Here is a 72,089-nt window from a genome sequence, read left to right as displayed (position 1 = left end):
GTGCGAGTTGTCATGGGATTTTTAACTGTCATGACAAATCCCACTGGTGTGAACCTCATCTTAAGTTAGGCTACATTTATATTTTTCAAATGACATTTGTGTTATTATATTTTGCTAATTTTTCTTCAGGGTGGGGTCCGTAGTGGTGGCGTCATCACATTTGACCATATAATTCCTCGTCACTATGCCACCTCCCCAAGATTTTTTAAATCTTGGTTAAAACTATGTTTATTGAAAAACAATTTTATATATATATATATATATATATATATATATATATATATATATATATATATACATAAAAACTGTGATATACACATCTGTGAAAAATAACAATTCTCAAATCAATAAGAGACACTTAATACTATTACTAGTGGAGAGGATGGGCCAGTACAGAAGCATGTCTTTTCACAAAAAATGTCTGTATGTTTCAAACAGCTTGTCTTGAAAAACAATTGGACACATGCCAATACCAGGAAGAATTATAGATTTTTTCAATCTAATGTCCCTGTTGTAATTTTCATACAGACACACACAAACTAAGATTTCAGAAAGGGCCGTTGTAATAAAATTTCCTGCGACCTGTGAAATTCGCTCACCCCGTCACTTCCGGTGCGGCTCCGTCACTGTAACAGCTGACGGCGGGCCTTTACTGCGCATGTGTCAATCCCCTGCCATTAACAGCGCATGCGCTGTAGATTTATTCTCACGGTGGAGAAAAATTATAGCCTCGAGTGGGCGGAGACTTGCGGGTGGGCGGGCGGAGCTGAACAGATGGTGAGAACGTCCCCGCCCACCCCAAGATTTTCTTCACTGGTGAAGAAAAATCATGGCTTCAAGCTGTGTTAGACCAAAATTATAGACTCAAGCGCCCCTCCATCTTGCTACACCCCACACTCGTCCACACAAAGGATACACTGAGAAGGGTGAAAACGGACATGAGAGGGCAAAAGTTGTATTTGGGTGAATGGGAGGATTATATCCTGAGGGGGGGAGGGGAGGAAGGTAAGTGACAAACTCACCTTACAATGGAGAGGATACTCGGCTCCACCGGTGACCCCACACCCCAGAATATGGAGGCCAGTGACCCCACACCCCAGAATATGGAGGCTGGCTCCAGCGGTGACCCCACAGTGCAGAATATGGGGGCCGGTGACCCCACACCCCAGAATATGGAGGCTGGCTCCAGCGGTGACCCCACAGTGCAGAATATGGGGGCCGGTGACCCCACACCCCAGAATATGGAGGCCAGTGACCCCACACCCCAGAATATGGAGGCCGGCTCCACCGGTGACCCCACACCCCAGAATATGGAGGCCGGTGACCCCACACCCCAGAATATGGAGGCCAGCTCCACCGGTGACCCCACACCCCAGAATATGGAGGCCAGTGACCCCATACCCCAGAATATGGAGGCCAGTGACCCCACACCCCAGAATATGGAGGCCGGCTCCAGCGGTGACCCCACAGTGCACAATATGGGGGCCGGTGACCCCACACCCCAGAATATGGAGGCCGGCTCCAGCGGTGACCCCATAGTGCAGAATATGGGGGCCGGTGACCCCACAGTGCAGAATATGGAGGCCGGTGACCCCACACCCCAGAATATGGAGGCCAGTGACCCCACACCCCAGAATATGGAGGCCGGCTCCACGGGTGACCCCACAGCCCACAATATGGAGGCCAGCTCCACCGGTGACCACACAGCCCAGAATATGGAGGCCGGCTTCACCGGGGCCCCACATCCCATAATATGGAGGCCGGACTCAGCGGTGACCCCACACCCCAGAATATGGAGGCCGGACTCATCAGTGACCCCACACCCCAGAATATGGAGTCCGGACTCATCAGTGACCCCAAAATATGCAGGCTGATCTCACTGGTGACCCCACATTCCAGAATATGGAGGCCGGGCTTACTGGTGATCCTGGAATATGGAGGCTGATCTCACTGGTGACCCCACACCCCAGAATATGGAGTCCGGACTCATCGGTGACCCCAGAATATGGTGGGTGGAGCCACACTCACTCTTCTAGGGGTTCACTAGGTCTTGCAGGTTTACATGCCATCACTCACCCTTAGGAGTCCCTCCTGCCACGTCTCTACCAGGTGCTGGTCTGTGAGCGTCTATTAATGGGTAGCAATGTGGCTGGGACCGGGTGACAAGGCTGCAGAGAACAATATACAGGGGCCCCCGATCCATAGAATGGTGGAATCCCCATATACAAGGCTGCCCCCCCCCCAAAGTGTCCACCAACTCAGGGGTCCCCAGCCTCAGGTGGAGGACAATGCCAACTTCTCTTGTCTAGTTTCAGGTATGGGGGAGAAGATGGGACTTCCGGGCTCAGGATGTGTCTAACAGGAGAAGAACAAAGAAAAGGATGGGGGGTGATGACACATGGCATGGAGAGGATGGGGGATGATGACACATGGCATGAAGAGGATGGGGGATAACGGATGGCACATGGCATGGAGAGGATGGGGGATGATGTCACATGGCATGGAGAGGATGGGGGATAACGAATGGTACACAGCATGGAGAAGATGGGGGATAACGGATGGCACACGGCATATAAAGGATGGGGGATGATGACACATGGCATGGAGAGGATGGGGGATGATGGCACATGGCATGGAGAGGATGGGGGGTGATGGCACATGGCATGGAGAGGATGGGGGATGATGGCACATGGCACGGAGAGGATGGGGGATGATGGCACATGGCATGGACAAGATGGGGATAACCATTGTTAGGTTGAACTGGTGTCTGTGTCCAGCTGGGGAGATACCTCTCTTAATCCTGGGGACCATCCCTCCTCTCTCCTCATCCTGGGGACCATCCCTCCTCTCTCCTCATCCTGGAGACCATTCCTCCTCTCTCCTCATCCTGGAGACCATTCCTCCTCTCTCCTCATCCTGGAGACCATTCCTCCTCTCTCCTCATCCTGGAGACCATTCCTCCTCTCTCCTCATCCTGGAGACCATTCCTCCTCTCTTCTCATCCTGGAGACAATTCCTCCTCTCTTCTCATCCTGGAGACAATTCCTCCTCTCTCCTCATCCTGGAGACAATTCCTCCTCTCTCCTCATCCTGGAGACAAGGATCCTGGATGAGGAGAGAGGAGGAATTGCCCCCAGGATGAGGAGAGAGGAGGAATTACCCCCAGGATGAGGAGAGAGGAGGAATGGCCCCCAGGATGAGGAGAGAGGAGGAAGGGTCCCCCAGGATCAGGAGAGAAGAGGAATTGTCATCAGTATGAGGGGAGAGGAGGAAGGTTCTCCAGGATGAAGAGACACAAGAAAGGGTCTCCAGGATGAGGAGAGAGGAGGAATGGTCTCCAGGATGAGGAGAGAGGAGGAATGGTCTCCAGGATGAGGAGAGAAGAGGAAGGTTCTCCAGGATGAATAGAGACAAGAAAGGGTCTCCAGGATGAGGAGAGAGGAGGAATGGTCTCCAGGATGAGGAGAGAGGAGGGATGGTCCCCAGGATTAAGAGAGGTATCTACCCAGCTGGACAAAGACACCAGTTCAACCTAACAATGGTTATCACCATCTTGTCCATGCCATGCGCCATCATCCCCCATCCTCTCCGTGCCATGTGCCATCATCCCCCATCCTCTCCATGCCATGTGCCATCCGTTATCCCCCATCCTCTTCATGCCATGTGTCATCATCCCCCATCCTCTCCATGCCATGTGTCATCACCCCCCATCCTTTTCTTTCTTCTTCTCCTGTTAGACACATCCTGAGCCCGGAAGTCCCATCTTCTCCCCCATACCTGAAACTAGACAAGAGAAGTTGGCATTGTCCTCCACCTGAGGCTGGGGACCCCTGAGTTGGTGGACACTTTGGGGGGGGGCAGCCTTGTATATGGGGATTCCACCATTCTATGGATCGGGGGCCCCTGTATATTGTTCTCTGCAGCCTTGTCACCCGGTCCCAGCCACATTGCTACCCATTAATAGACGCTCACAGACCCATCCTCTGCATGCCATGCGCCATCATCCCCCATCCTCTCCATGCCATGCGCCATCATCCCCCATCCTCTCCATGCCATGTGCCATCCGTTATCCCCCATCCTCTTCATGCCATGTGTCATCATCCCCCATCCTCTCCATGCCATGTGTCATCACCCCCCCATCCTTTTCTTTGTTCTTCTCCTGTTAGACACATCCTGAGCCCGGAAGTCCCATCTTCTCCCCCATACCTGAAACTAGACAAGAGAAGTTGGCATTGTCCTCCACCTGAGGCTGGGGACCCCTGAGTTGGTGGACACTTTGGGGGGGGGCAGCCTTGTATATGGGGATTCCACCATTCTATGGATCGGGGGCCCCTGTATATTGTTCTCTGCAGCCTTGTCACCCGGTCCCAGCCACATTGCTACCCATTAATAGACGCTCACAGACCAGCACCTGGTAGAGACGTGGCAGGAGGGACTCCTAAGGGTGAGTGATGGCATGTAAACCTGCAAGACCTAGTGAACCCCTAGAAGAGTGAGTGTGGCTCCACCCACCATATTCTGGGGTCACCGATGAGTCCGGACTCCATATTCTGGGGTGTGGGGTCACCAGTGAGATCAGCCTCCATATTCCAGGATCACCAGTAAGCCCGGCCTCCATATTCTGGAATGTGGGGTCACCAGTGAGATCAGCCTGCATATTTTGGGGTCACTGATGAGTCCGGACTCCATATTCTGGGGTGTGGGGTCACTGATGAGTCCGGCCTCCATATTCTGGGGTGTGGGGTCACCGCTGAGTCCGGCCTCCATATTATGGGATGTGGGGCCCCGGTGAAGCCGGCCTCCATATTCTGGGCTGTGTGGTCACCGGTGGAGCTGGCCTCCATATTGTGGGCTGTGGGGTCACCCGTGGAGCCGGCCTCCATATTCTGGGGTGTAGGGTCAACGGCCTCCATATTTTGGGCTGTGGGGTCACCAGCCTCCATATTCTGGGCTGTGGGGTCACCGGTGGAGCTGGCCTCCATATTCTGGGGTGTGGGGTCACCGGTGGAGCTGGCCTCCATATTCTGGGGTGTGGGGTCACCGGCCTCCATATTCTGGGCTGTGGGGTCACCGGTGGAGCTGGCCTCCATATTCTGGGGTGTGGGGTCACCGGTGGAGCCGGCCTCCATATTCTGGGGTGTGGGGTCACTGGCCTCCATATTCTGGGGTGTGGGGTCACCGGCCTCCATATTCTGCACTGTGGGGTCACCGGCCCCCATATTCTGCACTATGGGGTCACCGCTGGAGCCGGCCTCCATATTCTGGGGTGTGGGGTCACCGGCCCCCATATTGTGCACTGTGGGGTCACCGCTGGAGCCGGCCTCCATATTCTGGGGTATGGGGTCACTGGCCTTCATATTCTGGGGTGTGGGGTCACCGGTGGAGCTGGCCTCCATATTCTGGGGTGTGGGGTCACCGGCCTCCATATTCTGGGGTCACCGGCCTCCATATTCTGGGGTCACCGGCCTCCATATTCTGGGGTCACCGGCCTCCATATTCTGGGGTGTGGGGTCACCGGTGGAGCCGGCCTCCATATTCTGGGGTGTGGGGTCACCGGCCTCCATATTCTGCACTGTGGGGTCACCGGCCCCCATATTCTGCACTATGGGGTCACCGCTGGAGCCGGCCTCCATATTCTGGGGTGTGGGGTCACCGGCCCCCATATTGTGCACTGTGGGGTCACCGCTGGAGCCGGCCTCCATATTCTGGGGTATGGGGTCACTGGCCACCATATTCTGGGGTGTGGGGTCACCGGTGGAGCTGGCCTCCATATTCTGGGGTGTGGGGTCACCGGCCTCCATATTCTGGGGTGTGGGGTCACCGGCCTCCATATTCTGGGGTCACCGGCCTCCATATTCTGGGGTCACCGGCCTCCATATTCTGGGGTGTGGGGTCACCGGTGGAGCCGGCCTCCATATTCTGGGGTGTGGGGTCACTGGCCTCCATATTCTGGGGTGTGGGGTCACCGGCCTCCATATTCTGCACTGTGGGGTCACCGGCCCCCATATTCTGCACTATGGGGTCACCGCTGGAGCCGGCCTCCATATTCTGGGATGTGGGGTCACCGGCCCCCATATTGTGCACTGTGGGGTCACCGCTGGAGCCGGCCTCCATATTCTGGGGTGTGGGGTCACTGGCCTCCATATTCTGGGGTATGGGGTCACTGGCCTCCATATTCTGGGGTGTGGGGTCACCGGTGGAGCTGGCCTCCATATTCTGGGGTGTGGGGTCACCGGCTGGGGTGTGGGGTCACCGGTGGAGCCGGCCTCCATATTCTGGGGTGTGGGGTCACCGGCCCCCATATTCTGCACTGTGGGGTCACCGCTGGAGCCAGCCTTCATATTCTGGGGTGTGGGGTCACTGGCCTCCATATTCTGGGGTGTGGGGTCACCGGTGGAGCCGAGTATCCTCTCCATTGTAAGGTGAGTTTGTCACTTACCTTCCTCCCCTCCCCCCCTCAGGATATAATCCTCCCATTCACCCAAATACAACTTTTGCCCTCTCATGTCCGTTTTCACCCTTCTCAGTGTATCCTTTGTGTGGACAAGTGTGGGGTGTAGCAAGATGGAGGGGCGCTTGAGTCTATAATTTTGGTCTAACACAGCTTGAAGCCATGATTTTTCTTCACCAGTGAAGAAAATCTTGGGGTGGGCGGGGACGTTCTCACCATCTGTTCAGCTCCGCCCGCCCACCCGCAAGTCTCCGCCCACTCGAGGCTATAATTTTTCTCCACCGTGAGAATAAATCTACAGCGCATGCGCTGTTAATGGCAGGGGATTGACAAATGCGCAGTAAAGGCCCGCCGTCAGCTGTTACAGTGACGGAGCCGCACCGGAAGTGACGGGGTGAGCGAATTTCACAGGTCGCAGGAAATTTTATTACACCGTCTTTAATGCAGGGCAGAAACGACAGCTGCCCTGTGCACAGTCATTATTGGGGGGCCCAAAGAAGCTGCCACGCTGCCCATACTTTGCAACTGTCATGGATTCTACTAAGCTACCTGTCCTGCCATGCTCTTGTCCCTGGCTGCATTCCGGAGAGCAGAGCTGTGGTCAGGCCAGCTAACAGACATTTCACTTGTTGATACATGTTAGCTGCCCACTGTCCACAGACTCCACACATCTCCGCCCCCTGTACCTCCCCCTACCTCACCCATCAGTAGTTTCCATGTGGCTCTCCTGCAGGGCTAAGGTCCATCACCAAGTCTGAGGTGGAGCCTCCAGGCTTCTGTTGCTTGAGTGGGCAGGATGAGCCTGAGCTCCGAGATCCTGCCTGTCTAGAATCGGGTGTTGTGACAGCAGCTGAGCAGAGGGTGCACAGCGAGTGTACCTGAAGGTAAATTCATCTAGCAGTTCACTGTGGATTCGTTTGCAGGCACCTCTATGCTGAATCTGCTGACTTACTGCAGCTTAGCATAGAAGTGTTACCTGATAGATGACAAATTAAATGGCATCACTGTCCCCAGGTTTTCACTGCCCCTTGGTGTTTGTTCTCCCAACCCCCCTGGCATGTGCCCTCGCAACCCCCATAGTGTGTGCCCTCCTGACCCCCTGTTATGTTACCTCAGGATCCCCTAATATGTGCTATCCAGACCCCCCTGATCTTTGCCCCCCTGACCCCCGTGGTGTGTGCCCTAATGACCCCATGTTATGTGACCTCAGGACCCCCTAATATGTGCCCCCCTGATCCTCATGGTGTGCGCCCTCCTGACCCCCAAAGTGTGCCCTCCCGATTCCCCTGGTATGTTCCCTCCTGACCCCCGAGCTGTGTGCCATCCTGACCCCCATACTTTTCCCTCTTGACCCCTGTACTGTGCCCTCCTGACCCTGTACTGTGCCCTACCACCCCCCTGTTATGTGCCCTCCTAACCCCCCGTACTGTGCCCTACTGACCCGCCTGTTATGTGCCCTACTGACCCCTGATATGTGCCCTACCAAACCCCCTGGTATGTGCCCTCCTGACCTCCATACTTTACCCTCCTGACCCCCCTAGTATGTGCCCTCCTGCCCCCTGTACTCTGTCCTCCCAGCTCCCATACTCTGCCCCCCCCACCCCCCTACTATGCCTTCCAGACCCCCCTGGTGTGCGCCCTTTCATCCCCCCTACTGTGCCCTCCTGACCCACCCTGTTGTGTGCCCTTCTGACCCCCATACTGTGCCCTGCGCTCTCCTGACCCCTTTTACTGTGCCATGCTGATCCCCCGTACTGTGGCCACTTGACACCCTGTCCTCAGCTCTTGCGATGCCTACTCCTCTGCCCTACTGTTCCCTGTACACTTTCTTGCGTTCGAATGACATCTGTACACTGCTCTACATCCCACTGACCTCTTTACACTGTCTTATTGCCCCTTGTCCTCTACCCCTACTGACCCCCTATTCTCTGTACTGTCAACTCCTGGCCTCTGCCCTGCTGACCTCTTTACACTGCTATACATTCTACTGACCCATGTACACTACCCTGCATACTACTGACCCCTGTACACTGCTCTGTATACTAATGACCCCTGTACATTGCCCAACATTCTACTGACCTCTGTACACTGCCCTACTTACTACTAACCCCTGTATACTGCCCCACTTACTACTAACCCCTTGTCAGAAACCATGAAATCAGACCGAGACAGAAGTACAGTTAAATCACACTTGTTTAATAATAAAAGTAAAAAGAACAAACATAGCCAAAGTTCAGTAATGAATCGTCAGCCAAGCCAGAAGTCAGGGATCAAAGTAGTGGAACAGCAAGCAGGATCTGTAGCCTGAAGGGATGCCAGCAAAGCCAGTCAGACACAGGAGATAGTTTCTTGTGTATTAAAATCTTTAACCACTTCAGCCCCGGAAGATTTTGGCCCCTTAATGACCAAATCATTTTTTGCTATTCGGCACTGAGCCGTTTTAACTGTCAATTGCGCGGTCATGCACAGTTGTGCCCAAACAAAATTTACGTCCTTTTTTCCCCAAAAAAGGACGTATCCCATGAAAAACGCATCCAGCTATTCGTACATGGAAAAGGTGGTGTAAGGTGAACAGGAAGGATTCCTTTGAAGCGGGGGACAACCGTATACTTGTATGCTCACTGTGATCCTCTGTAGCGGGGGGTCATGAAGTTCTGGTAAGAAGTAACTTCAGATATTTGGTGGTGGAATTGAACACTTTGCGTTTATGGAGGATCCCATTTGTATTTAATCCATTACAGCTGGACTTCTTTTCATTTCTTTTATTTATTGTTCATCAATCTGTGCACTTTTAGAGACTCTTAGTTCACGGGGTGTTTTTTCAGATGCGATCACCTGATTTATATATTTTTTACACTAAGTTGTGGTCTGCCCACTCAAGGGTGTGGCAGGGAACAACATTTATATTATTTGCTCCCCCACTGGTTGGGGGCAGAACAGTATTGTATTTACATTGTCACTCTATTTTGTTATAGTGCACTTAGCGCGGCTTAATATTTTTCTGAATTCCCCAAAAATAGAGCTTTCTTTCGTGGTATTTGATCACCTCTGCAGTTTTTATTTTTTGCGCTATAAACAAAAAAAGACTGACAATTTTGAAAAAAATTAATATTTTTTACATTTTGCTATAATAAATATCCCCAAAAAATATATAAAAAAAAAATTCTTTCTCAGTTTAGACCGATTTTGGTTAAAAAAAAAATTGCAATAAGTGTATATTGATTGGTTTGCGCAAAAGTTATAGCGTCTACAAAATAGGGAATCGATTTATATAATTTTTATTATTAAATTTTTTTTTAGTAATGGCGCTGATCTGCAATTTTTCATCGGAATTTGACATTGTGATGAACAGATTGGACACTTTTGACACTATTTTGGGACCATTGACATTTATACAGCAATCAGAGCTAAAAACAACCACTGATTACTGTGTAAATGTCACTGGCAGGGAAGAGGTTAAACATTAGGGGGTGATCAAATAGTTAAATGTGTTCCCTCAGCGTGTTCTAACTGCAGAGGAGTAGGGCTATAACATGACAGAGATCACTTCTCCCGATGACAGGGAGCAGTAGATCCCTATTATGTCACTAGGCAGAACAGGAAAATGCTTGGTTTACATCGCGATTGTAGGCCACTGGCAGACGTTGAGTCCGCGAGACTTGCGGGCATGCTCCCGCAGCACGCGGCGTGCATGTGCCAACTAGCCTGGGATTTTTTGCCATTCTGCCGACGTACATCCACGTGCCACGGTCGGGAAGCGGTTAATGTACACAATAGTATTGGGTATATTTGTGAGTGCTGCTGTATTTAATTAATGACTGATTAGCACTGAATGCAGTTTACTTTACAATTGTTTTTAGTAATCTATAACAACCAATCAGTCCGCAGTAATGATGTACAGTAATCTCTAGCAAACAATCGGTGAGCGGTAAGAATGTACAGTAACCTCCCAACCAATCAGTGAGTGTGGACCAGTTATTTATGTTACATTATTAAAAAAAATTGAGATAAATCTATGTGCTTGTTTATTTGTTATTTTTGGGATGTTGGGGTGGAGTGCGAATTGCATCGGGGGGCCCAAAGAAATTAAAGACGGCCCTAATTTTAGAGTATATTATTCGATCAGCATGCTTTTGGATAGTAAGAAAAAGTAAAGCACCTGGGATCAACCCATGAGAACATACAATTGACATGCAAACCGAGCTGTGGTAGGGAGTGAACCCCAGTTCTTCAAAATAATGGTACTGACAAATAAGAACCAAAAATATGTGTTCTCCCTCTGCACTCCAGCCTTTTGAATTTTAGAAGTCTTCTGCTATATCATCAGGTCATTTTACATCATTTTGTTATCCACCTCAGTGCCATTTCTTCAAACATATTACACTTAGAACTATTCGTGTTTATGGGGAGTTTGTATTTTCATTTTGCTGAGTGATAAGAAAAATGTGCTTTGCGTAGCTGTCTTGTAGATTTTAGCAAGCAGTATTCTATTGCCTGAAAAATAAATGAAAAAACTATAGAACAAAATATGATACAGCTCACTTTTATTGAGGAACAAAAGCATCAACAGGCAAATCAATAAAACATAGAATCAAAGAAAAAGAGAATTTCTTTCTAGTTTGTGGATCTATCAGGATAACATATTGTCCTGCTTCAAACTGGAGCTGTTGTCACTTGTTCCTCTGAAATACAATTGAAATAGACGATGCTCAGCATATAGGGAAGAATAATGGTTGCACAAAGCCTGTAGTGCACAAACAAGAACACAAGAATAACAAAACAATCACTCTAAAGAGGCAGTGTGAAACAATTTGGTCATTAGAGAGTAAATGTATTGCTATAATAAGCAGCAAAAGATGAATGATTCTATTTCGCTAGGGTCTTATATGCTATTGAAAGAATGCAGTTTCTTTTAAAAGGGAACTATTGTGTATTTTTAAAGTTTTCAGATTGTGAAATTTTGTTTGTTTAAAAATATGTATTTTTTGTTTGTTTCTTTGAGGTAAGGGGGTAACAGGGAAGTGATTGGAAGGTATTGGCAGCTGCAGTTTTTTTTAACAAGCCTCCCCCCACCCCAAAGCACATTGTCCCCATGTTGATGGGGACAGGGACCTCTATCCTAAAAAAAACCCTGGGCTATGGTTGTGGGGGTCTGTTGCAGGACGCTTATTGGAATCTGGAAGCCCCCTTTAACATGGGGTATCACTACACATTGACCAAAAATGTGTAAAGGGTGAATAAAGACAGTACACACGTTTTTTACAATGCTTTTATTAAAAAATAAAAACAATGTCCCCGCATTTAAATCCATCCCCTCCCCCAACAGCAAAGCACCTTGTCCCCATGTTGATGGAGACAAGGGCCTTTTTCCGACAACCCTGGGTGGTGGTTGAGGGGCAGGCGGCTTATTGGAATCTGGAAGCCCCTTTTAACAAGGGGGCCCCCAGATCCCCCCCATGTGAATGAGTATGGGATACATTGCACCCCTACTCATTCACCAAAAAAAGTAAAAAAAAAGAAAGAAACACAGCAGATGGATTTTGACATGTCTTTTATAAAAAATAAAAAAAAACAGTAAAAACAAATCCCCCCCCAATGTAGATTCATCGTCAATCACAACGTCTGCAATGAAGGCTGATCGCCTAATGTCTACTCCACCGGGTGACAGTACTTAAATAGGTAAGGGGTAGGGCCATCTGGTGACCTGCCCCTTGTCACATCATCGACCCAGCATGCCCCGGTCGGTGATGTCACAAGGGGGTGGGGTCACCTGCTGACATCATTGGGTGACTCTGTTCATAAGCTATTTAAGAAATTACAGATGGAGGAGCAGGCGGTTCGCAGGCAGCGCTCAATGAGGCCAGAGCTTTTTTTTTGCTTTTTTCAGGTGTGGCGGTGCAGGCAGGTGGCATAGGATGGATCTACACAGAGGGACATTGTTTTTTATTTTTTAATAAACAAATTGTCAAGAACTCATGAACTGTCTTTATTCACTTTTTACACATTTTTGGTGAATGGGTAGGCCACACTCATTTACATGGAGGGGCTGGGATCTGGGGGCATCCTTGTTAAAACCACCGCCTGAAGACCCCCCACAACTACAGCCCAGGGTTACTGGAAAGAGACCCTCGTCCCTATCAAAATGGGCAGAAGGTGCTTTGGGGTGGTACCAAAACACCCCCCCCCCCCCATGTTGAGGGCATGTGGCTTTGTATGGCTCAGGGGGGCGCTCGCTTGTCTTCCCCCCTCTCCTGGCCTGCTGTGCTGCATGCTCAGACAAGGTTTGTATGGATCTTTGGGGGGACCTCATGCCGTTTAAAAAAAAAAATCTTAGAACCTTAGAATCCATACCAGACCTGAAGGGCCTGGTATGGATTGGGGGGACTGCATGCTGTTTTTTTTTTTCAGGATTTTCTAAGTCTCTGCATTGTTTTGTTTACATTTCAAGAAGCCCGCTGACAGCTGATGAGTCGTTGGTTGTTAAGGACGCGGCAGCCAGCTTCCTGGCCCATTGCTTAACAACCAGCTATTCTTTACACAAAATTTGAATTGGTTGATCATTTTTTGACCGATCCAAATTCGAATTGTTTCCAAAATTTGAAATTCAGTAGAAAATTAATAAACGAAATTTAACAAAAACAGAACTAAATGAATTCCAAAATGACACAAAACAAATTGCAAAAGGAAATTAAATTAGTAACCTAAAGGAATATATTCAAAAGGAAAAACATTTTTCCATTCTGCACATGTCTAATGTAAAATCATTTTTTTTTTGTCTTAGCCTTTGTACACACGGTCGGACAACAAAGTTCGGAGCATGATGACGTTCGTTCATTACGACGGGACTACGTTCAGGCTAGTAGCCAATAGCTTTGGTCTCGTAATTTGATCTGAGCATGCGTGACACTTTGTCTGATTGGAATTCTCTACAAACGATCGGAGATAGTCCGATCAGATCATGTTGTGGGAAAATTTTATATCCAGCTCTCAAACTTTGTTGGTTGGACATTCCGACGGAAAAAGTATGATGGAGCCCACACATGGTCAGATTAACCGATAGCACGGTCCGATCGAACATTTTCCATAGGAAGGTCCAACCGTGTGTACAAGGGCTTAGAGTGGTGAGAGCAAGAGCGCTGTAAGGTTTTTATTGATGTGTGTTCCTGCTAAGGAGAATCATTGTCTATTTGGTGATCCTTGTCCCTGGAACTGAAAGTAAGAAAAATCCTCACTTTGGAGAGATTTGTTCTTACTTCCTGTAGTGTTTCTAAGACAGGAAGTGAAGGAAAATCTTCCCAATTGCAAACAGATTGGAAAAAAAATTGACTTACCTTTTACTGATTCTGTACTCTGATTGAAATTAAAAAAGTTTTAGTTTTGGATATACAATAAGCATGCCTTTCAGTTTGGCTCTTTTGCTGCCACCGTTGTATGGCATATATCAGTAGCAGTGGGGGTTTTATATCTGACAGGTGAAAGCAACCGGTGCTGCCCATATTTCCCAGGCTCCGCTGTCCCACCTGCAGACCCATAGTGGGTGCTGCTAGATAGAGAAGAGGGAAACCAGATAAGTCAATTCAGTATTTTCTACCTAGTAAGAACCCAGAAGCTATGTGTGTTACATCACTTCTGGACTATCAGATCTGTGTTCCATTAGCTTCAAGCAAGTGAAACATCTGAAACCCCTGATGTCTCACTAACCTATCACAACAATGAAGTATCGCATAGGGGACTTATGCTCTCTGATGTGATAAAAAAATAAAGTTTTAACTTTTAAAAATAAATTCAGCCCCCCTCTGGTAGTTAAAGGGTTAAAGCAGAACTCCAGGTGGTGAAAGAAGATGTATTGAAATAATGCAATTCACAATAAACTTGGTGGGAAGACAACCCAACTAGGAACATTCACAGATTCAAGAGCATTTATAGAGCAGGTTTCAGTTGAAGTGACAGAGACTGTTAGGATGGACAGAATGCAGGCTGGCCATCTCATGCTCAAGCGGGAAGATGTTTAGAGAAGTTGCAAGCCCCACCCTTTAGCTCCTCATCAGAAACCTTCCCTGCCACTAGTTCTGCCCCTATCAGGCAGGGTATCTATCCCTACTCTACCCATTTTCAAAAATGTGTGCCAAGCCTGGGAGCCAGGGCCTTAAGTAAGCTCTGCCTAAACCAAGATGGCTGCTGCAGTCACATGGGGTGGCAGCATCCAATGGGACAGTTTCCTCGGTGACCCAGGAAATCATAGAGAAGCCATGTTCTTCTTGACTTCCCCTCCAACTGCAATGCTGCCGCAGAAGAGTGCCACCTGCAGTGGAGAAAGTAGACTGCACCTGCCTACAAAGAGGTAAGGAGCGATCTTTCAGTGGGGACCCCTGTTCTATTTAATGTATGCATGCACCTGACATACTTTTGACTACTGCATTCTGTAATCTGTACTTTGCATACTCCTGAGTCCTGACTATTGATGTGCCGAACAGACCCGTGTTAGGTTCGCACCAGAACATCTGAACACCGACCCACTAAGTCAGTTGATCGTCAGCTGGAAAGCTCTCAATCTCTGTTTTGGCCCAGAGGTGATGCAGACACTGCCGATGGGATGTGGAGGCGGACAGCCCTGAGTAGCGAGGAGTAAAAAAAAATAAAAAATGCCTCACTTAGGCGGACGCCTTCTCCAACGCTCCTCTCTTGACCAACTCAAGACAACGTTTTCCACCACACTGTAACCTACTGGAGTCAGGAAACACGTTCAATAAAATCCTCTTTAACATGTCCTCAAGAGATTTTATCTTCTGCGCTCTCTGTGGGGACGGGATGAGTTCTGAGACCTTCCCCTTATAACGGTGGTCAAGGAGGGTTGCCAACCAGTAATCATCCTCCTCCTTTATGCCACAGGCTTGGAAGCATGAGGTTGCCCAGGCGCCTCAAATTTGTCGAGGCTTGAGAAGCAGACTCCTTGGGGTCACTCAGAATGACAGCATCTGGAAATTCCTCCTCCAGCCACATACTACTCCCAAGGGTCCTGAGGTTGGAAAGCCATTGCTTATAAATTGCTGCATGTCTTCCTCTTCTTCGAAGCCTATTAAAGTGCCAGAATCCTCCTCCTCATCCTCATCCCCTCCCTCCTCCTGTGTGTTCTGTGACATAGGAATGATGGTGTCTGGATAAAGTGGGCCTTGAGAGGAAAGGAAGTCCTCCTCTTCTTCCTGCTTCTCTGCCTCCAGTGCCCTGTCCATAAAGCCACGCAGATTCTGCTCCAGCAGGAACTCAACAGGGATTGTGTCACTGGTGCATTCACTGTCACTGCTCGCCATCCTTGTGGCCTTGTCAAATGGTGACAATACAGTGCATGCATCCTTAATGAGCAGCCATTGGAATGGGGAAAAAAAGCAGAGGCGGTCTGAGCCTGTCGTCATGCCGTACTGACACAGATACTCGTTGACGGCCCTCTGCTGCATGTATAGATGCTGCAGCATTGTCAAAGTCGAGTTCCACCCGGTGGGCATGTCACAAATCAGGCAGTTTAAGGGCAGGTGGAATTCCCGCTGAATTTCAGCCAACCGAGCACTGGCTATGTATGACATGAAATGGCTACAGACTCTTCTGGCCTGTTTTAGTATATCTTGCAACCCTGGGTACGTACCTAGGAAACGCTTAGGAAACGCTGCACTACCAAATTGAGGATATGTGCCAGGCCAGGTTTGAGCCATTATCAGACACAACCATTCCTGGCTCCAGCTGGCATGGTGTGAATCACCTCTGGGCCTGTCCCTGCAGAGCTGAAAGAATCTCTGCTCCGGTGTGGTTCCTGTCCCCTAAATACACCAGCTGAAGCACTGCATGGCACCTTTTAGCCTGATTCATGGTATAGCCCTCCGAATGCTTAGGGGTTACCTGATGTCCATAGGACAAATCTGCAGAGGGGGGCATGGAGGTGGCGGAGGAGGAGGAGGAGGGGGTAGAGCTCACAGGTCTGGCATCATCACCACCAGCTGCATGGAGATGAGGGGGCACAACAAGCTGCAGCACCAAGCCCTATCATGTATCCTTTCAAGTTGCAAGCAGCGTTACCCAGTGTGCTGTGAACAAAATATATCGTCCCATGCTTGCTGGACCACGTGTCAGCAGTAAGGTGGATTTTACGGCTGACTGCCTTGTTCAATGATGCCAGAACATTCCCTTCCACGTGATGATAGGGAGGTGGAACAGCCTTACATGAAAAGTAGTAGAGACTAGGAACCTGCCATTGTGGTACAGCACATTGTGCAAATTCATGGAAGGGGGCAGAATCCACCAGGCTGAAAGGCAGAAGAGAGCCAGCAGCTTTGACAAGTTTGCATTTAGACAGTGGGCATGTGGGTGGCAGGGACTGTATTTTCTTTTCCGTTGCAGCAGATGGGGCAGAGATATTTGCCAGCTACATTCTACAGCTGGTGGTGAGCTGCTGGCAGATGTGCTGCTAGAACCTGGGACACCCTGTGCTATACCATCATCCCTGTCAGTGGAGGCTGCTGAGAGGTAATGACTCGGTATAGCAGGGGCAGACTGAAGTGGGTAAGGAGGAGGAGGAGGGACAGATTTTTGCCCCTTTTGTATGGCTTTTAGGTACTCTTGCCAACGAGCTGAGTGGTTGGAAGTTAAATGCCTTGTTAGACATGTGGTACCCAAATGGCTGGTGTTTTTGCCACGTTTTATGTGCCTGAGACACAGTTTGCAGATAGCAACAGTGCGATCTGCTGCAGATGTGCTGAAAAAGGCCCAGACAGTTGAACTTTGGGGAGTGGGCCGGGAGATAACAGCTGCAGAATGTGATGGAATAAGGTGGCTGCTCTCTACTCTTTCTTGATGTCGGCTTCCTTGGGGTTGTGCCACCTCACCTGCAGTTTCCTCCTCTGTTCTTATCTGGCACCCAAGTCGCATCAGTGAGCTCATCATCATCATCTCCATCTCCTCCATCTTCATCATTACCACTGGAGACAACTTGGCAATACGCTGTGGCTTGGGGAACATGAATGCGAATTTGTCTACCAGTGTTCCTCCCTCTCTCTAGGCTCATGTTCCTGTCATCCTCAACCTCAGAACCAACATCTGAATCCAGTAATGGCTGGACATCATCATGGAGCAATTCGCTGACACTGTGGTCAAATAACTCAGCTGACTCCTCAATGGCTGATGTTGGAACTATGGCAGGAATAGATGTGGACAAGGAGGCAGGCTTATCCACTCTGGCAACTGCAGGGGATTGCACACTTGTCTCTGCTTGCATGACAGAGGATGAGGAGGATGAAGAAGGTTTAGTAAGCCAGTCCACCGCCTCCTCTGCATGCTGTGGCTGGATAGCATGGACAAACCCACTAAACAGAGGAAATGATGCCCTGCCTGAGGAGTGACCACCAAGTCCACCTTTGCCTGTGGACACGTTTGCCGCCGGGCCCCTTACAGTGCCAAGGGAACATCTGCCTCTCCTTGTTGTGCTCCCAGACATTATTGGGAGGTTGGGGGCAGTGCTTATAAGCAAATGTAAAGAAGAAGTTGAAATCTGTACGTAGATGCACTCTAATCAATGTAAAGAGGTGTTTGGTGCTCTTTAATTTGAGTACTCAAGCTACACAGACACACTCCACAGATACACTAAAATATAATGTGCCAAACGTACAGTGACGCACGGAACTGTATGGCGTTAAACTGGCAGTAACGCACGCAAAGCGATATGGCGTTAAACTGTCAGTAACACACACAAAACGATACTGCATTAAACTGGCAGTAACGCACACAGAACTATATGGCGTTAAACTGGCAGTAACGCACACAGAATTATATGGCGTTAAACTGGCAGTAACGCACAAAATTATATGGTGATAAACTGTCAGTAACACATGCAAAACGATACAGCGTTAAACTGGCAGTAACGCAAACAAAATGATATGGTGTTAAACTGGTAGTAATGCACGCAAAACTAGATGGTGTTAAACTGGCAGTAACGCACACAAAACAATACAGTGTTAAACTAGCAGTAACACACGCAAAACTATATGAAGTTAAACTTACAGTAACGCACACAGAAGTAAATGGCGTTAAACTAGCAGTGATGCACAAAACTATATGGCGTTAAACTGGCAGTAACACACACAGAACTATATGGCGATAAACTGGCAGTAACACACAAAACAATATGGCATTAAACTGGCAGTAACACACACAAAACGATATGGCATTAAACTGTCAGTAACGCACACAGAAGTAAATGGGGTTAAACTGCCAGTAACGCACAAAACTATATGTCAAGAAGCTGCCAATAACGCACACAGAACTATATGGCGTTAAACTGGCGGTAATGCACACAAAATTATACAACGTTAAACTGCCAATAACGCACACAGACGTAAATGGCGTTAAACTGGCATTACGCACTCAAATAGATGTGTTCAACTACGCTATCTGAACTGTCCCTACTCTAGCTATACACTAATGTCAAGATTACTGACACAGTCTCACTACACTGAAACTAAATGAGCTGCCCCTACTCCACACCATTGTACATTATCTCACAAAAGTAAGTACACCCCTCACATTTTTGTAAATATTTTATTATATCTTTTCATGTGACACTGAAGAAATTACACTTTGCTACAATGTAAAGTAGTGAGTGTACAGCTTGTCCCCTTAAAATAACTCACCACACACAGCCATTAATGTCAAAACTGCTGGCAACTAAAGTGAGCACACCTCTAAGTGAAAATGTCCAAATTGGGCCCAATTAGCCATTTTCTCTCCCTGATGTCATGTGACTCATTAGTGTTACAAGGTCTCAGGTGTAAATGGGGAGCAGGTGTGTTAAATTTGGTGCTATCGCTCTCACTCTTTAATACTGGTCACTCGAAGTTCAACATGGCACCCCATGGTAAAGAACTCTCTGAGGATCATAAAAAAAGAATTGTTGCTCTACATAAAGATAGCCTAGGCAATAAGAAGATTGCCAAGACCCCAAAACTTATTTGGTTCAGATGGTGTCAAGCGTGTGTGGTAGCAACCAGGTGAGGAGTCCAAGACTAGTGTGTCTTGCCTACATTCAAGCATGGTAGTGGGAGTCTCATGGTCTGGGGCTGCATGAGTGCTGGCGGCACTGAGGAGCTACAGTTCATTAAGGGAACCATGAATGGCAACATGTACTGTGACATACAGAAGCAGAGCATGATCAACTCCCTTTGGAGACTGGGCTGCAGGGCAGTATTCCAACACGATAACGGCCCCAAAGACACCTCCAAGATGACCACTGCATTGCTAAAGAAGCTTAGGGTAAAAGTGGTGGACTGACCAAGCATGTCTTCAGACCTAAACCCTATTGAGTATCCTCAAATTGAAGGTGGAGGAGCTCAAGGTCTCTAACATCCACCAGCTCCATGATGTCATCATGGAGGCATGGAAAGGGACTCCAGTGGCAACCTGTGAAGCTTTGGTGAACTACATGCCCAAGAGGGTTAAGGCAATGCTGGAAAATAATGGTGGCCACACAAAATATTGACACTTTGAGCCCAATTTGGACATTTTCACATTTTGGGGGTACTCACTTTTGTTGGCAGTGCTTTAGACGTTTATGGCTGTGTTGAGTTATTTTGAAGGGACAACAAATTTGCACTGTTATACAAGCTGTACACTCACTACTTTACATTGTAGTAAAGTGTTATTTCTTCAGTGTTGTCACATGAAAAGATATAATAAAATATTTACAAAAATGTGAGGAGTGTACTCACTTTTGTGAAATACCGTATGTATGAATGACACGGTCTCACTACACTACAGTGAAAATATTTGAGCTGTCCCTACTCTAGCTGCACACTATGCAAAGCTGAATGAAAGTCCTCCTCACTACACTCACACTATCCCTAGACTGACACTAAACTAATATTCTACACTGACAATTGAAGCAAAATAGCACAGTGTAGCACACTAACTAACTGATAGCACTGAACAGATCCCTGTTCTATCTCTCTCCATGCCAAAATCACACTGAAAATGGTTGATATTGAAAGAATACTTTTCTACTGTGTGGCAGGATTGAGCCATGATTGGACAAAGTCATGATGATAGTGTCTAATCATGACTCTGACAGTGTTCTGTGTTCTGATTGGCTGAAGCTTTCACTGGTTCAGCCAATCAGGGCTTGCAATGCACTGTTTAGCACTGCAATGCATTGTGGTCAGTTTGGGGAGCCGAACAAATGGTCAAACTACCCGTTAGTTTAAACAGCTAAAGTTCGGCCCGAACTTATGCTCGGGCCAAACTATTCGCCCATTCCTACTCCTGACCAAAGTGTTTATTGTCTCAATAGTTTGTAGTTTCTATGTAGTCCCCAACTGTTCTAGTTTTCTTCTTTAACCACTTGCCACCCACGCTATAGCCGAATGACGGCCACAGCGCGGACCTGAATTTCTGGGAGGCCGTCATATGATGGCCTCCCCTTTGCACGCTCACTGTGCATGTCCTGCAGGGCGCGCGCAGTGTGCGCTGTGATCACCAGGTCACTGAGACTCGGGTAATCATAGATCTGGGTAAGGGGCCGGTCCCAGCCCCTTACCACATGATCAACTGTCAGCCAATGACAGCTGATAACATGATGTAAACAAAAGCTTGGTAATCATTTTTTTTCTCTTCATGCTGACAGTGTGAGGAGAAAAAAAGCCAATCACTGGCTTATCTGCAAGGGACATCGGTCCCGAAGAGGAAGAGGCAACTATGCCTCATCTGTGCCCACCAGTACCCCCTGCCAGTGCCACCTGCCATTGGCACCTGCCAGTGCCCACAGTGCCCACCAGTGCCACCTATCAATGCTCATGAGTGCCACCTATCAACGCCCACAAGTGCCACCTATCAATGCCCACCAGTGGTGCCAATCAGTGCCACCTAGCAGTGCTGCCTATCAGTGCAATCAATCAGTGCCCATTATTGCCACTTACCAGTGGCCATCACTGCCACCTATCGGTGCCCATCAGTGCCGCCTCATCAACGTACATCAATGAAGGCAAAAAATTACCCTTTGCAAAATTTTAAGATTATAACAAAATATAAAAAAATAAAAACCACAGAGGTGATCAAATACCACCAAAAGAAAGCTCTATTTGTGAGGGAAAAAAAGATATGACATTTGAGTACAGCATAGCATGACTGCGCAATTGTCATTCAAAGTGCAAAATATATATATTCTGTGTAGAGAAAAGCATAAGAAATTGAATATTTTAATTGATCCTTTGTCCTAGACTTTATGTGTGCCGGCCGTATTTATCGGCTTATAACACGCACTTTTTTCCCCCTAAAATCAGGGGGAAATCGGGGGTGCGTGTTATATGCCGATCCCCCGCTGTTGTTACCTGTTTCTGGCGTTCTCGGTGGCTTCCGGGCACTCGGCCATTCTCAGCTATCTTCGGCCGTTCTCGGCTATTTTCAGTCGCACTCGGCCGTTTCCGAAAGCCGCTGAGAACGGCCGAGTGCGGCTGAAAATACCCAAAAGCCGTCGAGAACTACAGAGCGCTGTCGAGATACAAAAGACATCCACTCTGTATCTCGGCGGCGCCATTTTTAAATGACAAACACACTGACAAGGCTGCAATGGACTGACAAGGCTGCAAATGACTGACATGGCTGCAATGGACTGACAAGGCTGCAATGGACTGACAAGGCTGCAATGGACTGACAAGGCTGCAAATGACTGACATGGCTGCAATGGACTGACAAGGCTGCAATGGACTGACAAGGCCGCAAATGACTGACAAGGCTGCAATGGAAGGCTGCAATGCAAGGCTGCAAACGATTGACAAGGCTGCAAATGACTGACAAGGCTGCAATGCAAGGCTGCAAATGACTGATAAGGCTGGGCATTTAAATGTAAGTTTTTTTCCTTAAACTTCCCTCCTAAAAGTTTTTTCTTTTAAATTCCCTCCTAAACTTGGGGTGTGTGTTATACGCCGACACGTGTTATACGCCGATAAATATGGTATATTTTGTTGGTACGAGGACTGTGGTTTATGTGTGGTGTGTATATACAGAGTAGACTTGAGTTATATTAACCCGTGCTCTATTAGTCCACTCCCACTGTTCATCATGATCTGACCATGTCCCTGATCTGCTTCCTTTGCTGTTCCTAGGGGGGCCCCAGGTGTTTCACAATTGTACTCCATGCCCTATTGTGTCTAAAAAAATGCAAAACAAAGGAGAAAGGGGTCCCATTACATGACATACACTGCTAAGCAACACCCACATAATTTGTCCATTTCTTATTTGGCCACACTCGCAATTATGTGGGAGGTGGCACTCTATAAGTGTTGCATTTTTTTCTTTTCAGCCCCTTCAAAGCGTCCTTCCTATGTATTATCAAATGTTTACAACTGTGGGCTTGAAAAACACAGAGCTTATGATGAAGTATTAAAATTACGTAGCTCAAGAAACACAACATGACAATATCCACAGCATCATTGCAGTGCCTTCCAAACTATATCCAAAACTTTGAATGCTTTCTCTATTCTCAACAAGAGTGATATACAGATATTGATCAGTTTTGTTGCAACTGAGGGAAGTAAGAGGATTTATAAAAAAAAAAAATCATATATGAGAAAAGTAGTTTTATTGATACACACACTTGGTTAACTTGAATTGAAAATTAATTGAATTGCTAATAATATTAATATCAATATATAATATATTAATTTTTTAATACTTGATATAGAAAATGTATGAGTTCATAAGGCTTATATACACAGACCTCAGGCTCAGAAGCAAGGTAGATAAAACCATGAGAAAGTATTCTCATAGGTGCTTTTTTTGTTTAGGAAAAATGCATTGCTTTTGGAATTACTGTATATTTGCCATGCATTCACTTCACGTCCCAGTTGACCAATATAAGGAAATAAAATCAGCTGAAACACGGAGGAATAGGATATGCAGCATTTACAAAACATACCACAATTCGATGTGTTGCAAAGGCAATAAGAAATGGAAAAGAGAGTACTAGAGATGAGCAAATATTGCTAGAGGAATATTTGATTTGCCTGGTGTAACAGCAAACTGTAAATTCCAGATTCCATCAACAAAAACAAAAGAACATGCAGTGATGTAGTATGAATGTATATATATACAATATGATATATAAATATATTTCAAAATATGTTTTTTTATAGAACAGAATGAGACTAATTGTGTCTCGGAGGAGTATGAAAAAAACAAAAAAAACAGATTTATACAAAAGTAAACAGGTTTTTATTAAACGAAAGGAGAAAGTTTAAAATACATTACAGTCTTTAGTGATTCAAATTTTGAAATCAGGGATGTGCTGGTTCCCAAAAGGTTTATACAAAGAGTAGCCTACGCATTTCACGGTTGAAACCGCTTCGTCAGGGCCTTGAGAATAGCACAAATGAAAGCGTCATATAGATTCTACAAAGAAAACATTAATTAATATATCATACATCATGATAATGTAAACACATAATGATGAAAATGCCATAGAGGTGTTGACTAATGGTCTATACATACATTTATGACACACATATATATTACAGCAAGTAAAAAAAAAAAAAAAAATGTAGCGCTTAAAATAGAAAACACCTCGTGGAGAGAAGTGTTATTATAACACACAAAAAATATAAATGTAATAGATAGCGTAGCCAAGCTACACCAAATAAAGGCAAGTGCACTTAGTATAACTACACAAGTGTGAAAAAGTCTTAGTGACTCGTGACATGAAAAAACAAAAAAAGTTCAAATAATGGATGTACCAAGTGGCCTGGGACTATACCAAGACCCTACATAAGAAAAGACAATAGTCTCTATAATCCTAGATGATCACTTCATGGTAGAGAGTAGTCAGGATCTGTTGCAATGCCACACATCAAAATACCCCAGAGGTGACGACAGCAGCTGGATGTCACCCTTCATACAGATACCACATTATAAACAGGAAAGGCAATGGATACGCTTACCCGAAGGTGTGGACCCACACACCTTGGTGGTGAGTCATTCAGACATCAAATTGCGATAGACAGCAATTCTTCCATCCAGGTGATGTAAACCTCAGCTATGCCAATACACCATCCAATCTCGGGGTATCCAATCCGGGATGTTTTTTCGGCTCCAAGGTGGTAAAAAGGACAATCACACCCCAAATAAGTGCGTAAAAAATGCAAACAGAAAAAGAGGGGAAAAAACAAAAAGCCTCTTCATAGAGCAGATTAATCCGATAGAAAATGTTTTATTAAAACAAATTAAAAAAAACAAGATGAATGTATGTACAAACCCTCAATGAAGAAGGGTACAAAAATACAGATATCAATAAAAAAAGCGTAGAAAGTCTGCAGGCTATGTACCCGACATGTTTCGCAATAAACTTGCTTCAACTGGGGACTGCTCTCTGAAGAGGCTTTTTGTTTTTTCCCCTCTTTTTTTGTTTGCATTTTTTACGCACCTATTTGGGGTGTGATTGTCCTTTTTACCACCTTGGAGCCGAAAAAACGTCCCGGATTGGATACCCCGAGATTGGATGGATGGTGTATTGGCATAGCTGAGGTTTACATCACCTGGATGGAGGAATTGCTGTCTATCGCAATTTGATGTCTGAATGACTCACCACCAAGGTGTGTGGGTCCACACCTTCGGGTAAGCGTATCCATTACCTTTCCTGTTTATAACGTGGTATCTGTATGAAGGGTGACATCCAGCTGCTGTCTTCACCTCTGGGGTATTTTGATGTGTGGCATTGCAGCAGATCCTGACTACTCTCTACCGTGACGTGATCATCTAGGATTATAGAGACTATTGTCTTTTCTTATGTAGGGTCTTGGTATAGTCCCAGGCCACTTGGTACATCCATTATTTGAACTTTTTTTGTTTTTTCATGTCACGAGTCACTAAGACTTTTTCATACTTGTGTAGTTATACTAAGTGCACTTGCCTTTCTTTGGTGTAGCTTGGCTACGCTATCTATCTATTACATTTATATTTTTTGTGTGTTATAATAACACTTCTCTCCACAAGGTGTTTACTATTTTAAGCGCTACATTTTTTGGTTTTTATGTTTTATGCAATTGTATTATTGTCAATGTTGGCTGCTTGTATTGTGTTTTGAATTTCTGGTAGCGCAGTTATATTTTATTTTAGATATTACAGCAAGTGTTGATAAACTAAAAAAACTGCAATTAAAAACAAAAAACAACAGCAGTCATATTAACTGTATATATCCCCTGGTGTGCAGTCATATTTTGTGCCTGATGTGTCGAAATGTGGAAAAACCACAAGTAAATGGAATTAACTGTCTAGGTAACATTATCAAATGATGTTAACAAAAAACAAAGAACAATAAATAAATAAATAAATACATTTCAACAACATACCCCTCAGCTTACCGGAAAGGACTGGTAATGCAAAAACGTCAGCTCAGTGAGACAAGTGATGCCTGGGTGCCCGTGGGAATCTCCCCCCACCTAGACGAGCAAATATGGAGGAGCCCCTATATATACCATACAATATAATAGTCACCATATAGCAACATGTTACTTTGTAGCCAAATTAAAAGCACTTTCACCTGGAGTATAGCTTTAAATCCCCCAGGCATGTTATCGTAATTAATTTTGCATTTTTAAAGCGTTATTAAAATCTGTGCTTCCTACCAAATTGAATTTGTAAATTTTTTTTTTTTTTTTTTTGCTTTGATACATGTTTCTCAAGGCAGTGTCCATTCCCACGGGCTATTTAATTGACAATCCCTTGAATGTTAGCCTAGAAAATGGCTTTTACTGTTTGTTAAAATTCGGCTGATATTTATTTTCAATATGGTATGGATTCAGCACCAAAACTTTAGTCATAATCTCCTCGAACTGAATTCAAGTAGGTTTAGTTCATCCCTACTCATGAAGGGTACTGCTTACAGTTGGGAAAAATGGTTCCACCAGTCCAGTTTGGTTTGAAAATGAATCTGTGACCTTAAATATATGTATCTCTTTTCAGCAGAAAGATAAGCATTTGATGATGATTGATGTTTTGCAGGTTCCTCAAGTTCCCTGAGACATGAAGTCTCATGCCACGTACACACGGTCGGACTTTCTGACAGAAAATGTGCGATCGGAGCTTATTGTTGGAAATTCCGACCGTGTGTAGGCTCCATCGAACAGTTTCCATCGGAATTTCCGTCGCACAAAATTTGAGATCTGGTTCTCAAATTTTCTGACAACAAAATCCATTTGTGTAAATTCTGACCGTGCGTACACAATTCCGGTGCAAAAAAGTTGCATGCATGCTCGGAATCAAGCAGAAGAGCCGCACTGGCTATTGAACTGCATTTTTCTCGGCTCATCATAAGTGTTGTACGTCACCACTAGGGATGAGCTCATGTTCGACTCGAACATTGCCTGTTCGCCTGTTCAGTGAAAAATTTGGGGTGTTTGCGGCAAATTCAAAAAGCCACGAAACACCCTGTACAAGTCTATGGGAGAAATCTAAAGTGCTAATTTTAAAGGCTAATATGCAAGTTACTGTCCTAAAAAGTGTTTGGGGACCTGGGTCCTGCCTCAGGGGACATGGATCAATGCAAAAAAAAGTTTTAAAAACAGCCATTTTTTCAGGAGCAGTGATTTTAATAATGATTAAAGTGAAACAATAAAAGTGTAATATTCCTTTAAATTTCGTACCTGGGGGGATGTCTGTAGTATGCCTGTGTAAGAAATCCTTACACCGCCAGCTGTTGCGGTGTATTCAAGAGAGGTTACTTCTCTATAGCCACGCCTACCGGTTACGTCTCGCTGACGTCATCAAGAGCCTTGATGACGTCAGCGCAACGAAACCGGTAGGCGTGGCTATAGAGAAGTGACCTCTCTTGAATACACTGCAACAGCTGGCGGTGTGAGGATTTCTTATAGTGTATCTTGCTCTGATAAGATGTGAGTAGTTTTCTGTTTTCAATAAACCTTTCTTAAAGACATACTACACTATGGATTCTGCTCCTTTTTACATGTAAGGTTCAAATGAGAATCTAAACTGTGGATGGATGAATAATCAGATTCCCAGGGAGATGCCAGAGAGCGACACAGGGGCTATACACTGTGAAGGCGGTTTTCCCCCAGTAGGGGTAAAGATCTGGGGAACGCAATATAATTCATTTTTACCAAAGCGCACCAGCGATTTTCTTTGGATATCTGCACGAGGCACCATTTGGAATGAATTGATTATGAACTGTTTAATATATTACAAAGGACTTATATGTTTATAGGATAATAATATTGTATTTATTAATTTTTTTCAGTATTTTTCACTAGGTTTATATTACATAATTTTTTTTTTTCACATGATTCACCATATTAATAACTTTTCATTGTTTCACAACCTTTTTGGTATGGATGTATAACTGTTTAATGAATTGCACGGATTAGGAACAATTTTATTAATTAATAGAGTTTCACATATTGACACACATTTTATTTGAGGGTATAGCGCCAATTCTACATGACTTTCTTTTTACATGCTAAAAAGCCCCACCCGTTTTGGGGGGGTATACCAAGTAGAGGCAGCTCGTACCTCAAAACATCTTAAGACATTTAAGAATTTTTTAGTAGTATCACAATCTCATATGTAATTTCACTTTTTTCCAAACACCGATTCGGGGCTGTTTAAGCATCACTATTATATATATACATATATATTTTTTGAGCAGGAGGTCCCTGTAAAAGGGTATGGACACTAATATCTTAACAATTTGTATAACTACGATAGCAATTTTATAGCGCTAACGAGTTGAGGATTAGTGGCAATAAATATATTATTCATTTAAAGGTGTAGCGCCAATTCTACCTGATTCCTTTTTCCATCCATTTTCTGCTTCCACGGAGGAGACACTGCGGGGATCCCCGTGGCCTGATGTTTGTTATATGCGGAGGGCGGGGTCACCCGTCACCTGACCCGCCCCCTCTGATGCTAGTGAGGAAATCCAGGCTTCCCCAATGATGTATGGTTGACCCCGCCCCCTCTGATGTAACGCAGGTTTCCGTTACATCAGAGGGGGGCGGGGTCACCCACACGTTATTGGGGAAGCCCGGCTTCCCCAATTTTGTCAGAGGCGGGCGGCATGGTACGGTTCAAGGGGATGCGCTCTCTCGTCCCTCCCCCCCCCTCTTTTCCTGTGGCCTGACAGGTTGCGTGCTCGGATAAAGGGTCTGGTATGGATTTTTAGGGGGACCCCACGTCAATTTTTTTTTTATTTGATGTGGGGTTCCCCTTAATATCCATACCAGACCTGAAGGGCCTGGTAATTGAATTTGGGGGAACCCCACGCTTTTTTTTTTTTTTTTATCAATGACTTTCAATGAGTGTTCTCTGTATTAGGGGAGCCGACAATTCATTATAGCTGCAAGTGATTTTAAAGGTTTTTTTTTTCTGCAGAAATGACACTTTGTGCAGGGACAGTTCTAAGCACGGGAAACATGCGCCCCTTCACAGGCATACTATAGACACCCCCAGGTACGAAATTTAAAGGAATATTACACTTTTATTGTTTCACTTTAATCATTATTAAAATCACTGCTCCTGAAAAAACTGCAGTTTTTAAAACTTTTTTTGCATTGATCCATGTCCCCTGGGGCAGGACCCAGGTCCCCAAACACTTTTTAGGACAGTAACTTGTATATTAGCCTTTAAAATTAGCACTTTAGATTTTGAACGTTCGAGTCCCATAGACTTTAATAGGGTTCTAAAGTTCACACAAAGTTTAGGTCTGTTCGCAGGTTCTGGTGCGAACCAAACCAGGGGGTGTTCGGCTCATCCTTAGTCACCACGTTCTTGACGTTCGTAAATTCCAACAACTTTGTGCGTCCATGTGTATGCAAGACAAGTTTGAGCCAACATCCGTCGGAAAAAATCCCATGGATTTTGTTGTCGGAGTGTGCGATCATGTGTATGCAGCATTAGATAGGCTCGCTGGAGCGCCAGAAGTTACTCTGTTGCACCATGAATAGAGGGGGCAAAAGCTATATAAAAAAACGTGGGCCAAAAAATGTAATAAAAAAGAACCTGGTGGGTACTAGTGTTACATTCAGACTAAAAATGAGTCATACACTCAGTGGTGTATTAAAGTTTTGTGCTGCCCTAGGCCTGACTAAACTTGTGCACCTCTTTTTAAATATGACCCACCCCTTCCTGTCAATGTCACCCCCTTCCTGTTTAAGACCCACCCTGCCATCTGTAAAGTACACCCCTTGATATTTAGGGTCCACCTTTTCCTCTTAGAGCCCAACCGCTTCCTCTCTGTACATTAAAAGTGGGTACCAAGTGCGGCTTCATCAGTGCCCTGTCAAGGCAGCCTCATCAGTGCCCATCAAAGCAGCCTCCTTAGTGCTCATCAATGCAGTCTCACCAGTGCTCATAAATGCAGCCTCACCAGTTCCCATCAGTGCAGCCTCATCAGTAACCAATAAGGGTCTCCAATTGCGTTCTAATCATACCAAATTATGTGAGCAGATTGCAGTTCCTCTTTAAGCACATGTTCGCAATAGGCCGATTTGGCAGTAATGGCAACGCCAACTTTGCGGTGCTGCAATGATTCCCAAAAGTACTTCCTGTACTACTTTTGGTGTCTTTGGGTGTGATTTGTATAGACATCTGTGCATGAACCCGCACAGATGTCTGTCAAATCGCCCCCTGAAGTCGGACTGCATTGCCAGTTTTAAATCATGCGAGTTCAGCTGAACCCACACGATTTCTAACCCGCATCAGTGTGAACCTGGGCTTAATGTAGTCAGCAGCATGGGTAATAAAATTCAGAATGATCTTTGATCAGAAATTACACTTTTCTTCATGTCAGAAGGCAGCATTAGCCATGAAAGGTTACCACATATATACAAGCAAACACTAAGGGCACTTTCACACTGGGGCAAGGGGGGCGTCTTTTTTGCGGCACTTTTCTGAGGCTAGCAGGGCTTTGCCACACTTTTCCGGCGCTACCCATTGGTTTCAGTTTTTAAGATCGAAGATACAACTATGTTGGTGACTCTTGTCAATTTTACATTGTATTTTTTTAAATGTAACTGCCTATTCCCAAACTGTCATTTGAAGTAAAACACATAGCCAAATATTATTCTACACATTTTTTTATTGTGCATATAATATAATATATAATATAATAATTATTGTGCAAATAAAATTAGACGTGCTATCTGCCAATAGAACTTAACCAAAAAGTGCATTCTATGCATCCAAAAATATAGAAAATTTACTAAATCAAATCATTATTCAACCAAAAAATAAAATAAAAGCCTCATGCATGTGTCCTGATCTTAATATAGGGGGTCAACAATGCCAACATGGTGAAAGCAGGGATCCGTCACCTGGAGATAATTCCAAAAATCATCTGAAACGATGTACTAGTCAGTACGTTTGAGTTGTTGGCCAACAATTCCTTGCCGTTTGATGCAAGACCAAATCCAGGCACACGCCTTCACACAAAAGTCTGAGGTTTTGTCTGCAGAAAATCAGATCGCGTGTACGAGGCTTTATTCTATAGAAATCTATGTGTGTTTCTCTGTGTCCCTATGGAAAAGTGAGTCTAATGGGAGTATTTTCATAATTATGAATCAGCTGTGCACCTGGCAGGGCACTAAGGATGAAGTCTGCAGGGCCTGCATTTCTTTATATGTGTTCCTATTGGGAGAATCTCACAAAAAATAAACATTTTGGTTGCAGGGGATGGCTGAAATCTGACTTGCATCTTAGTGTAGACTTCAGGGAAAATCGGTAAACCAATCACACAAACACAAAATGATGTTTCTGGGGGACATTCTGAACACATTTTGTGTATAGAACACCTTCAGGTAGCCATATTGCATTGCATTTTCAGAAAATTACAGAGCTTCAGATTGAAAAGGAAAGGTCATTTTACCCTTTAAGCTTTTCTGGTTCACTTGCTAAACAAGATGGTGAGCTGCCCAAATCTCAGAAAACAGCATTACCACTCTGGCTGAGAATTAAAAGCCCTTTCACACTGCCAGCTTTGCAGGCGCTGCCCATTGATTTCAATGGCAAGGGCGCTTTAGGAGCGGTGTATACACCGCTCCTAAAGTGTCTCAAAGAAGCTGCTTGCAGGACTTTTTTTGAAGTCCTGCCAGCGCAGCGCCTCAGTGTTAAGCCCGAGGGCTTTCACAGTGGGATTGCAGAAGAGGCTTTTTTCAGGCACTTTACAGGTGCTATTTCTAGCGCGGAAGCACCTGAAAAACTCCTCCATTGTGAAAGGGGTCTCATTGTATCCCACCAGGACATGTTTTTTTTTTTTTGGAGTAGGTTAGGTGATCTGACATTGGTCACAGCCTTACTACCTAGCAATGCAAGATCCAGGCACACGTAAGGTGGGTTGCACCCAGAGTCAGGTATATGCTGAAGTTGCTGTGCACAGTGAAAATGTAAATTGCATGGTTGGGGCCCTGATGAGTGGAAGCCCTTGTACACACGGTCGGAGATTCCAATGGAATGTGTCCTATCGGACCGTTTTGTCGGATAATCCGACTGTGTGTGATCTCCATCGGACTGTTTCTGTCGGAATATCCCACAGACCAAGTTTTCCAACTTGTCTATAAAGTTTTCCGACAAAATGCTCCGATCGGACATACTCCGATCATGTGTAGCCTACTCATGCATGCTCAGATCAAATTCCTAGACCAAAGCTATTGGCTACTAGCCTGAACGTAGTCCCGTCGCAACGAAATAACGTCATCACATTATGTACAATCGGATTTTCCGACAACTTTGTCCGACGTGTGTATGCAACAGTTTCGGACAAAATCCGTCAGACAAAATCCAACGGATTTGATTGTCAGAATGTCCGACCGTGTGTACAAGGGCGAATGATTGCCGCAGAAAGGTAGGCACAAAATTGCCAGGAATGACATGAATAATTTCAGATAGAAATGACTATCTTGGGGCCACAGGGGGAACTCCTCACCCCTGTGGGGCAGTTTATGATGAATGTATTTATACTTTCTGCAAAGTGATAGGTGTGTGTGTGTTAATCATTCCTAGTACAAATGATGAGGCCCAAAGAGTACATTTAGCTTTATAGGGGCAGTTTTTCACAGCTGGAACTGGAGCTGACAGGAGGAGAGAGCACAGTGAAAGAACGATAAGCCCATCAGCAAGCTTCCATTGAGATCAGTGATATATAAGATAAGCATATTTAGATTGGTCCATGCTAAACCAATGTAACTAAACAATAAAAAAATATACCTAAACTTCAGATTTAACCTAGAACTAGCCTGACTGCAAAGTTATGACATTCAATTATCAATAAAATGTAGGTTTTATTTCAAAGCTAATTTTTCAAACATTGCCTATTTTTAGCATTGCAGTAGACAAACCTGTTCACACTACAGGTCACAGATATGAACTGCTCAGGATTAAGATGAAAGCCTGACTTGTTCAACAGTCTATTTGCCTTATGTGGATTATTGCTGCACTACTTCACTTGCTTTTACAGAAGGCCTAGTGCTGCTTGAGTTATGTGTCATGCATGACCCCATTCCCATCTGTTTATACTGCTTGATGCAATGGTGCGTAGTTAAAGCAGACATACAATATTACTCACAAGGAAAAAAATATATAAAAATACAGACACTTGAAGTTGTGGCGCTGACAGTCTTTAATGGAATAACATGAAAATGTGTCATCTTGTGTATTGGGTGAGTTAAAATAGATCTGCTAGTAATTTGATAACATTAACTGGAGCGTTTGTTTTTGAGAGGGAGTGAAGCATGTTTGGATTGTGTATATCAGAATCTTAAGGTGTTACATAAGCCCTACTACACAGATCATTCAGCTCATGCTGAAAACATGAGCGCATCTTAAACATAATAATTTACATTATTTGGTTTAGGGACTACATACTGCAAGCGATACATACAGTATATATAGGAATCAATTAAAGCTGAAGTTCAGACACCAAAAAACTTTTGAAAGACAAACAGTATTGCACAAAAGTGAGTACACCCCTCACATTTTTGTAAATATTTTATTATATCTTTTTATGTGACAACACAGAAGAAATTACACTTTGCTACAATGTAAAGTAGTGAGTGTACAGCTTGTATAAGGCACAAGAACTAGAAAGAGCGCACACCAGCCCTAGTGCATTAATGTTTATTTAACTCCATAAAAGATTTTAAAAAGCTAGGTATATTATTTACAAACATCCGATTGAATGGTTGCATTGACAATTGGAGCCTCCACTGTTGCCTCCTTCCCCGATTTTAAGCTCCCTGCAGTAGCTGACAATATGGATGGTTGAGCACTCTGTTTGCCTGCTTACTGCAGGTACACTATCCCTCTCTCCACGCCTCACACGCACGGACCCGCCGGCTATGGATGACGTCACTCGCAACGGGGGGCGGATCTATCGACGTGTATGCTGGCTCTGACGCTGGCTCTAGCTGATTGTTCCCATAACAACATGTTTCGGAGGCGTGGCCTCCTTCTTCAGGTGACGCCCTAGTGTATGTTTAAAACATAAATACGCTGACACCCTCCCCACCCTCCCCGCTAGTGCCAATCACAGGGAGCTTAATATCTAGGGGAGGGGACAAGCCCATCTACCAAACAGAAGGAGCGACAAGGAAACAAGGATAAACTTATGATTACAGGTATTCTAAAACTACTATAGCAATAGTTACTATTAGAAGTGAATCTATGTCTTTCAGTGCATATCTATATGTAAACCATAACAAGGAAATGAATTAATTTTACATAAGATTAAAATAATAATAAAAAAGTGAAACAGAAGAATTATTGTATATAGAAGATTGTGTTCATTCCGCCCAGGTAGCATCAGTGGAGGACAAGATTGAGCATACTGGGGAGATGATTGGTAATTTTTTAGTGCCCCCCACCTCCCCTATCCGAGAAAAGAAAAATACCAGAAGAAGGAGAGGAACTAGAGGAGGGGTTAGAGGGAGAAGACAAAAGAGTATCAAAAAGAGGGAAGATAGAGAATTGAAATCTACAGTAAAAATCTTCAACCTCTCGTCACATATACTGGCAGAAGGTGAGATCAGTCTCTTACAGAAGGGCCTAAATTTTGCCCCAAGCAGTAATGCGAATTTATTTGAGTTATTTAAAGACCTACACAAATACATTAGAGATATCACGGTGAGGCGTTATTTCGGTTTAAAAACAGATTCAAAAACAGATGAAAATCCAAAAAAGGATGGGAATATAATTATGGGTGAACTAAGTGATACCCAGAAAGAATCAAAAAATGTTTCTGAAATAGTCTGCGGAAACACAATAAGCAATAAAGCAGAAGAAGAAGCTTTAAATATCCTTGAGGATCTATTATGGGAGGGGGGAATGGAGACGGAGGCACTTATATCTACACCATATGCCAATAAGATCATTGAGTCCACATTCCGCCCAAAGTCAACATTTTACCCACATCATGTGAAAAATTAGTATATTAAAACATTCTGTGCCATGGTGTATACAGATTTTAAGAAAATATGCGAGGCACAGCATGGTAAAATGAACACACGTAATTTATCTAAACAAGAGAGAGATGCATTGTTGGCATTCAAAGAAAATGGAGACCTGGTGATTCGCATGGCGGATAAAGGAGGTAGTATTGTGATCCAGGATGGGGATGAATATCTGAAGGAGGCACACAGAGTCCTATCTGATAGTGCTACCTATGAGATACTCCGACATGACCCTCTGCAAGGCTATAAAGAGGAACTTATAACATTGATGAACCAAGCCTCTACTCAAGGTTTAATACAAAAATCAGAAAAACATTTCTTTATAACCAACTACTTTAAAACGCCGTATTTCTATCACACACCGAAGGTCCATAAGGACCCGATATGTCCACCTGGCAGACCCATTGTAGCCAGTATGGACAGCATCACCAGTAGAGTGTCTCAGTATGTAGATGTGTTTTTACAACCTCTGGTGACCTCCCTCCCTGCATGTATAAAAGACTCTTCACATGTGTTAGAAACTTTGCAGCAGTATAAGTGGGAATCTAGGTACCTCTGGCTATCTTTGGACGTCAGCTCACTCTATACATCAATCCCCCATGAGGGTGGACTAGGGGCAGTTGAATATTTCTTATCTGAAGCAGAATTTATGAACCCTAATCAGTCTAAGTTCATATGCCAGTATATCCAGTTTGCTTTAGAAAAGAATTACTTTTGTTTCCAGGATAAATACTATAGGCAGAAAGCAGGCACAGCAATGGGCGCGCATTTTGCACCCTGCTATGCCAATCTCTTTATGGGATACTGGGAAAAATTCTGTATTTGGCAGCATAACCCATTTGCTAAACATCTAGTGTACTATGGGAGGTACATTGATGATATTGTTATCATCTGGGATGGAACATTGGACTTAGTCCAAGAGTTTGTCTCATATTGTAATAAGAATACCTTTGGCATCCACTTTACTTATGTAGTGGATGCTAGGTCCCTAGTATTTTTGGATCTTGAGCTTAGCCATGACATAAATGGTAACATCATGTCAAAAACACATTTTAAAGAGACAGCAGGCAACTCCTATCTACATCGTAAGAGCTGCCACCATCCCAGATGGAAAGAAAATATACCCCATAGCCAATTCTGTAGACTACGGAGAAACTGCAGCAATATTAAGGATTATGAAGCTCAGGCGGCCATATTGTGTAAAAAATTATTGGTAAAGGGATATGATGAAAAACAAATAAAAGAAGCAAAGAACCGCTACATGAATGGAATCCCTGATAGCAAGAAGGAAAATGTGTGGGAAAAAGACCAGCGTGATATACCTTTTATCACTACCTTCAATGACCAACACTGGGCTATAAAGAGAGCAGTACAAAAGTATTGGCCTATTTTGGGCCAGGATAAAACTTTGGGTAAAATTCTCCCAAGAAAACCCCAGGTAGTGTTTAGACGCGCTAAAAACATAAAGAGCATTATTGCTCCCAGTCGTATCAAAAAGGTGAAAAGTCACAACCAAAATATGTGTACCATACCCCAGCTTTTTGATATTATAGGCAGCTTTAAATGTAAAAGTAAAAAATGTAAGGCATGTAGATTTATTACACATGGACTAACAACATTTAGCTGCAAAGATGGCCGTAAGTTTCAGATTAAACAATTCATATGTTGCAGTACACAGTTTGTAATTTATGGGTTAAGGTGCCCTTGTGGGTTCCTCTACGTAGGTAGGACAGTACGCCAAATGAGAACCCGCTTTGGTGAACACAGGAGATTTATAGAGAAGAAAATAGAGAAACATAGTGTACCCCGCCATTTTAAACATAAGCACGACGGTAGCACCAAAGGGTTAGAATTGTTTTGTATAGAAGCCATTCCGATGTCCATACCGGAAGGTGAACGTTTTGACAGATTGTGCAAGCGTGAATCCTTCTGGATTTTTACGTTAAATAGTATGGCGCCGGAAGGGCTAAATGAGGAGCTGGAAATTTGGGCCCTCATATAACCCCAGGCTGTGTATACCGCCTACCAGATGCAAGGTGTGTCCAAGCTGATAACATGCATGCTGGTATGCAGGGGTGTGAGTAAGTATGTGCATGCATATACAGAGATATATTTCTGTGTGTGCGTGTATGTATATATAGATATATATATATATATATATATCTATATATATTTCTTCATGTGTGTGTATATATGTACTTTTTATAGATTTAGTGGTGGTTTCTTTTAGTTGTATTGTTTATACCTACACTTATATACATTGAGGATATATTGTTATAGTGTCTGGTTCCTTGAGTACCATTGTAACTGTATGTCAGCTTTGGGGATGTTTCATAGTGTGTTACCCTATATATATTTTTTATACATATATATGTATGTGTGTATATGTATGTATATGTTGAGAATCTTTCCATATATATATATATATATATATATATATATATATATATATATATTTATATATACTTTCCGCTTACTACTATTCCCATGTCTAGCTCTATTTCTGTTGTTGCTTTTGCTTTAGTTTTTATCTTTATTTTTATTTTATTTTTTTTATTTATCATTTTTTATTTTTATTTTTATTTTTATTTTTATTTTCATTTTTATTCTTATTTCTATTTTTTATATACTTATTTTTAGTTTTATTTTCATTTTCATTGTTATTTTTATTTTTATTTTTATTTTTTATTCTTATTTTCACTAATCTTCTATATACAATAATTCTTCTGTTTCACTTTTTTATTATTATTTTAATCTTATGTAAAATAAATTCATTTACTTGTTATGGTTTACATATAGATATGCACTGAAAGACATAGATTCACTTCTAATAGTAACTATTGCTATAGTAGTTTTAGAATACCTGTAATCATAAGTTTATCCTTGTTTCCTTGTCGCTCCTTCTGTTTGGTAGATGGGCTTGTCCCCTCCCCTAGATATTAAGCTCCCTGTGATTGGCACTAGCGGGGAGGGCGGGGAGGGTGTCAGCGTATTTATGTTGTAAACATACACTAGGGCGTCACCTGAAGAAGGAGGCCACGCCTCCGAAAAACATGTTGTCTTGGGAACAACCAGCTAGAGCCAGCGTCAGAGCCAGCACACGTCGATTGATCCGCCCCCCGTTGCGAGTGACGTCATCCATAGCCAGGAGGTCCGTGCGTGTGAGGCGTGGAGAGAGGGATAGTGTACCTGCAGTAAGCAGGCGAACAGAGTGCTCAACCATCCATATTGTCAGCTACTGCAGGGAGCTTAAAATCGGGGAAGGAGGCAACAGTGGAGGCTCCAATTGTCAATGCAACCATTCAATCGGATGTTTGTGAGTGATATACCTGGCTTTTTTTAATCTTTTATGGAGTTAAATAAACGTTAATGCACTAGGGCTGGTGTGCGCTCTTTCTCGTTCTTGTGCTTTTTAGGTTTGTCTGCCACCCAGTGGACTCTAGTAAGAGCAGCAACGCCCAGAGTGGATGTAACAATCAATATATATTGTTCAGAAGTATTCTGGAGTAACTGGATAGGATGTGACAGCGCCGTGCTTGATATATTTTTTTCCTTTTGTACAGCTTGTATAACAGTGTAAATTTGCTGTCCCCTCAAAATAACTCAACACACAGCCATTAATGTCCAAACCGCTGGCAACAAAAGTCAGTACACCTCTAAGTAAAAATGTCCAAATTGGGCCCAATTAGCTATTTTACCTCCCTGGTGTCATGTGACTCATTAGTGTTACAAAGTCTCAGGTGGTGTGTTAAATTTGGTGTTATCACTCTCACTCTCTCATACTGGTCTCTGAGGATCTGAAAAAAAGAATTGTTGCTTTACATAAAGATGGCCTAGGCTATAAGAATATTGCCAAGACCCTGAAATTGAGCTGCAGGAAGATGGCCAAGACCATACAGCGGCTTAAAGGGACAGGTTCCACTCAGAACAGGACTCGCCATGGCCTACCAAAGAAGTTGAGTGCATGTGTTCAACATCATATCCAGAAGTTGTCTTTGGGAAATAGACATATGAGTGCTGCCAGCATTGCTGCAGAGATTGAAGGGGGGGGCAGCCTGTCAGTGCTCAGACCATACGCCACACGCTGTATCAAATTGGTCTGCAAGGCTGTTGTTCCAGAAGAAAGCCTCTTCTAAAGATGATGCACAAGATGCACAAGAAAGCCTGCAAACAGTTTGCTGAAGACAAGCAGACTAAGGACATGGATTACCTAATAGATGGATTTATCTTGGTCTCTAAAGAGACCAAGATAAACTTATTTGGTTCAGATGGTGTCAAGTGTGTGTCGTGGCAACCAGGTGAGGAGTACAAAGACAAGTATGTCTTACCTACAGTCAAGCATGATGGTGGGAGTGTCATGGTATGGGGCTGTATGAATACTGGGGAGCTACAGTTCATTAAGGAACCATAAATGTCAACATGTACTGTGACATACTGAAGGAGAGCATGATCCCCTCCCTTCAGAGACTGGGCCGCAGGGCAGTATTCCAACATGATAACGACCCCAAACACACCTCCAAGATGACCACTGCCTTGCTAAAGAAGCTGAGGGTAAAGGTGATGGACTGGCCAAGCATGTCTTCCAACCTAAGCCCTATTGAGCATCTTCGGGTCATCCTCCAATAGAAGGTGGAGGAGCGCAAGGTCTCTAATATCCACCAGCTTTTTGATGTCATCATGAAGGAGTGGAAGAGGACTCCAGTGGCAACCTGTGAAGCTCTGGTGAACTCCATGTCTAAGAGAGTAAAGGCAGTGCTGGAAAATAATAGTGGCCACACTAAATTCTTCCCCAATTTGGACATTTTCACTTAGGGGTATACTGACTTTTGTCAGTGTGATCCCAAAGTTGCTGGTGAATACATCTTTTGGCTTGACCGCCCCATTATTCTCATACAGGCTGCTCTCTTGGACTGAACCCTCCCTCTATTTATGTACAGCCCAGAAAAGCCCAGGAAAACACAGTGTTAGATTAACCCCTTCCCACTCAGCTAGCCTGCAAAACTTATACTGCCTTAATCCAAACACTTGTAAGCACCAACTTATACATTGACATTGACTTAAAGCACCTGTGCAAGATGAAGTAATCTCTGAAAACCTGACCTGCTGGGAATACGTAAAGATTAACCGGTTCCCGACCGGAGCACGCCGATGTACGTCGGCAGAATGGCACGGGCAGGCATATTGGCGTACGGGTATGCCCAATCTTTAATGCCGCCCTGCCATCGCGAGCGCGCCGCCGGTGGCGCTTTCACGTGCCGGTCGGGACCCCCGTGAGTCCGGTCGCAGGTCCCGTGGACTCAATCGCTGCGGGCATACCCACGATCATCTCACGGGGTGGCTAAATGGAGAAATGCCGTTGTAAACAGCATTTCCCCATTCTGTATAGCAACTAGTGACGGTGATCTCTGCTCCATATAATTGGAGCAGAGATCAGTGATCACTAAATGAAAGCCCAGCCTCCCACAGTTAGTAACACACCCCTAGGAACACTTAACCCCTACAATGCCACCCACTGGTTAGCCCCTTCACTGCCAGTGTCATTTACACAGGAATCACTGCATTTATATAGCAGTGATTGCTGTATAAATGACAATGGTCCCAAAAATGTGTCAAAAGTGTCCGCCATAATGTTGCAGTCACAATAAAAATCACTGATCGCCGCCATTTCTAGTAAAAAAAAAATTATTAATAAAAATGCCATAAAACTATCCCCTACTTTGTAAATGCTTTGCGCAAACCAATCAATAATCGCTTATTGGGATTTTTTTTACCAAAAATATGTAGAAGAATACGTATCAGCCTAAACTGAGGGAAAAAAAATGTTTTTTTATATATTTTTGGGGGATATTTATTATAACAAAAAGTAAAAAATAATGCGTTTTTTTTCATAATTGTCGCTCTATTTTTGTTTATAGCGCAAAAAATAAAAACTGCAGAGCTGATCAAATACCACCAAAACAAAGCTCTATTTGTGGGAAAAAAAGGATGCCAATTTTGTTTGGGAGCCACGTAGCATGTCCGCGCAATTGTCAGTTAAAGCGGCGCAGTGACGAATCGCAAAAAGTGGTCTGGTCTGAAGTGGTTAAAGTTGGAAATCATTGCAATAGAGGAAAAAAATCTATTTAATTTGCTTACCCAGGTTTTAACTAATAAAATAAGTTGTGACACCACGTAGCCTAGGCAGAGAGCAAAGATTCAGGAAGCCTGCAGAAATGTGGATACAAGACCTGTCACTCTTCTAAATGAGCGAGAGAAGCAGTTTCCAGTTTGCATTACAACCTTTGAACCAAAGCAGGAGTTGTTTCATGCAGAATTACTGCTCAGATCTGGAGGAAATTCACAAAGGATACAAAAACATATGTAAGAATACACACAGGTCCTGCATTTAGATGTGTAACCCAGATTTTAGATTTTAAACATATCCAAACTCTAGAACAGAAATTTGCTACATTACAGTTTACCAACCTAAAGAGATAGATCTATCCCTAGATTATTATTTTCAGGCCTTTTTTTCTTCATTTTCACCTGCTGATCTTATTTTCTTGTCCTAGAATGACAACACTTACTTGCCGCCTGTATCAATAGAGGAGAAAAGTTGTCATCTTGCCCCTTGATATGAACTACAACCACATCCTTCTTTCCTCATCTGTGTTACATAGGAATCTGGTGTTCAATGAGAAGGCTGATAACCACTTGACCTCCAGAAGGTTTTACACCCTTTATGGCCATTTTTTGCTATTTAGCACTGCACTTTTTTAACTGGTAATTGCGTGGTCATGAGAAAGTAGGGGGTAGCCCCTGGAAGTCACACATCTAACGTGTCCTAGAGAGATGAATGGAGTGGCAACCTTAGCCTGGACTCTGACCAGGCCACGCCCCCAATACATTTCACTCTGCCCCCCGGAGCTTAGTCATGGGGATAGAGAACCATAGGTATGGGGAGTATTTAGGCATCATCTGTAGTCACTCATTAGGTGCAGAGAGGCAGCAGATGTGTGTGATTCATTGTGATTGGTATTCGCATGAAGGAATGGATCTACCGGTGCAATTTAACCCTAAAATACTACTACTACTACTGTAATGCATGGTATTATAAGTGCACTAATAAAATATTTGATTGCTAATACGCCTAAATAGGACTATTAACCAAAAAAAAAAAAAAACAATAAAAATGAATGTGTGTAGCACCGGTACTCCTAACGAGTACGCGCTATATGTTTAAATTTAGTTTTTGCTCAAAACTTTAATGAGTTTTGGGACTAATTGTGCTAAATTGTACTTTGGCATCAGTTTGGCTGGGCTGTATAGAAGTTCTGCCTAGTCACAGGTGGGGTTGTACACCTGTGGGAGGCTTAGAACGCAGTCTGGTTGGACGCACCAAACTCTATATCGGAACCAATCACTGACCAGCCCCCAGGGTCCCTCATGGCCTAGGGTGCGGATCCATCCTTTTCCGAGCCTCAGAACTGGCTAGTTCAAGGCGCAGTAACTGGAGGGAGAATTCTAAGGTGTTCCGGTGCCGTCTCGGGTTTGGAGAGGCCCAGCAACTCTACACGCGACCAGGGGAGGACTGTTCAGTGAGAGAGCCACACACAAGGCTGGCTGCTCTGTAAGAGCCTAGAAGCTGAGCTGCCATGGATATTGATTTAATCCACAATTCTTACAGTATTGCCAGACCAGCTGAAAGATTCTGGTACAGTAAGAAAAGTTTCTACTTCTACCCTTCCAGTTGTAACAAAGTTTCCAACCAAGTCTGTGTGAGAGACTTTGAAAAGCTAGAATTACCTGTTGGCTGCTAAACCCAAACTTAAGGATTTATCCAACAGTTAAAGAGTCCAGTTGTAAGCGGCTGTTCCCTGGATTGTGTACATAGAGAGAGACTTTTATTGAAGTCAGCAGTTCCCAGCACCTGAGCTAAACTTTACCCTGATACCCTCTATTCCCAATTTAAGGACTAAGTTTGTTAAACCGTTTTATGCAAATTAAAAATCCTAACAAGGAATTCAAGTGTCGGTCTCTACAATTACTGGGTTATCAACCCTGGGAACCCCTATACAAGGACAACTAGTACAAGCTGGAGGAGGTAATTGTTAAGCCCAGAAAAATTCAGCAGCTCCTTCGGGGGTTAGTGCTACATGTGTATGTAAGTAGAAACTAGGCTATATTATATATTTTGATTTATTCATGATTAAATCTATATTTGGAAAAAAAAAAAACATTTTGTTTTTATTATTGTCTACAATTTCATATAGAAAAAAAAAGCGGGAAATTAATTGCTTAAAAGTTCCAAAAAACACTTGAAGTTGTACAGAAATTATCATATATTAATACTGTACATAAAAGTATGTTAAAGTGAATGTAAACCCAATTCATGAAATTTGAGCTGGCCACACATATCTGCAGTGTTTTCTTATCTCTCTCCAAAGCACTGTGGCTTTTTCCTGCTCTGTAACTCTGTTATCAGCCTGATAACTTCTGACAAGTTCTCTGACACAGGAGATAAAAAGCAGCTGAAAATTTGTGTCATGGGAGGTTGCTATGAATAAATTGGCAGACAGCTTGACTTGTCAGAGCACAGCTCTGCACATTCTTTTCTTCCTTTGCCTATTGTCAGGGCTGGGCTCAGCCCTTCCTTCTCTGAGCTGGCTGCTCAGCTGTCGGCTAATTGCCAGCTTCCATTTCTTTCTACTGTTACCCAGCTGTTGATGATATCCTGTTCGTCAGTCCTGCCTACTTAAGCCGTCCAGTCCAGAGGAGCTCTGCCTTCGCCTTTGTCAACATCACAACAAACATCGCCTGCGTTTCTGTTTAATGACTGGCTTTGCTGACATCCCTTCTTACTCCGGATCCTGCTTGCTGTTCCACTACTTTGATCAATGACTTCTGGCTTGGCTGACCTTGAACTTTGGCTATGTTTTGACTAAGTTTGTTCTTTTTAGTTTTTTTATTAACCACTTTACGGCCACAGCGCAGACCTGAATTTCCGGGAGGTCATCATATGACGGCCTCCCATATGCACCATCCCTGCGTGTGCCCTGCAGGGCGCACACAGAGCGCGCTGAGATCATCGAGTCACTGCGACTTGGGTCATCATTGATTCGAGTAAGGGGCCAGTCCCCTTACCATGTTATCAGCTGTCAGCGAATGGCAGCTGATCACATGATGTAAACAAAAGCTCGTTAATCTTTTTTTTTCTCCTTGCGCTGATAGCATGAGGAGAAAAAAATCTGATCACCGTCTCATCTGCAAGGGACATCGGTCCCGAAGAGGCAATTATGCCTCATCTGTACACACAATTACCACCAGCCAGTGTCACCTGCCATTGCCAACTGCCAGTGCCCACAGTGCCAACCAATGCCTCCTATCAATGCCCACAAGTGCCACCTATCAATGCCCACCAGTGGTGCCAATCAGTGCCACCTAGCAGTGCTGCCTATAAATGTAACCAATCAATGCCCATTATTGCCACCCATCTGTGCCCATCACTGCCACCCATCAGTGCCCAACACTGCCACCTATCGGTGCCCATCAGTACCGCCTCATCAGCGTACATCAATGAAGAAAAATTACCTGTTTTAAGATGTTATAACAAAATATAAAAAACTTCTTTTTAACAGAAAATAAAAACCGCAGAGGTGATCAAATACCACCAAAAGAAAGCTAAATTTGTGGATTAAAAATGATAAAAATTCCATTTGGGTACATTATTGTATGAACGCGCAATTGTCATTCAAATTGTGACAGCGCTGAAAGCTGATAATTGGTTTGGACAGGAGGGGAATTTAAGTGCCCAGTAAGCAAGTGGTTAAACAAATGTGTTTTAATTGTATCTCTGTCTCAGTCTGATTTTATGGTTTCTGATATATATGTGAAGTGGGGGTGTGTGCCTTTCCTCCAATCAGCTGTCTTGGCTGCATGCCAATAATCCACTACCAGTGCTGAAGAGGAAGAGAAAAATCTGTAACACGATGTGCGCTTTCTAAAGGATATATGCAGCTGAAGACAGCAGATATACATGTAAAACTTATGTAGGGAGATTTGTTTCATCCCTGTGTATCATCTGAGGCTGTTCACTTCACTGGGTATATGTGAGGGTTTACTTCCGCTTTAAGTATATAAATGTATAAATGTACAGAAATTAAATTTTTCATTGGTACTTGAATAGAAGAAGCAAGTAAGTATATCAATGTATTGATGACCATACCTGGTCGAATTTCAAACTCATTTTCTTTTCAAAATCAGAAAGATTTTTTTGTGATCCGATGATGCCACCATTGATTTTCAAAATTCAGCCGACCAAGCCTTCAATTTCACCTCATATTGCTACAGAAAAGAATTTTCGTGGCCGGGAATCTTCTTTTCTCTCCATAAATTTTCTTTTCTTGCACATGCGCATTTTTCTTCTTGTTACATTTCTCCCATCATTGATTAGAAAATCGTTAATTTTTCCAAAAATTTCCAGCGTGTCCGATTCCTCAAATTTGATTACCGCACAAAAATTGGCCATTGCTGCAGCCCACTGATGTGAGAGAACCACCGCTCCAGGTAAGTCCACAAACCCAAGAAAGCAGCCACATCCAGGAATGGAGAAACCCAGGTGCAGGCACGGCATATACTTGTTGCAAAAAATTGAAGAACTCTGGGTGGCCGCACTCCAAGATAAATTCAAATGCCTTTTATTCATGAAGCAAAATCAAACAAAAGTGGGTCACAGCAAAGCAACAATAGTTAACGCGTTTCACACTACCAAGAGTGCTTACTCATAGCTAAACGCGTTCACCTAGCGTGGTCTAACGCTGCTGTCATCCCCTCCTGTGCACCCCCCGCATGATTCCCCCATCTTTACAGCCGTTTTGTGCATTTGCATAGAGACTTTCTGTTCAGTCCTCACTAGACTGGTGCATTTCCTACTCGGAGCTCCCTCTACTGGATACTAACGGAGACTCGCTTCCTCTGAGTTCACCTATGACCTGGATAGACTCAGGATGTGTAATCTATGAGACCCATGCTGCATACTTTTATGTGACCGGCAACTGCTCTGCTCTACTCAGAATCCGCTCGTTTGTCTCTGGATGGTGTCAGAGCTGATAGCGGTATTGTTCCGCCAGAACCTCCATTGAAGCTATACCAGTGAGCACTGCATATTCGACCAAGAAGAGCGTGACACCAGTGGCACACACTGGGTCTCTGTCATCCTATATGACTACACCACCAGATGATGAACGATACTTGCACTTTCAGGTAAATTTGTTACAGCTACGGACATATACCTGATCATTTGGATCCCTGACTTTATATGTTATATGCCATAATCTGTGGAACTTTTTCCTGACTGCACGTCCATTGAGCCTGATATACCTCACAAAAAGGACATTTTTGGATGCCAGTGAGCGCTGTATATTCGATCAAGAAGAGCGTGAAACTAGCGGCACACACTGGGTCTCTGTTATCCTATATGACTGCACCACCAGATGACGGATGATACTTGCACTTTCAGGTAAATTTGTTACAGCTATGGACATATATCTGATCATTTGGATTCCTGACTTTATATATTATATGCCATAATCTGTGGAACTTATTCCTGACCGCACGTTCATTGAGCCTGATACGGTCTACAAAAAGGACATTTTGGGATAGAACTGTGAGCATTTTTTGCCTGGCCCACATTCATCTACTATCAGCTTCAGCTGGGTCCATAGGGAAGACGGGAGGGAACATAGGAGGGGGTGACCTTACATCTTTAATAGCAGTGTTTAGCATTGTTTTTTATAACACATGTCTTGTTTTTCTGTTTTGATCTTTTTTTACATTTTTCTACAGTCATTTATTTCACCTGTGTATATCTGGTATTGTCATAGAAAGGACTCCACAGGTTTTGACGGACGATTCACCTGTGGAGTCTCTTTTTACTGTTTAAGATGTTTGCGTGAATTTTCTAATAAAGTTTACCATTTTTTTCATCTATTATATTCTTGAGCTTTCTTGTCCCGATGTGAGCATTCGTGACTCCGCTATGGTCTCACATCCTCCCTCATTGTTTGATTATACATGCCTCCACCCGTTCACAGTTTCAGCCCATATGGGGTGGATGGGTGGTCTGGAGGCATATTTTACAAATTTTTCACATACATTTTGATCCTATTTTGGATCCGCACTTATATTATTATACTATATTGTCTCTACATTGCTTAAACTTCAACTTATAGCATGCTTAATTTGTGTAATAACTATATGAATATAATTATATTGTTTATTTATGAATCCCATGCTATGTTTCTTGTTATGATTTGTATTCTTTTATTCAAATTTAAATAACATGACAATGGATGCCCCATAGTAAGCCTATAGGTGACAAAATTGCTCAGGCTCTGCAGGCATTGTCAGCAATCTCTCCTCTTCACTGAAGCCGGCCGCTACAGAGATCATGTGACCAGACTGGATCACCCTCAGAATAGGTAGGTATAGATGTCTTTCCTTTGCAGGGTAGTTAGAATAGGCATAAAATAAGGGTGGGAGTGGGTTTAGGCTTAGTTATTTGACTATACTTCCATGGTATTGACACGCGTGTGAACAAGCCCTTACGTGGATTGTGTTTTACCTTCTTTCAACTTTCTGCAGTCACAGATATCCATCCTTTTATGTATATCAAAAGGTGAGATGCAGAAAATTGGACTGTATGCAATTTGTTATGACGTGTCACTAAGAAGGTGGTGTGTGTGTGAGAGTCATGCAACCATAACTAAATTACCCTTATGTATTTGACTTCCTTTGCTGTAGAAGGTAAGGGTTTACCTGGGTGGATGTGACCTGTAACTGCATTAAAGCATGTTATACAGCACAGTGATTGTGCTGTGTCATTTGGCCCCCTGTATAACCTAAAATACCTGGCTGATCCTGCCAGTTTCTACCCTCCCCTCTGCATGCTGACCACGATATATCAGAGCTGCTGAGCCCTGACACTGTGGTCAAAGTACGTGATTCAGTCATACGCTGCTATCTGCAACTGTCCTCTGTCTTCCTCTGTCCTCCTCCCCCTCCCCCTCCCATCCTTGCCTGTCAGCTCTCACTACCGCTGCTCTGCTCCTCTCCCTGCTGCTTCAAAAAGATCTCATCTTTATACCATCCCCTCTGTTGGATAAAAAGCTGCATCCTAGTGCCGTTGCTTTATTTGAAAAAAAACTGATTTCTACCTGTTTTCACAGCATCTCCCAGCGATCACATGACTCCAAGAGCAAAGCAACAGGTGCACTTTAATGGCAGCCCTACCTGCAACTTATACTTGGCTTTCCTTCACTGCTCTCCTTCCCCCACCAGCCTATTATGTAAGAGCTCACCTTAATCCCATGTGCTGGTACATGGGGATTGGCAGCATGGGTACCCAGGATTGTCACATGGAGAAAAGGGGGGGGGGGGGGTTGAGCACTCAGTCCAAGTTATGAACTGGTTCTTTATGGTTATTTTGTAATGAAGGGCACAGGTGGCTGTGGTATATACAGGGTAGAGAACAGATTATTTATATGGAGTACCACTTTTTTGCACTTTGTGAAGTTCTTGTATAAAGACTTCCTCTGTTTTAATATTTTATAGACTATCTTTGGTCATAGCTGTTAGCCCTTGTACACACGGTCGGACATTCCGACGGAAAATGTCCGATCGGACTGTGTTGTCGGATAATCCGACTGTGTGTGGTCTCCATCGGACTGTTTCTGTCTGAATATCCGACCAACAAAGTTTTAGAGCAGGGCTATAAAACTTTCCAACAACATGATCCGATCGGACTTTGTCCGATTGTGTGTAGAGAATTCCGATCGGACAAAGTGCCATTCATGTTCAGATCAAATTGCTAGACCAAAGCTATTGGCTATTAGCCTGAACGTAATCCCATTGTAACAAAATAACGTCACCACGTTCTGAACGATCGGATTTTCCGACAACTTTGTCCGACCGTGTGTATGCAACAGTTTTGGACAAAATCCGTTAGACAAAATCCAACGGATTTGGTTGTCAGAATGTCCGACCGTGTGTACAAGGGCTTAGATATGATGGCCAAATGTTGTGTGACACCTATAAACCTATGCAGCAATATAAGCATATGCATATAAGCGTATGCAAAAAATAAAAGTGATCAATAATATACTCAATTGGGTATTGTGATTATAACATCTATGTGTATATTTTCAGATCTCTGCCTCTGTTTTCTTTTCTAAAGAAGTAAATTGTTTCACAAAACACACTTAGCCCTTGTACACACGGTCGGACATTCCGACAACCCAATCCGTCGGATTTTGTCCGTCGGATTTTGTCGGACGGATCTTGTCCGAAACTGTTGCATACACACGGTCGGACAAAGTTGTCGGAAAATCCGATCTTTCAGAACATGATGACGTAATTTCGTTATGATGGGACTACGTTCAGGCTAGTAGCCAATAGCTTTGATGTAGGAATTTGATCTGAGCATGCGTGGCACTTTGTTCTTACATTGCACAATAAAACTGAACAATCTCTGTTTCAACAAAATAGTTAAATAGGACATTGATCTTGCAAGACAAAAATGGCAAGGCTAAGCATTGAGCTAAAAATCATGACCCAAGTCAATTGGCTGTGGCTGAAAAAAATCAATTGTACAGGGCTGATCAATGGCATTTTTTGTGTCCTTTAGGCCATGTTTATTTACATGTAGATCCAACATAAGTGATTCACAAAGGTGTAAAAAAACACCATTGATCATCCCTTTACAATCAATTTTTTTTCTACGACCAATCCTTTTGTGTCATTTGAAACTGTCATTATTTGTTGCTCGACCATGCCATTTGTAATCGCGTTTCAATTTGACTAGACATCAGCGGTTCAGTTTTATCACACCATGTATGGCTACCATCATATTAAACAATGCGGTACACTTAATATTGCCAACCAGTTTATATGCATTAGTCAGTATTCAGATCTGCTGCTGATCAGGCTGCCTCCAACTAAGATGAGCTAGCTGAACAGATTTGCCTTTCTATGAATTATCAGTATTACGCCAATATTTTATGGCAGGATAGGAAACAAAAGGAGTAAAAGTAGGTTGTGCCCAACAGATGAATTTCATTTTCAATTATAGGCTAGAAATGTGTTTCAATATGAAATATTTATTTCCATGATGTGATTCAATGGCAATGTTTTATCTTGGGAACTTTTTACTATTCGTCATCATTTACAAGTTATTAGCATTATAGCACTTTTATAGTCTGGGCAATCATTTATAAAGTCGAGTAATCACTGCCGTTTCAGTCATCCACTTTTATGCTTAATGACAGTGACCTTTCTCCAACCTCTTTCCTTTTCAAAACATTATAAATGGCTCGAACAGGAGATGGGTGAAAGGATTACATCATTTTTGTATCTCTCCATTCTTGCCGGGTTATTAAAAATTAATCTACAAGACAACTCTAAAAGCTCCTTATATCAGCACAAATGTGTTTCTACGGGAACTTTACCTGAGATGGAAGGCATTTCTCCCATAAGGAATTGCAGTTTAACATAATATTCTTGGATTTTTGTTTATTTATTCCTTCTATTATATATGTAGAATGATTTTGTCTCCTTTTCACATTTTCCTCCACTGAAATGCTTGTGGGAGCGTGGTAATCCTTGTACTCTGTACCATTAATGCTAGTACATCTTTGACATTAGAGGCTCTAAGCAGTCATGTTTTTAACTTATTTATAATTTAGATTTTTGTTTTATTTATAATGCAGGTAAGACCTGAAAGGCAGATTACTGACATCCCTTACATTTTAGGGAAAATACAGAAATAGTGGGAGTCTAATGTTCAAATTTCACTTTATCATTACTTAAATTTATTATGTACTCCCCTTACTATTTGCAAAATTGTTATCAATCAACAATTTACAAAAAAAAATGTTCCAAACAGTGTCAAAACCCAAATTACCATAGCATAATAGGCATCTTATGAAGGGGCGCTCAAGCGTGAAAAGCATCCAAGCTAATAGGTCAAAAATGTCCAATGTTTCTTCCAAATGTCTTTTAGCAGAAAGGAAAACTAAATACAGAGTTGAATCCATAACCTTGCTGCTCCCTCCAGGCTAGAAGATCCTTAACTCCTTCACACCAACTGCACACAAATATGTGGCCCCACTGGACTGGGCTTTTTTAGGTGGGGCTGCATATTTGCGTATCTCCCTTTGTGCTGGGAGCACATCTCCGCGTGAGCCCTGGGCTCCGTACTAACGATTAGAACCTGGAACTCCCTATTCCGGGTCACCTGATCACTGTGATAGCCTCTGATTGGCTATTACAGTGATTAGCCCCTTGTGAAGCTCGTCCCTCCCCCTGTTTTCTTCCTCTATTAATGAGGAAAAAAAGTGTGTAAAAAAAAAAAAAAAAAAAAAATACTAATATAATAATTTAATAAAATACAAAAAAATATCTAGATTAAGGTTTGATCTAGGTCAATGCCAGGGTTAGTGTTTGGGTCAGGTTCAAAGGTCAGGGTCAGTATTTTATTTATTTTTTTACAGGATTTTTTGTTTGTTTGTTTTTTGTTTTAATTAAGATAAAAAAAATGTGCACTATTGTTTTTGGGGTGTGTGTGGTATCACTGCAATCGCCAGGAGCAGGATAATTTCATTTGCATTGTTATTTGGTAATGTTATGCATCCTTTATGAACAGCCATTGGCGTGGGGAAAAAAATCTGAAACCTGTTGATGTGCCTGCTCACACAGGTTGAAGGCCCTCTGTTAACCACTTAAGGACCGCCGCATGGCAATGTACGTCGGTGCAATGGCACCGACAGGCACAAGCACGTACATGTACGTGCTCGCCTTCCAGTGGGTGGGGGGTCCGATCGGACCCCCTCCCGCTGGATGCGGCGGTCCGTTTCGCTGCAGGAGCGATCCGGGATGAGGGGATGGCTGTTGGTTTCTGGCCATCCCCTCTCGATCGCTCCTGGCGAATGAGAAGCTTCCTCCCACTGTGTATAGTAAACACAGGCAGGGAGAAAGTGATGTCATTCTCCTCGGGGCGGTCTTATTGACCGGACTACGAGGAGAGGACACAGTAAGTGTGCACCAACACTACACTAACACATAGGCACCCCCCCCAATCGCCCCCCCCCCCCCAGTCACAGTGTCACTGATTGCAGTGATCATTTATTTACTGATCACTGCATTCAGTGTCAGTTGTGACAGTAAAAACTGTCAGGACAGTTAGTGTTAGGTCCAGGGTAGCCCCCTACCACCCCCCAATAAAGGTTTAACCCCCTGATTGCCCCTAGAGTTAACCCTTTCATCCCCCTTTTGTGTCACTAAGCAATAATTTTTCTGATCGCTGCATTAGTGTCGCTAGTTATTTTTTTAGGTTCACCGCCAGGTTTTTATAGCACTAGGTACCCCGATATATTATCCAATAATGGTTTTAACCCCCTGATTGCCCCTAGTTAACCCTTTCACCCCCTTTTGCCAGTGTCACCAAGCGATCTTTTTTCTGATCGCTGCATTAGTGTCACTGGTGCCGCTAGTTAGCTAGTTATTTTTTAGGTTCACTGCCAGGTTTTTATAGCGCTAGGTACCCCCATATACTACCCAATAATGGTTTTAACCCCCTGATTGCCCCTAGTTAACCCTTTCACCCCCTTTTGCCAGTGTCACTAAGCGATCATTTTTCTGATCGCTGCATTAGTGTCACTGGTGCCGCTAAGTAGCTAGTTATTTTTTAGGTTCACCGCCAGGTTTTTATAGCGCTAGGTACCCAGATATACTACCCAATAACGGTTTTAACCCCCTGATTGCCCCTAGTTAACCCTTTCACCCCCTTTTGCCAGTATCACTAAGCGATCGTTTTTCTGATCGCTGCATTAGTGTCACTGATGCCGCTAGTTAGCTAGTTATTTTTTTAGGTTCACTGCCAGGTTTTTATAGCGCTAGGTACCCCCATATACTACCCAGTAATGGTTTTAACCCCCTGATTGCCCCTAGTTAACCCTTTCACCCCCTTTTGCCAGTGTCACTAAGCGATCATTTTTCTGATCGCTGCATTAGTGTCACTGGTGCTGCTAAGTAGCTAGTTATTTTTTTAGGTTCACGCCAGGTTTTTATAGCACTAGGTACCCCGATATACTACCCAATAACGGTTTTAACCCTCTGATTGCCCCTAGTTAACCCTTTCACCCCCTTTTGCCAGTATCACTAAGCGATCGTTTTTCTGATCGCTGCATTAGTGTCACTGATGCCGCTAGTTAGCTAGTTAATTTTTTAGGTTCACGCCAGGTTTTTATAGCGCTAGGTACCCCCATATACTACCCAGTAATGGTTTTAACCCCCTGATTGCCCCTAGTTAACCCTTTCACCACCTTTTGCCAGTGTCACTAAGCGAACATTTTTCTGATCGCTGCATTAGTGTCGCTAGGTAGCTAGTTATTTTTTTAGGTTCACCGCCAGGTTTTTATAGCGCTAGGTACCCTCATATACTACCCAATAATGGTTTTAACCACCTGATTGCCCCTAGTTAACCCTTTCATCAGCGATCACCGTATAAGTGTCACTGGTGACGCTGGTTAGCCAGTTAGTTATTTAGGTTCCCCGTCAGGTTTTTATATAGCACCAGGGACCCCCATATACTACCTAATAAAAATTTGAACCCCCTGATTGCCCCTAGTTAACCCTTTCACCAGTGATCACCGTATAAGTGTTACGGGTGACTCTGGTTAGTTTGCTTTTTATAGCATCAGGGCACCCGCCATTTATTATCCAATAAAGGTTTAACCCCCTGATCACCCGACGGGTGATATCAATTAGGTTTTAGGGTCAGGGTCTGCGTCGTCCCAGGCAGCGCTAGGTTAGTGCCAGTAGCGCTAACACCCATGCGCAAAGCATAAACCTCCCGTAGTGGTATAGAATCTGAACAGATCAATATCTGATCTGATCAGATCTATACTAGCGTCCCCAGCAGTTTAGGGTTCCAAAAAAAACGCATTGTTAGCAGGATCAGCCCAGATACCTGCTAACACCTGCGTTTTGCCCCTCCGCCCAGCCCACCCAAGTGCAGTATCGATCGATCACTGTCACTTACAAAACACTAAACACATAACTGCAGCGTTCGCAGAGTCAGGCCTGATCCCTGCGATCGCTTACAGTTTTTTTTGGTAGCGTTTTATATTTAAATCCGGAAGGCAGTGCTTGGTTTTCGGGGGCCCTGTACGCGACTAGGCTCCCAAAAAGTCCCCCACATGTGGTATCCCCATACTCGGAAGAAGCAGCAGGATTTATTTTGGGGTGTAATTTGACTTATGCCCATAGCATGTGTGAGCAATATATCATTTAGTGACAACTTTGTGCAACAAAAAAAAAAATTGAATATTCCTGCAACTTGTGGCAAAATATAAAATATTTCATGGACTCAACATGCCTCTCAGTAAATAGCTTGGGGTGTCTACTTTCCAAAATGGGGTCATTTGGGGGGGTTTTGTGCTATTTTGGCATTTTATGGCCTTCGAAACTGTGATAGGTAGTGAGGAGTGAAATCAAAAATTTGCACCCTTAGAAATCCTGAAAGCAGTGATTGGATTTCGGGGTGCCGTACGCGGCTAGACTCCCAAAATGTCTCACATATGTGGTATCCCCGTACTCAGGAGAAGCAGCAGAATATATTTTGGGGTGCAATTCCACATATAACTATGGCATGTGTGAGCAATATATCATTTAGTGACAACTTTTTGTAAACTTTTTATTTTTTTGTGTCATTATTCAATCACTTGGGACAAAAAAAAAAATATTCAATGGGCTCAACATGCCCCTCAGCAATTTCCTTGGGGTGTCTACTTTCCAAAATGGGGTCATTTGGGGGGGGTTTGTACTGCCCTGCCATTTTAACACCTCAAGAAATGAGATAGGCAGTCGTAAATTAAAAGCTGTGTAAATTCCAGAAAATGTACTCTAGTTTGTAGACTCTATAACTTTTGCGCAAACCAATAAATATACGCTTATTGACATTTTTTTTTACTAAAGACATGTGGCTGAATAAATGTTGCCCTAAATGTATGACTAAAATTGAGTTTATTCGATTTTTCTTATAACAAAAAGTAGAAAATATCTTTTTTTCTCAAAATATTCAGACTATTTCCATTTATATCGCAAAAAATAAAAATCGCAGAGGCAATCAAATACGATCAAAAGAAAGCTCTATTTGTGGGAAGAAAAGGACGCAAATTTTGTTTGGGTACAACATTGCATGACCGCGCAATTACCAGTTAAAGCAGTGCAGTGCGAAATTGTAAAAAGACCTCTGGTCCTTAAGCTGAAAATTGGTCCGGGACTGAAGTGGTTAAATGTGCCACCACTGCAGTATTGCCAAAGTTGAGTTCCACCTGGTGGAGATGTCACAAATCAGGCGGTTTATGGGCAAGTGGAATTCCTGCTGAATTTAAGCCAACTGAGCACTGGCTGCGTAAGACCACCTGAAATGGCTACAGACTTTTCTGGTCTGCTTTAGTAGATCTTCCAACTCTGGGTACCTATTTAGGAAACGCTGCACCACCAAATTGAGGACATGTGCCAGGCCCTGTTCTGCATCCTTCCAAGTTGCACACAGACTTACTCAGTGTGCTGTGAACTAAATATATCGTCCCTGACCATGCCTGCTGGACCACGTGTCAGCAGTAACACGGACTTTGAAGCTGACTGCCTTGCCCAATGATGCCACAACATTACCTTCCATGTGATGGTACAGAGCTAGAATGGTTTAACATGAAAATAAATAGCAACTGGGAACCTGCCATTGTGGTACAGAACATTCTGCAAATTCACAGAAGGGGGCAGAGTCCACCAGATGGAAAGGCAAAAGTTGTAGAGCCAGCAGCTTTGACAAGCTTGCATTTAGACGCTGGGCATGTGAGTGGCAATGACTGTATTTTTATTTTATTTTTTTGCTGCAGTGGATGGGGCAGAGAAATTTTCCGGCTATAGTCTACAGCTGAGACACCCTGCGCTATACCATCACCCCTGTCAGTGGAGGCTGCTGAGAGGTCATGAGGTATTGCAGGGGGCAGACTGAGGTAAGGAGAAGGAATAAATTTGTAACCTCTTTGTGTGGCTTTCAGGTGCTCTTGCCAATGGGCTGAGTGGTGAGAGGTTAAATGCCTTGTCAAGCATGTGGTACCCAAATGGCTGGTGTTTTTGCCACGATTGATGTGTTTGAGACAAGGGGGGGTTGCTTAATAAAAAAAATTTAATAAAGATGTGGAAATGTGTACGTAGATGCAGGTGTTTGGTGTTTGGTGCACTTTAACTTGAGTACTCACTACACAGACACACTACACTGATACACTATAATATACTGCAGTAAAGTTGTACTGGTGCACTGCAATATACTGAATCAAACGTACAATAACACACAGAAATATACTGCATTAAATGTGCAGTAACGCATAGAACTATACTGTGTTAAACCAATGATAACGCACTGAAATATGCTGTGTTAAACTTGCAGTAACGCACAGAAATATACTGCATTAAACGGCATGTAATGCACTGAAATATACGGCGTTAAACTTGCAGTAACACACTGAAATATACTGCGTTAAACGGTATGTAACACACTGAAATATACGGTGGTAAACTTGCAGTAACACACTGAAATATACTGCATTAAATATGCACTAATGCACAAAAATATACTGCGTTAAACAGCACGTAACACACTGAAATATACAGCGTTAAATATGCACTAACGCACAGAAATATACTGTATTAAATGGCACATAATGCAATGACATGTACAGCGTTAAACTTGCAGTAACACACTGAAATATACTGTGTTAATTGGCACATAATGCACTGAAATATATGGTGTTAAATTTGAAGTAACTCACTGAAATATACTGCGTTATACAACATGTAATGCACTGAAATATATGGCATTAAACTTGCAGTAATGCGTTGAACTATACTGTGTTAAACTAAAGGTAACATACTGAAATATACAACATTAAACTGTTATGTTTAACCAAGCTATGCAGTGGAATAACGTCCTTACAGGATGTCTCCAATTTACAAGCCGACCTCAATGCTCTGTCTAATTGGGCGACTATGTGGCAGATGAGGTTTAATGTTGAGAAATGTAAAGTTATGCACTTGGGGGCTAAGAATATGCATGCATCATACATGCTAGGGGGAGTACAACTGGGGGAATCCATAGTGGAGAAGGACCTGGGGGTTTTGGTAGATCATAAGCTCAATAATAGCATGCAATGCCAATCTGCGGTTTCCAAAGCGCGCAAAGTCCTTTCCTGTATTAGGAGAGGTATGTACTCCAGAGAGAGAGAGATATCATTTTGCCCCTGTTCAAATCATTAGTAAGGAATATGCAGTTCAGTTTTGGGCCCCAGTTCTCAAAAAGGATATCGGTGAACTGGAGAAAGTGCAGAGAAGGGCAACCAAACTGATAAGAGGCATGGAGGAACTCAGCTATGAGGAAAGATTAGAGGAACTGAATTTATTCACTCTTGATAAGAGGAGATTAAGGGGGGATATGATCAACATGTACAAATATATAAGGGGTCCATATAGGGAACTTGGTGTCCAGTTATTCACTTTACAGTCAACAAAGAGGACAAGGGGCACTCTTTACGTCTAGAGGAAAAGAGATTTCATCTCCAAATACGGAAAGGTTTCTTCACAGTAAGAGCTGTGAAAATGTGGAATAGACTCCCTGCAGAGGTGGTTATGGCCAGCTCAGTGGATTGCTTTAAGAAAGGCCTGGATTATTTCCTAAGTGTACATAATATAACAGGGTACTAACATTTATAGGTAAAGTTGATCCGGGGAAAATCCGATTGCCTCTCGGGGGGATCAGGAAGGAATTTTTTTCCCCTGCTTTAGCAAATTGGATCATGCTCTGCTGGGGTTTTTTGCCTTCCTCTGGATCAACTGTGGGTATAGAATTGGGTATATGGGCTGGTATGATATTTATTTTATATATATATATATATATATATATATATATATATATATATATATATATATATATATATATATATATATATATATATACAATTGTTTTTCAATAAACATAGTTTGAACCAAGATTATGAAAAAAAAAAAAAAATATATATATATATATATATATATATATATATATATATATATATATATATATTTTTTTTTTATGGTTGAACTGGATGGACTTGTGTCTTTTTTCAACCTGACTAACTATGTAACTATGTAAACTTGCAGTAACGCACTGAAATATACAGCGTTAAACGGAAGTTAATGCACTGAAATATACAGCATTAAACTTACAGTAACGTACAGAAATATATGCTGTTAAACAGAAGGTAACACACTGAAATATGCAGTGTTAAGCTTACAGTAATGCACTGAAATATGCTGCGTTAAACATGGACTAACACACATAAATATACAGAGTTAAACTTGCAGCAACGCACTGAAATATACAGCACTAAACTTGCATAACGCATTGAAATATACTGCGTTAAAAGGAAGGTAATGCTGAATAAAAAATTTCCTGGTCATGAAGGGGGTCACATCCCCCGGAGTTGAAGTGGTTACCTGTTCAGTAAACAATTTACTCTATAAAAACTAAGACCAAAGGCTACCGGACAAATACTTTAATTATATTGTATTTATATTTGGAAAGTATTTTACTTCTCCAATTAACTTTCACTATGAGTAGTGATGGCCGAACGGTTTACGGCGAATTTCAGCTGTTCGTGGTCCGCCCGATCGGCGGACTATTGCCGCTGTTCGCCCGGCAGACATACGTGTTTACTGTGTAAAAGAACTTTGACCTATGATGACACATCCATCATGGGGTACAGGACAGCCAATCGAGACATTACAGCACATGGACACTTGGACATTCCCCCTAACTTATAAATACACCCGATCCAGCGGCCATTTTACATTCTTTCTTCTGTCACTATAGGGAGAGGTTGCTGTGTGGAGCAGGGAGAGATTACAGTGACCCAAATTGCTAGCTATTTGGTACACAAAAGTTCTTTTCAGGACTGGTATAGGTGTTAGGTGTAGTTCAGGATAGGCAGTGCTGTGCTAGTGATTGTTGCAGCAGCCTGAGTGTCTTTTGTCAGTTTAGAGAAAGGGACAGGACGGTGTGTGCTGCAGCCAGTTTAGTCATTAGCTGTTACTATCAGGTCCACAAAAGTGCTATTTCAATTATTGTTCCAGTAGCCTCTGTTTTGTCAGTTTATATAGGGACAGGCAGGAAGCAGTGTGTGAGGCAGTGAGGGTCAGTTTAATCAGTAGCTGTTACTATTAGTTCCACAAAGGTTCTTTTCAGGACTGGTATCAGTGGTATGGTAATAGGCTTGTACACGTATAATATTCTTTCTTCCAAACATAAAAAGAATATTATACTTGACTGCTGCCCTTCTGCTGCAGTCTGTTAATCATTCACAACCCACTTGTTCCACAAAGCTCCTTATAAGGACTGGTAACTTGGTCTGTCTAGGGTGCTACAGTACATAGGGTTGAGTGAGGTACAGTCTGCCATTCTATAACGACTGGTATAGGTCCACAATACATAGGGTTGAGGTGCACTACTGCTGACCGCTGCCCTATACTGCAGCAGTGCTTCATCGGTATAGGGATTGACGTACAGTCTGCTAATCACTCATACACAACCTACTTTGTCCACAAAGGTCCTTATAAGGACTGGTAAGGTATAGGGTACTACAGTATAGGGTTGAGTGAGGTACAGTCTGCCATTCTATAAGGACTGGTATCGGTCCACAATACATAGGGTTGAGGTGCACTACTGCTGACCGCTGCCCTATACTGCAGCAGTCCTTCATCGGTATAGAGACTGAGAGTTTTGTCACAGGGTCATTTAAAAAATGACAGGCAGAGGAAGAGGCAGGCCCTTCCGTAGGGGTGGTAGGGGTATGGCAGGAGCAAAAGGCTTGAGCCAAAGTGGGAAGTTGTAGAAGGTGTGTTCAATTACTTTAAAGGACGCACCAGACTTGGTTGAGTGGCTCGCTCAGCCTTACTCTTCTGCACCCTCCTCATCCTCTCGATCTGCACCCTCTTCTTCACTCTCTGCTATGTGCACCCCCAAAGACACTACCACCAACAACACCACCACCACCCCCACCACCACCACATACCTTCTGCTTGAGTCACAGGAATTATTTTCTGATCCATATCAAGACATTTCTGATGCGCAGCCACTCTTGGTATTGGATCAGGAAGAGGAGGCAGCAACAACCGCTACTCAGCAGTCTGACGACAGTACCCAGATCAGCCCAAGGTGGAGGTTGGTCCCCGGTGTTGCTGCCTACTCAGAGATCTCTACTTATAGCGGTGGGGAAGGTGACGTTGATGATGACATGTCTAGTGATGTCACGTGGGTGCCCACAAGAGAGGAAGAGGAGGGGAGTTCAGAGGGAGATATGGACCAGCAGATAGGGAGGAGAAGCAGGAATAACTTACATTGCACAGGAGGGACAAAGCAGACTGCAAATGTATCAGGAGCGAGTCATCGACCATGTACGGTCACATCTGGCACTCCCAGGACACCGGCACATGGCTCCGCAGTGTGGGCTTTTTTTAACATGTCCGCTGCTGACAATAGCGTTGCCATCTGCAATCTTTGCAGTCAACGCATTAGTCGCGGTAAGCCCAACACTCACCTAGGGACGACCGCCTTAAGAAGGCACATGAGCAGCCATCAGCGAGCCGAGTGGGAGCAACGGAACACACAAAGCCACACTGCAGGCTCTCACCGTCCAGCCTCGTCTTCTACTTCTCCTTCTCCTCTCTCCTCACAATTGTCCTCCACTCCACCTTCCATCACGCCAAGCTCACGTTTTTCTGCAAAAAGGCAGGCTTCCGTGGGCCTAATGTTCGAGCGTAAAAAAATGATGGCGCCGGATAACCCTCTTGCCCAACGGTTGACGGCTGGCTTGTCAGAACTCATAGCCCGCCAACTACTGCCATATAAACTGGTGGACTCGGAGGCCTTTCGCAAATTTGTGGCCATTGGAACACCACAATGGAAGGTCCGAGGAAGGAAGTATTTCTCAGAGAAGGGCATCCCAGAGCTATATGGCCATGTTCAGCGGCAAGTGAATGTATCTCTGGCACACAGGGTCGGTGCCAAGATACATCTGACCACAGACATGTGGTCTAGCAAACATGGGCAGGGAAGGTATATCACTTTTACTGCCCACTGGGTGAACCTTCTGACGGTTGTCAAGCATGTAACCCGTGGCACCCGTGTAGATTCCTCCTCCTACTCCATCCTCCTCCCTCTCCTCCTCAGCTGACTCCTCCTTTTCCGCTGCTAGCATCTCTTCCGCTGCACCGCCGAAGCTCCACAGAACCTATTCGACATGCCAGGTGAGACGTTGCCATGCCGTGCTGCGTCTGTTGTGCCTGGAAGCCAAGAGCCACACTGGCCCGGCACTCCTTTCAGCTTTGCGTTCACAGGCAGATCAGTGGCTAACACCGCTCAATTTGACAGTTGGTAAAGTGGTGTCTGACAACCGTGCCAATCTGCTTAGTGCATTGAAACAGGGAAAAATCACGCACGTGCCATGCATGGCACACGTCTTAAACTTGGTCGTGCAGCGATTCCTTGTCAAATACCCTGGGGTCCAGGACATCTTGCGGCAGGCAAGGAAAATCTCGGCCTATTTCAGAAGATCTTACACGGCCATGGCTCGCCTTTCTGACATTCAGTGGTGACACAGTCTGCCGGTCAGACGTCTTATTTGCGATTGCCCGACACGATGGAACTCAACCTTCTATATGCTTGATAGGCTGCTCCAGCAGAAATGTGCAGTTAACGTCTACCTGTATGAACTCTGCGGCAGAACCGGTTCTGGGGAGCTGGGGGTTTTTTCACCGCGCCAGTGGCTGCTCATGCGCGACGCATGCAGACTTCTGCGCCCATTTGAGGAGATCACCAAACTGGTCAGTCGCAGCCATGGCGCCATCAGTGACATGGTACCTTATGCCTTCTTTATGGAGCGTACATTGCATCGTGTCTTTGATCAAACTGTGGAGGAGCAGGAGCGGGAAGATGAGGAAGTTGCAATGCTGGATGAATTCCCAGGGGGGGGCTACTCTATCTGAGACAAGTGAACAACAGGAGTCTGAAGAGGAGTCAGAGGAGGATGGTGCCGGGGCGGATGAGGAGGAGCAAGGAGAGCATGCTTTAAACCTTTCTGGGATCCCTGTTGTGCGTGGATGGGGAGAGGAGAATGAAGAGGACGACATTATCCTGGATGATGAGCAGGAGCCAGGCCACCCCACCACTTCCACTTTAGTGCAAATGGGGGCCTTCATGCTCCAGTGTTTTAATAGGGACCCCCGTATAAAAAGCATAAGGGTCAAGGACCAGTACTGGGTGGCAACGTACTTAGACCCCCGGTACAAACACAAAATGGCGGAAATGTTACCGCCGTCCCAGAGGGCTGTCAGAATGCAGCACTTCCAGGCCTTGCTTCGAGAAATGCTGCATTCTGCTTTTGCGTGCGCTGGCAGAGGAGCAATTCCCACTCCCAGAGAAGGAGTTGCCAGTACCAATCCAACAGCACCTGCAAGAAGAGGCCGGTTTGAAGATGTGTTGGTGACTTCGGATATGAGGTCATTCTTTCAGCCGACCCATCGACAGGTGTCATCCTGGTCCAGCATCAGGGAACGCCTAGACCAACAGGTGTCCGACTACATCGGGTTAACGGCCGATGTGGACGCTCTGAGGAGTGATGAACCCCTGGACTACTGGGTGGGCAGGCTTGACCTCTGCCCAGAGCTTGCCCAATTTGCAATCGAACTGTTGACTCGCCCCTCATCCAGTGTCCTGTCCGAAAGGACGTTCAGTGCAGCAGGGGGGATCGTGACCGATAAGCGTACTCGCCTAACTCACGACAGTGTTAACTACCTCCACATTTCTAAAAATGAATGAGGCATGGATCTCGGAGGAATTCAACACATGTGACCAGTAGACCATGTATATGTCTATAAACAATTTTTTTAATCGAGCACAGATACCTTCTTTCTTCATTTGGCTCACTTACTTGTCCAAAAAAAGCACACCGTACTATATGCCCGTACCCTCCTCTTTGAAGAGGTTGAGCGGTGTCATATTTCTACTGGGGCTGCTTATTATGAGGGGCTCCCACCATCCCTGTGCTGTGCTGACATCCTCCTGGGGCTGTACCTCTGCTGTGCATATTATGAGGGGCTCCCACCATCCCTGTGCTATGCTGACTTCCTCCTGGGGCTGTACCTCTGCTGTGCATATTTTGAGGTGCTCCCACCATCCCTGTGCTATGCTCATTATGAGGGGCTCCCACCATCCCTGTGCTGTGCTGACTTACTGCTGGGGCTGCTTATTATGAGGGGCTCCCACCATCCCTGTGCTATGCTGACATCCTCCTGGGGCTGCTTATTAGGGGCTCCCACCATCCCTGTGCTATGCTGACATGCTCCTGGGGCTGCTTATTATGAGGGGCTCCCACCATCCCTGTGCTATGCTGACATCCTCCTGGGGCTGCTTATTATGAGGGGCTCCCACCATCCCTGTGCTATGCTCATTATGAGGGGCTCCCACCATCCCTGTGCTATGCTGACTTCCTCCTGGGGCTGCTTACGGTGCAGGTGTCAGTGCTGTATATCACGGTGCTGATGTCAGTGCTCTCTGTCACGGTGCTGCTGTCAGTGCTGTATATCACGGTGCTGGTGTGAGTGCTTTATGTCATGCTGCTGATGTCAGTGCTCTCTATCATGGTTCTGCTTTCAGTGCTGTATATCACGGTGCTGGTGTGAGTGCTTTATGTCACTCTGCTGATGTCAGTGCTCTCTATCACGGTGCTGCTGTCATTGCTGTATATCACGGTGCTGGTGTGAGTGCTTTATGTCACGCTGCTGATGTCAGTGCTCTCTATCACGGTGCTGCTGTCAGTGCTGTATATCACGGTGCTGGTGTGAGTGCTTTATGCCACGCTGCTGATGTCAGTGCCCTCTATCACAGTGCTGCTGTCAGTGCTGTATATCACGGTGCTGGTGTGAGTGCTTTATGTCACGCTGCTGATGTCAGTGCTCTCTATCACGGTGCTGCTGTCAGTGCTGTATATCACGGTGCTGGTGTGAGTGCTTTATGTCACACTGCTGATGTCAGTGCTCTCTATCACGGTGCTGTTGTCAGATCACTCTATCACGGTGCAGGTGTCATTGCTGTATGTCACGCTGCTGATGTCAGGGCTCTCTATCACGGTGCTGCTGTCAGATGACTCTATCACGGTGCAGTTGTCATTGCTGTATGTCACGCTGCTGGTGATCATCTCCTGCACCCTCTTCTTTGCCTACCCTGGTCCCTGACCTTCCCTCTCCTCCATTGCCTTCATGCGCTCCACAGTCCTGAATTGTCACAACAATTTCCCATATAAAAAAAGAATGCTTGTAGTTGTCGATCCCAGATTCACCTCATACATGTGTTATGTCATTGGCCATGTGGTGGGACTATGTTTGCACAGCTATTAATTATTTTGTGGCTGCAAATTTGACCTGTAGGTTTGCGAAGTTCGCCTCCCATTGAAGTCAATGGGGCCCGCCGCAAACGTTCCGGTTCGTGAACTATCGGGCGCGTTCGTGGTCTGCGTTCGCGAAACGTCCCGTCGGAAGTTCGTCCATCACTAACTATGAGGGCAAAAGCAGCAGATATTAGCTTTCACAGTCCTCGCTAATTATTTATTTACCTTCATTGATGCCATCTTTGCTCATACATTTTCCAAGGTCAGCATCTACTTGTACTAAGATTCTGGCTTATTAATACTCATGTAAAATCTGTGAAGCTGTTCGCTGTGTTCACAAATGTCTAACAAAGATCATTCCCCTGCTGCAGCTTAAAAAGTTACAATGTTCAATCTGATCACTGGGTGATAACATTTGATAAACTTTGGCAAAGTCACTAGATTGGAGCTCAAGGACTTCTTTTTATTGATACTTTTAATTTAGAAAAATGATATTGGGGTTTGCTGTAGATCTGAGGGGAAGATCTGAAATGAGGGGAAGCTCTGCTGATTTTATCAACCAATCATATTCAAGCTAAAATGCATTTTTTTTTATTTTCCTTGCATGTCCCCCACAAATCGACAGCGACCTCACTTCCAAGTGCACTTTTAAGTGCACATACAGTGAACTTGTAGTGCAAAGTGGAGTTGTCTTTAGTAAATAACCCCCACTGTCATATATTGCTACATGTCTGGAATTTGCTAAAACAGACTTTCAGCCCACGTTCACATTGGGCCAATTTGGCATGCAATTTGACATGTCAAATCGCATGACAAATCGGTGGCTATTGCCGGCAATGGCATTGCCCAAATCGGTGCGGTGCCGAACCGATTCCCAAAAGCAGTTCCTGTGCTACTTTTGGGGGCTCCAGGGGTGATTTGAATAGACAACTGTGTGTCAAATCGCCTCCAAAGTCAGACTGCATTGCCGGTTTGAAATTGTGCAAGTTCACTTCAGTTGAACTCGCACGATTTCTAACCCGCATCAGTGTGAACCTAGGCTTAATAAATTAAGCAAAAGATAAAAACAAATATGAATATCAGGAACCCCTTCCTACTTTTATATGTAGCCTTGCACATGGCCTTGAATGAGGTTTGATAACTCTGAGGCCGCGTACACACGCGGGGACTGTTCGCTCAACTTTGTCCGCTGAACAGTGTTTTGGCGGACAGTCCGCTCGTGTGTGGGCTTCAGCGGACAGTTTCAGCGGACAGTCTGCTGAACAAAGTTTTTCGGAAATTTCCGAAAAACTGTCCGCTGAAACTTTGTTTCAGCGGACAGTCCCCTCGTGTGTAGGCTTGTTCGTCAAACTAAGTTCCGCGCATGCTCAGAAAGGATTTACACGCCGAAGGTTGTATTGCAGTGTATAGGACGTCGTATTTTTCGTCCCGTCGTACGTGCCGTTCACGTCATCGCGCAAGTTTCAGCGGACTGTTCGTTCGTCGTGTGTGGCCAAGTCCGTCCATGCTAATTTTGAGCGGACTGTCCGCTGAAACTGTTTGACGAACAAAGTTGAGCGAACAGTCCCCGCGTGTGTACGCGGCCTGACGTTTCCACCCCCCATCTGCCTTATGTGATCTCTTCAATATATTTCCATGAGATGTGTTTAACTACAGTAGGAATTGTTAAAAGAAAATCTATAGGATACATTTACAAATATGAGAGTTTACATTTACTAGGTTTTCATGGATGATTTCTGGATTCATGATTCATGATGATGATGATTCATGATGATTTTTTTTTTTCATTGTAATTTGGAAAGCCTTGCAGAAATTCAGAGGATTATTTTAATGAATCAAATAGGAGCACTTTAAAAAAAAGATTTTTTGATTTTCAAATTCCATAAACACTATATGGGGGAGTGTGTATCTATCTATCTATCTATCTATCTATCTATCTATCTATCTATCTATCTATCTATCTATCTATCTATCTATCTATCTATCTATCTATTTTTGTCTGTCTGTTTATTTCTGAATGTCTGTGTTTCTGTTTCCGTATGTATATCTATTCTATTATCATCATTTTTTTGTACAGCTTCTATGACTCAGCTTTGTCATAATCTTGCAGCGCCATTTAAATGACACCGTGCCATGTGGCAAATGGAGCAGTTGTGATTCTAAGAGCATTCAGATGTGCATTTTGGTTACAGCTGTGTTGGTGAGTGGAATATCTATTAACAGAAAAGGGAACAGGTGGTAATTTGAAATGAACAGTTTAAAAATCTTTTGGATGGTTCTGCTTGTTAAAGTAAAAAGACTGTGATGAGACTTTAATGAACGAACCAGACAAACTCTCAAACATCTTGTCATGCCAGGTTGACGTTCATCCAGTTTTCTGCTCAATTCATTTTAAAAGCTAAAAAGAAGCTGGGCAGGCTATACCAATGGATCTTTTCAGACGTTCGATTTGTTTTAGTCAAATTTTTTTGCATTATCAGACCTTACAATTTTAATTTAAAAAGCAATTTTTGTCTGAGATGGATTTTAAAAATCATTCAGGGCTTCCCTGTGCTGTGGCAATATACCCTGCAAGGGCTCACTATTACACAGATCATTGAACCTGCAGTTCACATAAAGGATCTTTGTGATTCGATGTACAGTATATCTTCTCCTAAGAAGGAGAGTCAAAGTATTTCCTCTGGCCCCCCAAAAAATCATTATACATCTTTATTATGTGCAAATGCCACGTTTGTATTTACTTAAAGAGCAACTCTACTTTTGTTGAGAAGAAAATCCCCTTTGGGTAATCTATGTACATTGCAAGGATTTTAACAAACTTTATTGCAGATTCCTACGTTTGAGACCCCTTTCACACTGGGGCGCTTTGCAGGCGCTAAAACGCTAAAAATAGCACCTGCAAAGCACCCTGAAACAGCCGAGGGCTTTCACACTGGAACGGTGCGCTTGCAGGATGGTCAACAAAGTCCTGCAAGCCGCATCTTTGGAGCACTGTAGGTGCGGTGTATTTACCGCTCCTAAAGCACCTCTTCCTATAGAAAACAATGTGGCAGCGCTGCAAACCTGCCTGCAAAGCGCCGCTGTAGCGGCGCTTTGCAGGCGGTTTAAACCCTTTTTTGGCTGCTAGCAGGGGTTAAAATTGCCCTGCTGTTGGCCACATAGCGCCACTAAAACAACAGTAAAGCACCGCTAAATATAGCGATGCTTTAACTCCAGCGCCCGCAATGCCCCAGTGTGAAACTAGCCTTTGTGAATCAAATGGGAGTGGTTTCATGATTATCAATCAGCTGCAGCACATGCAGGGCTATAATGAGGAAAGTGTCAGGTTCTGAAGGGATGCCTTTAGATGTAATTCCCTATTGGGAATATCTCACCAAAAAATACATTTTTGTTGTGGGGGATGCCTGAAATCTGGCTTGTATCTTAGTGCAGACTTCTGGGAAAATCAGTGAGCCAATCACACAAGCAGAAAATTATTTTTATGAGGGGTGTTCTGTACACATTTTGTGTACAGAACGCCTCCAGGTAGCCATATTGCATTTGACAGAAAATTATAGAGCTGCAGATTGAAAAGGGAAGGTAATTTTTAATAACATTTAATTACATTATGACTTGTGTCGCAATTGTATATACTATATTATATATTTTTTTTATTTGCTATTTTATTTTCTCATGAAAGTGGAGTTACCCTTTAACTCAGAATTTACTTTCCCTTTTAGTTCCTGAGCTGCCTAAATTCACTTATACATTTTTTCTAAATTTAAGGTACTTTCATATTAAAAATCGATTTCATTTTAAAGCAGTAAATGCCACATCTCTATTTTCTGCATATTTGCCCACTGATAGATATACCATTTATTACTAAAGGGCATAATATGCATGAACTACTTTTTAAAGCTAAATACTAAAGACATTTTAGTATCATGAGCTATTATCGAACGTAAACAACATTTCTCTAATTAAAATCAATTGTCCTAAAGTTGTCTTAACTTCCTGCCGACAGCTCACAATAAATATACAGTGAGTAGGCAGCAGGTGCAGGCACAGCACCGTACATGTACGTTGCTGGTTTGCTTCTAGGTTTGAGGCATGCATGGGCACGCCCCCCACTGGACACAGCACAAGTTTGGCAGCAGATTTCAGCCAGTGATTTCGGCTGAGATCTACTGTGTGCAGTCAGCAATCTGGCTGTTTATTCTCCCTGAAAAGCAGGGAGAAGAAACAGACAGATTAGTAAGTAAAAGCAGCACACATTACACTTGTTGGGCTCACAGTTAGCCCATTGATTGCCCCTAGATGTTAACCTCAGTACAATATTATCAATGATCACTATATTAGTGTCACTAGCGATGTCATTGTAAGTTAAAGCGGTAGTAAACCTGCACATTTTTTTTTTTTTTTTAAACCTGCAAAGCAAAAGGCATAATGAGCTAGTATGCACCGCATACTAGCTCATTATGAAAAACTTACCTTAGAACGAGGCCCCGACATCTGGCCCGATCCACGCCGAGGGAGCTGACATGCTCCCTCGGCGTTTCTTCCGGGTATCGCGGCTCCGGCGCTGTGAGTGGCCGGAGCCGCGATATCGTCACTCCCGCGCATGCGCGCGGGAGATTTCAGTCCGGCCGCTCGGCTGCTGCCGGATTTTGACGGCGAGAAACCCCTTGTGCGCATGCGCCGCTGCAGTCAGCGGCGCATACCGAGGGGAATATCTCCTAAACCGTACAGGTTTAGGAGATATTTTTTTTACCTACAGGTAAGCCTTATTATAGGCTTTCCTGTAGGTAAAAGTTAAAAATGTGGGTAAACAACCACTTTAAGTGACCCTCCGAACCCTCCCAACCAGTGTCTGTTAGTGCCAGATTGCTCACCATCCTATCAGTCATACTACAAATTGCTGATCACCACCATTACAGGATAGTGTCTATATAAATTCCAGTATATACAGAATACCATAATTTGGAGATGCTATAACTTTTACACACACCAATTAATACACATTTATTGGGGGGGTTAACCAAAGACAAGTAACAGAATTTTTTTTGGCCTAAATTCATGAAGAAATTTTATATTTTTGTTTTTCTTGTTTTGTAGCGGAAAATAGAAAATGTCATTTATTTTTCACAATTTTCGATGTTTTTCACTTTTATAATAAAAAAAACAAAAAACCCAGTGGTGATCAATTCATCAAAAGAAAGCTGTGTTTGTGTGGAAAAGAAAATGATCCAAATTTAATTTCCATGTTTCCGTGTTGCATGACCACGCAATTACCAGTTAAAGTCGTACAGTACAAAATAGAAAAAAATGCCCTGGCCATGAAGGGGGTAAAATCTTTTGGAGTTCAAGTGGTTAAATGCTGTTTAATATACTAAATACAACTCAAAAGTTAATGTAAGGGAGCTAAAATAAAGTCCTGGATATGGCAGCCCATACAAGATTTTGTCTGTGCTCACAGACCTGGGTCCTTATTCTCTTCCATGTAACCAAATATTCTGCTCCAGGCAAAGTTGGCCTTAATGCCCAGCTGCTGCATAATGGCATGCACAGCAGTCTGAGGCTGTGTACTGAGTGCATGCTTACGCTCCCAGCACAGTGAATGAGCTATCTCCAACAGTTCTTGGTCTGATCTTCTGATCGCGAGCCAGTGGGATGGGGTCCCAATCATGTGACCACTGAGAAATCCAATCACAGCACACTTAAAGGGCTTCCAGGAGGCTGTAGGAAAAGTTTAAGGGCAAGGTATAGTGTTTGTATATATTTAATTTCTTTTTTTATATTTTAACCATGTAAATATGGAATATTTTCTACACACATATTTACATTAAAATATTTCCTAGACACGTATTTACATTTAGTCAGACAAGAGATTTGCTCCTATTCTTCTTCTCCCCTCTCCCTGACTACTGTGTTTTGACCGCTTTGCACATACTTTCAATCAGAGAAAGATAGTCTGAATGCAGTTTATTCTGTACTCTTGAAAACATAATGTTTTGTGAATTCTGTATCATGGGGGCATACTATATAAAAAAAATTACAAAATAAGGTATAAAAACTATAAAGCCAAACAAAAAATATTATAGTTTAATGTTAACCCTTTCCCATTGACTTGCGCCTGATGTTTGGAGGGCAGTAACGTGTGGCAGCACTTAACTACAAGACCAGGTTGCTACTAGCAACTGTGGCTACTACACAAGAGGTTAAGAGACACTTAACATGGTTCCCAATCATTTACGTACCCTCATTAGATTTTAGCTACTTTGGCAATGTTTTTGCTTTTTAGTCACATTGCTAAATGTGCCCAGGCTGTATGCAGTGCAGGGATGGGAGAAGAAGCTCTGCTGAGTGCCCTGCCAGCAGTGACTCCTGTCCTATGCCCTGCTGACCGCTGCTGACCCCTATTCTCAGCTCCTGCTACCCCTGTACAGTGCCCTGCTGACCCCTGTCCTCTGCCCTGTGGACCTCTGCATGCTGCCCTGTTGAACCCTGTCTTCCACCCTGTGGGCCCATGTACACTCCCCTTTTGAATTTTGTCCTCTGCTCTGCCCTTCTGACCCCTGTCCTTCACTTTACTGCCACCTGTACACTGCAGTACAAAGAAATGGCCTCTGTATACTGCCCTGCAAACTGCTGACCCTATCCTCTTACCTGCTGATCTCCCATCCTCTGCCCCCTGACATTTTTTACTGCACCCTCACATCAGGCAGGCTAGATCCAGTCTTCAATGAAAGATGAAAAAGGAAGGGCCTCTTGATAAATTATAATTTTTTTATATGTGTCAGTTTGAATAACGACTGATTTAAAATCCCTTTCTCCTATAATTTAGTCTTTATGGAAGCAGGCAAATATCTCCAGATGAAAGGGTGCTAGCTGAAATCAGTGTTGCGCCAACCCCTAGAATCAGTCCAGAATGCACTAGTTTTAACAGAATAAACCTTTTTCAGGAAAGGAACGGAAATGGCCATTTCACTGTACACAGAAAACCTTGGTGTTGTATAATGCTATAAATAAAGTGTATGAAAGACCCAAAGCACTCACTAAGAAGGAATTGTAAGCAGAATTAGAAAAACACAGCAAACTTAGAAAAACTGGCAATGTCAGACACAGGAAGTATATAAACATATTTAGCTCAGCTTAACTTGAAAGCCAAAGACTGAAGTTTAAAAACGTTGAATATTTCATGCTTAAATATAAAACTATATCCAGAATTAACCTTTTTGAAAAGCTGCTAGCTGATCATAAACTATTAATAGACACTGCTGCAGTGGCGGCTGGTGCTCAAAATTTTTGGGGCGGCGCAAACAAACTGAAAAATTCAAAAAAAAAAAAACATCAATTGTAGCCTCACTGAACTATTAATCGCAGCCACTGTGACATCAAATGCAGCCACTGTGCCAATCAATTGCAGCCACTGACTTTTCTAAGCCCCTGTACACACGGTCGGAGATTTCGACAACCAAATCCGTCGGATTTTGTCCGAAACTGTTGCATACACACGGTCGGACAAAGTTGTCGAAAAAATCCGATCTTTCAGAACGTGATGACGTAATTTCGTTACAATGGGACTACATTCAGGCTAGTAGCCAATAGCTTTGATGTAGGAATTTGATCTGAGCATGCGTGGCACTTGGTCCGATCAAAATTCTCTAC

Source organism: Lithobates pipiens, unplaced genomic scaffold (assembly GCF_037356315.1).
Source record: "Lithobates pipiens isolate NorthernLeopardFrog02 unplaced genomic scaffold, aLitPip1_a1.2 Scaffold_3, whole genome shotgun sequence".
NCBI lineage: Eukaryota > Metazoa > Chordata > Amphibia > Anura > Ranidae > Lithobates > Lithobates pipiens.
This window is presented reverse-complemented; position numbering follows the sequence as displayed.